General features: G+C 42.0%; 3 protein-coding genes and 1 long non-coding RNA gene across 4 annotated transcripts in view; 1 reads left to right on the top strand and 3 right to left on the bottom strand.

Annotated features, from left to right (window-relative positions):
• The window catches only part of LOC124013812 (long-chain-fatty-acid--CoA ligase 6-like), a 102,830-nt gene extending 87,491 nt beyond the window's left edge, over window positions 1-15,339 (bottom strand). Inside the window, exon 1 of the mRNA XM_046328374.1 lies at window positions 15,191-15,339. Within this exon, the coding sequence (XP_046184330.1) occupies window positions 15,191-15,221 (31 nt within the window). The 5' untranslated portion in view covers window positions 15,222-15,339. The remainder of the gene's footprint in view (window positions 1-15,190) is intronic.
• A 14,414-nt stretch (window positions 15,340-29,753) lies between these two features.
• Window positions 29,754-35,538, bottom strand: LOC123994948 (solute carrier family 22 member 4-like). Its single transcript, XM_046298084.1, has 10 exons — window positions 34,966-35,538; window positions 34,436-34,539; window positions 34,199-34,353; window positions 33,942-34,113; window positions 33,638-33,764; window positions 32,996-33,096; window positions 30,752-30,966; window positions 30,476-30,658; window positions 30,113-30,248; window positions 29,754-30,020 (listed from the first exon to the last, which is right to left on the bottom strand). Exons 1-10 carry the CDS (start codon window positions 35,356-35,358, stop codon window positions 29,945-29,947), a joined length of 1,662 nt encoding a protein of 553 aa, XP_046154040.1. The 5' UTR covers window positions 35,359-35,538; the 3' UTR covers window positions 29,754-29,944.
• Window positions 35,539-51,034: 15,496 nt separating this feature from the next.
• slc22a5 (solute carrier family 22 member 5) lies at window positions 51,035-60,239 on the bottom strand. The gene is made up of 11 exons (XM_046298098.1): window positions 60,146-60,239; window positions 58,131-58,790; window positions 57,640-57,743; window positions 57,197-57,351; window positions 56,356-56,527; window positions 56,093-56,219; window positions 55,383-55,480; window positions 54,875-55,089; window positions 53,701-53,883; window positions 51,787-51,922; window positions 51,035-51,681 (listed from the first exon to the last, which is right to left on the bottom strand). Exons 2-11 carry the CDS (start codon window positions 58,521-58,523, stop codon window positions 51,597-51,599), a joined length of 1,668 nt encoding a protein of 555 aa, XP_046154054.1. The 5' UTR covers window positions 58,524-58,790; window positions 60,146-60,239; the 3' UTR covers window positions 51,035-51,596.
• On the top strand, window positions 53,780-58,180 carry LOC123994959. Its single transcript, XR_006831757.1, has 3 exons — window positions 53,780-53,914; window positions 56,146-56,245; window positions 57,600-58,180. It is a non-coding gene; the product is annotated as an uncharacterized LOC123994959 (long non-coding RNA).
• Window positions 60,240-60,948: the final 709 nt, after the last annotated feature.

A 60,948-nucleotide genomic window follows, 5' to 3' on the forward strand; every position in this document is an offset into this window, starting at 1 on the left:
CTATCGTCTCCTTATATGGCTGTGAATGTGCTGTGAACGAGCTTATGCTCTCTGCCGTTCGTCCAAGATGTCTGCAGCATTGTGACGTATTTGTAGGCATATCATTGGAAGATTGGCCATAAGAGACTACATTTGCCAGGGGTCCGCCCGGTGTCCTTTGTCTAAATTGGTGCGTAATTCTCAGCTGCATGCATTTTCACATGGGATACAGAGGTGAAAGCAGACTTCCACGAACGATATATCTTTGAAGAGATATGTAGAAAAACACCTTGAGGATTGATTCTAAACAACTTTTGCCATGTTTCAGTCGATATTATGGAGTTTTTTTGGAAAAAGTTTGGCGTTTATATAACTGAATTTTCGTTTTTTTTTGGTAGCCAAACATGACGCAGAAAACGGACCGATTTCTCCTGCACAAATAATCTTTCAGGAAAACTGAACATTTGCTATCTAACTGAGAGTCTCCTCATTGAAAACATCCAAAGTTATTCAAAGGTAAATTATTTTTTGAATGTTTTTGCTGGTTTTTGTGAAAATGTTGCCTGGTGATGCTAACGCTAAATGCTAACGCTAAATGCTAAATGCCAAAATCTTGGCCAGGTCACAGTTGTAAACTTGTTCTCAACTAGCCTACCTGGTTAAATAAAAGGTGAAATAAATATAAAGCGGGTGACAGAAATGGTAAGTGGAGTGATAATTAAGCTCGCAAATTGAATGATGGAATATCTCAATAAAACTGAGGGTGAGGTTGACATTTCAACAATCGCAAAATGATGGGTTATAATTTGCCCTCACTCAATCAAAGCCAAGGGTTACTAAGTGTCACGCCCTGGTCTTAGTATTTTGTGTTTCTTTATTATTTTGGTCAGGCCAGGGTGTGACATGGGTTTATTATGTGGTGTGTTTTATTTTTTTTGTAGGTATTGGGATTGTGAATTAGTAGGGTTATCTAGAAAAGTCTATGGTTGCCTGAAGTGGTTCTCAATCAGAGGCAGGTGTTTATCGTTGTCTCTGATTGGGAACCATATTTAGGCAGCCATATTCTTTGAGTGTTTCGTGGGTGTCTCTGTGTTAGTTTGCACTAGATGGGCTGTTTAGGTTTTTACATTTGTTGTTTTGTATTGTTCGTGGTTATTCGTTTTAATAAACATGTATCAAAATTTCCACGCTGCATTTTGGTCCGATCCTTGCTACACCTCTTCAGAGGAGGAGATAGAAGAAAACCGTAACAGAATCACCCACCACAAAAGGACCAAGCGGCGTGGTGACAGGCAGTGGCAGCAGGAGCAACATGGTCTGGATTATACGACTTGGGAGGAAATAGACAGGTGGGTGGTCGACCCAGGGAGAGTGCCGGAGCCCGCCTGGGATTCGCTGGAGCAGTGCGAGGAAGGTTATAGGAGAATGGAGTTGGAGAAACGAACACGGCGGCGTGGAAGGAAGCTCGAGAGTCAGCCCCAAAAATGTATTGGGGGGAGGCACAGGGAGAGTGTGGCAGAGTCAGGAGTCAGACCTGAGCCAACTCCCCCTGTTTATCGTGAGGAGCCAAGGAGGAGACCGGAACCAGAGCTGGTGTTGGAGATGAGCGAAGCAGAGACTGAAGGAGTTAATGGGGAAATTGGAGGAGAGAGTTATGAGGGAGTTGCTGTATTGGTGCTTTAGGCACGGAATTCGCCCGATGGAGCGTCAGGGATTTGATGGCACCTGGGTCAGCGCTCCATACTCGTCCTGAGGTGTGTGTTAGTCAGCTGGTGAAGATTGTGCCAGCCTCACACACCAGGCCTCCCTAGCCTTGCAAGTCCTGTGCCAGCCCTGCTCTCAAGATCTCCAGTACGCCTTCACGGTCCAGTCCATCCTGTGCCACTTCCACACACCAGCCCTCCGGTGGCAGCTCCCCACACCAGGCTTCCTGTGCGTGTTCTCGGCCCAGTACCACCAGTGCTAGCACCATGCACCAGGCCTTCAGTGCGCTTCGCTTGTCCAGCGCTGCCAGAGCCTTCCTCCTCTACAGCGCTGCTGGAGTCTCCTGCCTGTTCAGCGCTGCCAGAGCTGCCAGTCTGCATGGAGCAGCCAGAGCTGCCAGTCTGCATGGAGCAGCCAGAGCTGCCAGTCTGCATGGAGCAGCCAGAGCTGCCAGTCTGCATGGAGCAGCCAAAGCCTCCAGTCTGCATGGTGCAGCCAGAGCCGCCAGTCTGCATGGAGCCACCAGTCTGCATGGAGCAGCCAGAGCCGCCAGTCTGCATGGAGCAGCCAGAGCCGCCAGTCTGCATGGAGCAGCCAGAGCCGCCAGTCTGCATGGAGCAGCCAGAGCCGCCAGTCTGCATGGAGCAGCATGGAGCAGCCTCACGCACCAGCTTCCTCTCAGTACTGAGCTTACTCTCAGTACTGAGCTTCCTCTCAGTACTGAGCTACCCCTCAGTCCCGAGCTATCCCTCAGTCCCGAGCTGCCCTTCAGTCCCGAGCTGCCCCTCAGTCCCGAGCTGCCTATCAGTCCAGTGGGGTCCTTGGTGAGGGTTACTAGGCCAAGGTCGGCGGCGAGGGTCGCCAATCAAATGACGCGATACAAGGGGACTAAGACTTTGTTGGAGTGGGGTCCACGTCCCTCGCCGCCACCGTGGACAGACGCCCACCCGGACCCTCCCCTATGGGTTTTGGTGTGCGGCCGGGAGTCCGCACCTTGGGGGGGGGGGGGGTTCTGTCACGCCCTGGTCATAGTATTTTGTGTTTTCTTTATTATTTTGGTCAGGCCAGGGTGTGACATGGGTTTATTATGTGGTGTGTATTGTCTTGGGTTTTTTGTAGGTATTGGGATTGTGAATTAGTAGGGTTATCTAGAAAAGTCTATGGTTGCCTGAAGTGGTTCTCAATCAGAGGCAGGTGTTTATCGTAGTCTCTGATTGGGAACCATATTTAGGCAGCCATATTCTTTGAGTGTTTCGTGGGTGATTGTTCCTGTCTCTGTGTTAGTTTGCACCAGATAGGCCGTTTAGGTTTTCACATTACGTTTGTTGTTTTGAATTGTTCGTGTTTATTCGTTTTATTAAACTGCATTTTGGTCCGATCCTTGCTACACCTCCTCTTCAGAGGAGGAGATGGAAGAAAACCGTAACACCAAGGAACCAATCACTCCGCTCTTTGATGATAATCAGAGCTCATTGTCCTCCGTTGGTTAACTAAGGAAGCCAGATGCGACAGATACACCTTGGCTTTATCACCTGCCTTATTACACCTGCCCACATGTCTTTGCACCAGAATGTGTGAAAAAGCCAATAGGATTGATTATGATCACAGACCTATTTAATGACGGGATGCCAATAGGCAGAGAAAGTAGAAGCCACTACAGTCGGATTTAGTACAGTGATTCTGAATACCAATGCTCAACAATGGAATGCATATAGGAGTCATTGTCTAGACACAGCTGATATGCACACATTTTGAACATATGTACATTTGCTGATATTAAACTCAGTTTGGTGTATGCAAAGTCCACTATTACAGATGAGTTATTGCAATAAGGCGTATAATCACATTGGATGGACATGCATTAATGGGAGATCAATAACCACTGTGATATGGTGCTGATAATACTGTTATGTTAGAAACGTAACATAAAGCTCAAGACCTCCATTGATGAGATCATGTTGCATCTCGTTGAAACACAATGCCATCACCTCCACTTTAAACCCCTATGTTCAAGAACGTCCTTCACCACTAAACCATTCATCAAACTCACAACCTCAAACTAATAAGCAGCAGACACATTTGACACATCACAGCAAAGTTATATAAATGAATGTTGAGAATCATAACAAAGGCCAAAACAAAACAACAACAGACCAACTTGATTGTCAGGTTTTTGATGCCTTTGTTTGGCTTTTTCAGAAACTCTTCTGCAGGTTCACCTACACACTGGCACGCAACCACCCACACAACCACCGGGAAAGAGCATGGCATACAGATTAAAGGACTGGTGTTGGTAGTGTGCAGGAGGTAAAGCTAGATTGCCATGCCTGGGCAAGTAAGGCTATTTATGCTAACTGGGTAATACTTTAGTTGTATAGTCCATCTGTAGATGTTCTACAGACTATCTACTAACCCTTACCCTAGATATAACCCTTATCATAGCCCTAACCTTAACCCTAATCTTAGCAAGCAGTTGCTAATCAACAGATATATTGTTGATATTACGACCATCTGTAAAGCATCAACAGATGGAAAAATCTGAACTATCCGGTAACTGTTTACTGTATCTTCAGACTTGACTTCGATCCCTTTGTTCAGCTTTTCAAAGAACCCTTCTGCAGGCACACCTACACAATGGCATGCAACCACGCATGCAATCACACCCGGAAAGAGGGTAGTAGGAATGGTGTGTATACTTGGAATTAGGGCACAGCTAGATAACCTTTTCCATGGCAAGTTATTTGATGACAGTGCAACTCATTCAATCACAGCTACTCCTCACAATAATAACTCAGGGAACTGATGCACATTTACGGTGAGTAATGCATCTCCTCTTCATAAGCACCCATTAGGGTTCCAGTGCTAGAAAGAGGGGTCAGGTATGTACTGTTTTGGCAGTGGCAACTGCAGTGCATTCAGATACTAATAATGCCATACAGTGCACTTTTGACCAGAGACCTAATGACCCTGGTCAAAAGCAGTGCACTAAATATGGAATAGAGTGCCATTTGGGTCACAGCCAAAGAGCTGAGAGCAGGTTGAAAAGGAGAAAGAGATCCCTTGGTGATTCAGGCTCTAAGTCTCCCTGCCTCTGGCCATTTGGGATGCAACCTCTGCATCTGTCTCCTGATTTACTGGATAGACCAGTGACTATTTTTCTGAAACACACAGAGACCAGGAATGTCTGGCATTGCCAGTGTGACGTCTATAACTTCGTGGAAGGGCGTGGGGTGATTAAGTTGATTCATTTTTTTTTTTAAACTGTCAATCAAGGTACATTGCATCTGTTGGAATTTAAAGCAGGGCTGTTATGGTAAATGGAAAAGGTGCAGAATACAAAGACTAATGCATTAACACAACACATTGGTGCAGTTGGTAGGCTGTGTGACCAAATTGCCAATATAGAATATATCATGGATGATGCCACTGTAGCTTGATTTTCTATCAAGAGTATAGCTATTGATCTGTTAATGCAGATGTTCATACTCTGAGTGTAACCTCAGTGTAAAAAGTATTTTTTTTAAATAAATACTTGTAAAATGCAACAGTGTTCCTTGCAGACGTAAAAAGAACAGTCTTCATAAATGGTACAGTAGTATATCATGGACTGCACAAGAAGTGCAAATATAATGTGTAATAGCCCCCTAGGCCTCATTATGTTAACTAAGAGAGTGGTTGGACACAAAATAAGGGGGGGAAAGAAGCATTGTGACACTGAACAAAGGCCTCCCACCACAGTCATGTGTATATAAATCATCCTCTCTACGTATAAAGGTCATGTTGCAAAAACTGCTTTCCAGTCTCGTTGAAGTGCTTCTTCTCAGCATGTGAGAAATGTGAAAAGTCAGTGTCAAGGAAATAATACTCTATGCATATAAACCTAGCTAAACAACAGAAATAAGTATTTATTTCAACCCAATATTCCTACAAAGACCTGGGCCCGGTTTCCCAAAATCATCTTAAGGCTAAATTAATTCTAACAAGTATCATTGATAACCACTCAAGTGTTGAAATGTCAGAATAACGTGCAGAAATCAGAATAAAGAAATATAGTAGCAAAAGTGAAAAACAAAACCAAACTATTTTGGGATAAGTAAAATATTATACAAGGTATCCACATTTAGAACCTTGAACATTGCTTCATCCTCCCTCTGACCTGACTGTTCACATGGGGTGGCTTCCATTCATTGCTGTTTTGAAAATAATAACAGAAATACAACTAACATACAGTAAGTAGTATGCTGCTCTAAACAATCTCAGTGGAAACGCTCAAATTGCAGCACGTTTTATGTCTGTAGCAGGCTGTGACTTCTGCTTAAAATTACAGTTCCAATTTATTGAAAATCACGTGACTTTTACTTGGGCTGCAATGTGGGCCTGTTGCCAGGGAGTGTTGCCACTGAGAAGAAGACAGGCATTTACAGGAAACCCTCCATTTGGAATCCACCGTCAATTGTTCACATGGGGAGGCTTCCATTCATTTACAAGTATCATGATGCTTTGTTTGGTAAGGTTTTTTATGTTTTATTCTATAGATGTGTTAGCAGAGAACATCACGAAAATGATGTGCACACTTGAATGAGGCAGATGTCCGTGTGTTGTTGAGATTCTGGATTGCCAGATAGCTAACAACAATGACAAGAAACGGCCATGCTGGCAATCATAAAGGTCTCATTTCAGCTTGTTTCATCTTGTTACCATGACTTGTTTGGACTGATTTCATGTCATGCTAATATGGCAACAACAACTAAATTTAGCTAGATAACCAATAACTGTAACGATGTATTTGAGACAACACTTGTTTTGTGCTCTGTGACAATTATTTATGTTTAAAATAAACATTGGAGACGAAATATAGTTTACATGTTGTCAACAATCTAAGCCAACCGGGTCTGTTTTGCCCCATAGTTGTGCACGCGTCAGTTCTTTTGCTAAACAAGCAACCCATTTATAGAAAACGGAATGCTCGTGTAACGTGTAGCCCTCTCAGACAATAATGCCAAACAGAGCATCATAGTGACATTCTAGTAACAAAGACCTCACAATAGGCTAACCATGTCATGGACAGTTGTTTTCAATAGGTATGATGACAATAAAACTATAATTATGATAATTACTACAATGGCTCAGCCCTGATACTTTCCACACAATACACAACACTGACAAACACCAGTCAATTATACTGGCCCTTAAAAAACAACTAGACTATATATCAGTGGCTGACTTGACACACATACCAAAGATGTGCTATTTAGGCCACTATCAATGCATCAGCTGCATAAAAACAATTTTGTTATGAAAGACTTGATTGATCCTTGATGTGAATCTGAATGGGGATTTAAGCAGGATATAGTTTTTCTGTGGGCTAATTGTTTGAGGTAAATACCTGTAGACTGTTACACATCAGGATTACACCAGTACTCGACCTCACATTGGCATTTTGGCTCACAAGTCTGGGTGTACTGCATTTTCTGACCGAGTTGGTCACAATTACTTTGATCACTATCACTGTCTTACAATTAAGACAAACATCCTGCTTGGCATCGATCCACACATGCAAAACGCTATAAAAAGCATCTCAGTGTTCTGGCTCCATAATGCAAATAGAGTGAGAGATCATCATCTTGACTTTGATGCCTGTAATAGGTATTTATTTATAATTCAATGAATACATAAAGGGCTCCCAGTGCATTGTAGACAAGCATGCCATTTCTAACTAACTTTAGGCGTAGTGATTACAACTAGCCCTCCAAACACCATGTCTCTCTTTACAGTAATGCAAGTACCACACACAAATTGTTTAACAAGAGCAATACTGTCATGGTAATAACCATATCATATGACACATGGTCAAGATGAGTTTATCTGTGTTTTCATTGTTATAAACTGAATTAGTCGAGTAACCGGCGTCCTCGCAAGAGCAGGTTGAAGGGCAAGCAATATATTTAGAGTATACTATTGGCGACATCTTGTGGTCTTTTATTAAATAGTTATTTTGCCTGTGAAGTGGTGCATTTCTTGCCACAAGGAAAGATGTAATATGATGCATTGATTTAATACATTCTACAATGGGCCAGCCTACACAGAATATTTGGGAATTTAAAAAAACACCACCCTACACATTTAGGGCAACCGTAAACATGTCGTCCCCCACGGATGATGCACCAGATACTCAAATTGCCAATCTAAAAATGTACATTCATGTATTCAAAAATGGAAGGCAGACTTGACATTCAGGTACATTTGCCAGTGCCACACCTGGCTATTAAGAAGTGAACATTACTGTCACGGCCCGGTAGTGCGTAATTTGAGCCGGATCCCCACCTCTCTGTTTTGGACAGTTTTTTTCTGAAACTTATTTGGATGGACCCGGTACCTCTCGTGCAATGTAAAATTTTGAACAAAAGCGATAAAAGTTCATGCGAGTTGACTCTAAGTTTAAGTATCCTCAATTATCCTGCCACCACAAAAAACTATGTGAAAAGGTAGATTTGCAGCCCGAGCCTAATATTGTAATTGATTCGGGTTGGGCCGGGCGGGTTTATGTTTTGCGCAACATTGTAACGAAATACGCATGCAACTCTCATCTATCCAGTGTTGCTCTTCACAATTGATTTCCGTATCTCAGATTCTCAGTTTATCAATGTCAACGTAGCCTGTCATTTCGATAATTTGTGCGGTATTAAAACATATTCTACCAAAGTCTCCAGTCATGTAAAATGTTAGAATTGCATGACATGCGTTTTTAAAAGGCCACATTTTTCCTGGGCCCTAGGCTACTAAAATGTTCCCCAGGTGTGCAACTTCTGTAAGTGCCTCTACTTTACCGCCCTATGCCACTACGCAAATGCGATGATATGCATGCAATGCATTATTATAAAGGTGGTAATTTTCTTATGTATTCAGGTACCTCCTAACTCACCAGGTCACCCCATTCTCCCTCTCACGTTTTGTTCCTGCACCTCCCGATTTACAAATTAAGCACTGGTCCCGGGCCAAGATCACATGATAGCAGTTATGCACGCAGAATTTCAATAGTGGGTAATTTCATCTTTCATTTGAAGTATAGGAAAGTACCTGTTAGCTAGGCTAGGGGTTTGAGTTAGCTAGCTAGCTAGTCTCAGTCTGAATGCAGACAGTTATTTTAACATAATCAAATAAATTATTTTCTCAATTGTTCATCGAAGTTTAGGCTATCCATTTTGACTCCCCATTTAAAGATGCACTATGCAGAAATCGCTACACCATTTCCTGGTTGCTAAAATTATAATAGTTCACCTAATTTCATTTTTTGACAAAACAAGCAAGTCTAGTGTAGAGAATCAATGTACCATCTAAACCACTATAAAACAAAAATATCATTGAAGTAACAGTACTGCTACTTGAGCAGGCAATTTCAGTACTCTTCTCACCCCTGCTTTAAACCATGCACAAAGTGGCTGGACTCCATGCAGTTTAAATACCTGCACACAACAATATACTGTATAGGAGTATAGCATGTTCTGAGCAATAGGAAAGGCCATTGTGTGTGTGTGTGTGTGTGTGCGTGCGCGGTCATTCGCATAACCCAACAGTGCTAGGTCAAAATAACGTGATTTGTGTTTTGTCCAATATTTTATTTTTAATCCAAGCCCCTTTCCCGCAGGAGGCTTTTTGCCTTTTGGTAGGCCATCATTGTAAATAAGAATGTGTTCTTAATTGACTTGCCTAGTTAAATGATAGTCAAATAAAAATTAAGTGGTCTACTTGAATTTCCACCTCGCTCAGAAATTCAGCTACTGGAATAGGCCTACATTTGGGACTCAATTTGGTACTTGAAAAGTAATTATTGTAGCTAATTTATAAGTTCTCCTGCTCCCTTCTAATTATCCGTAATTTCATTTTAGATCCGTTTTTGTGAGAGTTGTGGCCACTTTTGTTTGTTTCCCGCCGCTTCAAATCAAGGTTGTTGATTTGCGGTAAAACCACGTGCGGTTATTGGAGATAACAACATGCATTGTCGGCTTCAACTTGACTTTCCATACAAATCCGTCCATTAAAAAAGGAACCTTGTTTTTGGCCACTTTCTCATTATAAAAACAGTGATGGTCAGATGAATACTACCGCTATTCATGGATGTATTACGTTTGCCTAAATTGGCCAGATAGACAACCAAAAAATTGCCACGCATGCATTCAATGTCCACATTATTCTCACATATTTTAGAATGTAACAATAATTTGAATTTCAAGGCCTTAAAAATGTTTTATTCTTAATGGTAATGGCCTACTTTTCATTTATACATTTTGCATGCTTTTTGGGGGGATGGGTGTTCTATTTTAGACTCTATATTTACAGTTATATACATTATACAATTGTATAACATCTAGGTCCTTAAATTACAATTAAGTGCTTGAAAAAGTCAATGGATTTGACTTGCCAATGTCTGTATGAACCATGCTTAAACAATGTATTATATATTTGACCCTCCTAGGCCTATGTTGGTGTATAGGTGGATCTTTCTATAAATAATGGGGCCAATGTCACATATATTGGCCCCATTATTTATAGAAAGATCTGTAAGCCTATAAACACTGGAGAAATCACAATTCTATTTGTGCCAGTGTGAGTTGTTCTTTGGACATTAAACAAACAACAAGATCATATAGTCGGTGATCTAGCTAATGATTAGCCTATTGGGGTAAACAATGCAGAGGAGCTGCCCCATGCTTCATCCATGTAGCAACAATGCTGCATCAGACAATCATAATGCTGCAATCATAGCAATGGTAATGCTGATTGCTAAAATAGCACACCTGCCTGATGTTGCAGCCTGGGCTCAGACTAGATGTAACATAGTAAATGTAAATCCGGGTCACAAAAATGTGTATGATTTGTTACATTTGGTGTGGTTACATAAGGCCAACTGTTACTTAAGACAGAAACTAAAGTAGGTTGGATGGGTGGGCGTATAAAGCAAACCTCTGGAAACCGAAAGGTTGAGAGTTGGAATCTAATTAGCAACTTTTCAACTACTTATTACTTTTTAGCTAGCTACATAGCATGTTAGCTAACCTTAAGCATTTTAGCTAGCCCTTCCCCTAACACTGATCTTAACCCTTTAACCTAACTCCTAAACTTAACCCTGACCTTAACAATTAGGATAAAACATACAGTACTGGACCACCATACAATCATGAGTTATAAGCTTTGCCAACTAGCTACAACCATGTTAAATTAACTCAGACACAGGGACGAGGCCTAGCTGTTCTAGCTAGCCAAACTGGATTAGGAACCTAGTTTGAGCTAGCTAACTAACTGACGTGAAACAATGCACCACACAGTAAAGTTAACGTTAGGCTTACAGGAGACAAGCTTTTTACAGGCACTGACATAGTTAGTTAGCTATTCAAAATTCAACAAAAACCGAAAATGTTTACTATCACACACGGCACTGGCTAGCTAGCTAATGCTTGAGCTAGCATGCATGTGGTTGTTTGCTAGCTAGCTTGATAGCTAAGATTATCCGAAAGTGTCAATGAAATATGTAATTATAAAAGCTAAGTCTATTTAACTTGAATGGATCATTTGCAATGTTAGCTACCTAGCTTTTTACTCACCATTTTTGGTCAGCCATAATATCTTGCCCATTTGTCGAAATTCCACTCAACAATCCTGCAACAATCCTAATTCACAAGTTTACCAGATCACTTTGATCTTCTTAATTCGGTGGGAGAATGAACCCAGCCACTGGCCATATCTCAATAACCCAGCAATAACAACCCAACCTTGCTCTTTTTAAAGAAAACAACCCAACTAAGTGACCCAATGCCTACAACCCAGCAAATGGGTCATCCAAACAACCCAGCATTTTTAGGGTGTATGAAAACATGAACTCATTACCTTGATGCTTTCTCTGTTAAATCTAACAACACCCTGGGCCTCCCGAGTGGCACAGCGGTCTAAGGCACTGCATCACAGTGCTTGAGGTGTCACTACAGACCTTGGTTCAATCCCAAGCTGTCTCACACCCGGCTGTGACCGGAAGTCCCATAGAGCGGCGCACAATTGGCTCAGCGTCATCTGGGTTAGTGATCACAACAGCTGTTTGCCACTTGGCTATCATTTGGAAAATACCTTCCTGGACCAGATGATGATGTGTGAAAAAATAACTGCGTAATTAAACAGCTCTACACCAAATGTGCATAACTATTGAAGAACCATGTTAATGACAGTTTGGCTTTAAGTTTTAAGTATCAAGGTAAGTTGACTCTCGGTTAGAAGCATTCCATTTTTCAAGACTAAAAAATGGGGAGGACTTTTGAATGCCTGTGCTGATGTGCAGTTTTATAACTAATCTCATGGTACTCTACACATTTTATGATGAGGCTGAGATAAAATGTAGCTATTTAAAAGCACATTTCCTGCAACTCTACACATTTTGCCATGGGGCAGAGAGGAACATGTGTAGTTTTATAGCTCATCTCATTCTATTCTACAAATTTTGCCATGAGACTGAGTGAAAATTGAGCATTTTAAAGCTAATTTAAGCAAAAATGTACAGTACCAGTCAAAAGTTTGGACACACCTACTCATTCAAGGGTTTTTCTTCTTATTATTATTTTTTACTATTTTCAACATTGTAAAATAATAGTGAAGACATCAAGACTATGAAATAACATATATGGAATTATGTAGTAACCGAAAAAGTGTTAAACAAATCAAAATATATTTTAGATTCTTCAAAGTAGCCACCCTTTTTCTTGATGGCAGTTTGCACACTCTTGGCATTCTCTCAACCAGCTTCATGAGGTAGTCACCTGGAATGCATTTCAATTAACAGGTGTGCCTTGCTTAAAGTTAATTTGTGCAATTTCTTTCCTTAATGCGTTTGAGCCAGTCAGTTGTGTTGTGACAAGGTAGGGTTGGTATAAAGAAGATAGCCCTATTTGGTAAAATACTAATGTGTACGCTGGGAGTCGGGAAGCAAGTTCAGGGAGTGACTTTTAATAATAAATAACACAAGGAACAAAACAAGAAACACGAGTAGCGTACAGACATGAAACAACGGAACAGAAACAATAACGCCTAGGGAAAGAACCAAAGGGAGTGACATACAGTGGGGAGAACAAGTATGTATGTATGTATGAACCCAATAGACAATCTTTAGAGGGAGCTGAAAGTCCGTATTGCCCAGCGACAGCCCCGAAACCTGACGGATCTGGAGAAGGTCTGTATGGAGGAGTGGGCCAAAATCCCTGCTGCAGTGTGTACAAACCTGGTCAAGAACTACAGGAAATGTATAATCTTTAATTGCAAACAAAGGTTTCTGTACCAAATATTAAGTTCTGCTTTTCTGATGTATAAAATACTTATGTCATGCAATAAAATGCAAATTAATTACTTAAAAATCATACAATGTGATTTTCTGGATTTTTGTTTTAGATTCCGTCTCTCACAGTTGAAGTGTACCTATGATTAAAAAAAATACAGACCTCTACATGCTTTAAGTAGGAAACACTGCCGATTTTGCAGGTTATCAAATACTTGTTCTCCCCACTGTATATAGGGAAGGTAATCAGGCAGGTGATTGAGTCTGATGAGGCGCTGATGCGTGTAACGATGGTGACAGGTGTGCGTAATAATGAAGAGCCTGACGACCTCGAGCTCCGGAGAGGGAGTATACATGACAAAGACCGAGTCCATATTATGGCAAGAACAGCTCAAATAAGCAAAGAGAAATGACAATACATCATTACTTTAAGACATTAAGGTCAGTCAATCTAGAAAATTTCAAGAACTTTGAAAGTTTCTTCAAGCGCAGTTGCAAAAACCATCAAGCGCTATGATGAAACTGGCTCTCATGAGGACCACCACAGGAAAGAAAGACCCAGAGTTACCTCTGCTGCAGAGGATAAGTTCATTAGTGTTACCAGCACAAATACATTTCAACCCAAATAAATGCTTCACAGAGTTCTGTGACAGGCAAACATCTCAACATCACCTGTTCAGAGACTGCGTGAATCAGGCGTTCATGTTGAATGATAAAGACACTGGATTATGAGCTGTCTTGTTTGCTAAATGAACAAAGGAAATAGGCAGTGGCATATAGCCATAGAAGCACAGTGACATTTTTTTTTTTTTTAAATTAAACTAGGCAAGTCAGTTAAAGAACAAAATCTTATTTATTTTGAAATATATCTGATGGTGTTTGCATGTTTAGGTAAAAATACAAATAATGTCCCGTTTGGAACACTGACAAGTAAAGGGCATAAAAACATAAAACAAAAATGTTTTGTTGTTGCTGAGTGGTGGGCCTGGCTGCCCACCTGTGGCTACGCCCCTGGCTTCCTACATCCACTGAGACTGTGAGTATCCAGGACCTAGCCTACTGAGGCAGGGCTCACTCTAGGCAGAGGGAAGGCTTTGACATTTGTTCCTCTGCTTGGAATCCAAATGCTGGTTGATAACAAGTGTGAAATGTCAGACGTTGGGAAAATCTACTTATTTATTACGTTTTGGAGTTTGAAAATGTGAAAGCTTGATTAACTGGCCCGGTTATCTCGGCAGATGATGCCGGGCCAGCAGGCAGCCCTGAATATCAAGCCCTACAGTCTCTTTTGCTAACCCACTCCCTGTACTCCATGTCAAAAAAAGCCACCTGCTGGAGAAGACAGATTTTGGGCCCAGTTATCCCTCTTGTTTTGCCTCTTCCTTTCTGGTGTGACTCACAAATTTCAGTTAATAACTATAGCTCCCACCTTGGGCCAATCAGTGTAATTTTGTAAATGCCTATGTCAAGACGTATCATTCACCCAAGTTTAGTCAAAATCAGGCCAGTGCTGTCTTAGATATCTCATGTGAATAACGAACAAACGGATGGACAGAGACCTATCCACAGTCCCCTCACAGATTTCATCATGGCAGAAAATTAAACCCTACCAGTGACAATTTGCCTAGGGTTCAAAATACACAAACTCTGACACCAAAGAGACTTTAAAGTACAGAAAAACAAATGTTCGGTAATAATATTCACATTTATCTGCAACACGTTCAACACGTAAGTACACACACACATGGCACACACACATGGCACACAGGCCTTGAAACGCGACAGTCAAAAGAGCTCTATTTGAAAATGGCATGCATGTTAAATAGGGTCCTATACATTCTAAATATTGATCAATAATAAAGTCCGAATGAAACAATGTTGCTTATGTTTTAGCCTACAGCAAGTCAAGGTATGAGTTTCCTAGCAGCCTATGAGAGATGACCATTTTCACTTACTTTTGCTTTCTCACATAGCATATGGCTAACAGATTATAACAAAGCATGAACATGTATTACTGCTTTATTATCAATACACAGTTTTGAGTGTATTATAGTATTATATTCTTACCCGAAACACAAAAAATACACGTTTTTACCAATGTTTCTACTAATCTTCTATGAAAACATTGCTAAGGTAGCCACTAAGACCTAAATCATTCTTATCCTATCCTTTGATATTTAAATCACACAAACTTACCATAAAATGCAGTGAGACGATCATATTCCATAGTAAAATATCCTATATATAAATTAAGTTTGAGGGACCCAAGGATAACAGTCTCGCACAATGTTTTAATGGCAGTCAATTTTACTTTCACTTTTTGTTGTGATCAAATGGGGGGAGGGCTCTAGTATGGAAGCTGTGCGCATCTATAAAAAGGAAGTAGAAACATTGTTGTTATTTGATCAGCTTATATTACTGATGATATTGCAAATATACACTGAGTGTACAAAACATTAATGACAGACTGACCAGGTGAATCCAGGTGAAAGCTATGATCCATTATTGATGTCACTTGTTAAATCCACTTCAATCTGTGTAAATGAAACACTGAATACAAACAGTGTAGCTATTCCCTCCGCAAGTCAATCAAACAAGCTAAGCGTCAGTATAGAGACAAAGTAGAATCACAATTCAACGGCTCAGACACAAGAGGTATGTGGCAGGGTCTACAGTCAATCACGGATTACAAAAAGAAAACCAGCCCAGTCACTGACCAGGATGTCTTGCTCCCAGGCAGACTAAATAACTTTTATGCCCGCTTTGAGGACAATACAGTGCCACTGACACGGCCCGCAACCAAAACATGCGGACTCTCCTTCACTGCAGCCGAGGTGAGTAAAACATTTAAACATGTTAACCCTCGCAAGGCTGCAGGCCCAGACGGCATCCCCAGCCGCGCCCTCAGAGCATGTGCAGTGCAGACCAGCTGGCTGGGTGTTTACGAACATATTCAATCAATCCCTATCCCAGTCTGCTGTTCCCACATGCTTCAAGAGGGCCACCATTGTTCCTGTTCCCAAGAAAGCTAAGGTAACTGAGCTAAACGACTACCGCCCCGTAGCACACACTTCCGTCATCATGAAGTGCTTTGAGAGACTAGTCAAGGACCATATCACCTCCACCCTACCTGACACCCTAGACCCACTCCAATTTGCTTACCGCCCAAATAGGTCCACAGACGATGCAATCTCAACCACACTGCACACTGCCCTAACCCATCTGGACAAGAGGAATACCTATGTGAGACTGCTGTTCATCGACTACAGCTCAGCATTTAACACCATAGTACCCTCCAAACTCGTCATCAAGCTCGAGACCCTGGGTCTCGACCCCGCCCTGTGCAACTGAGTACTGGACTTCCTGACGGGCCACCCCCAGGTGGTGAGGGTAGGTAATAACATCTCCACCCCGCTGATCCTCAACACTGGGGCCCCACAAGGGTGCGTTCTGAGCCCTCTCCTGTACTCCCTGTTCACCCACGACTGCGTGGCCACGCACGCCTCCAACTCAATCATCAAGATGTGGACGACACAACAGTGGTAGGCATGATTACCATCAACGACGAGACGGCCTACAGGGAGGAGGTGAGGGCCCTCGGAGTGTGGTGTCAGGATAATAACCTCACACTCAACGTCAACAAAACTAAGGAGATGATTGTGGACTTCAGGAAACAGCAGAGGGAACACCCCCCTATCCACATCAATGGAACAGTAGTGGAGAGGGTAGTAAGTTTTAAGTTCCTCGGCGTACACATCACAGACAAACTGAATTGGTCCACCCACACAGACAACATTGTGAAGAAGGCGCAGCAGCGCCTCTTCAACCTCAGGAGGCTGAAGAAATTTGGCTTGTCACCAAAAGCACTCACACACTTCTACAGATGCACAATCGAGAGCATCCTGTTGGGCTGTATCACCGCCTGGTACGGCAACTGCTCCGCCCACAACCGTAAGGCTCTCCAGAGGGTAGTGAGGTCTGCACAACGCATCACAAACATAACTAGGAATAAAACTAATACAACGGAGAGTACGACTTACTACAATAGAGAACAAATAAGTATGACTGAGACCAAATTGCAGCTCTGTAGAATGTCCAAGAAATTATATTTCTTGTCCATCTTTTCACGGGCATCCTCAACCTATTGTAGGTTAGCAATGTAAGTTAGCAATGTACATTCCCTGCCTACCTCAGGATTTTACCCCTTCCAACCCAAATTTTGCTGTGTTTGTTATTGTCACTATATAGTTTTGTGTTTGACTGTTTATTGCCAAAAAAACAATCTTTGTAGCTATAGTGCGTGTGTGAGATTTACTGACCTATCTAGACCTATTCAATAAAGATAACCACTTACCTCCATTGCTCTAAGGGAGTGAATATTACCTCTGGTGCTGTGATTCTGTTACTCCTGGCAGTGTCTCTCAGTATGACTTCAGCCCCCTCCTCTCTTCTCTGAGAGAGCAGCCATCTGGGAAACTGTATGTAACCAGTCAAACATACAGTACATTAGGTAGTACAGTTAGACCAGGTCCAGGGTCCTCAACTGGACTGTGTTGAGTGTCAATTCATCAACTTACCACCAGATGGGGATGTGCATCGGCCCAGACTCTGCCATGGGCACCAAGAGCCACCTCCTGTCACGGGTGGCATGAACATTTGGCCCAAACCAGATCCCATGAACACCCCCAGGGAGCCGAACCCCATGCAGAATCTTGGATTCTGCAGACACCAACCAGTACACAGGTCAAAGGTGTATTGTGCTTATTGGATAAATCCAATATTTGCATGGAAGTTGGACAGTTAGGAATTAATGGTAGTTTATTATTAAAGTTTGTCACAAACCTAACACATAATCTACCACAGAGTTGGAGAATCCACCAAAGCCCACAAAGACAGAGCTGGCGCTGAATGCCTTCCAGTTTGGGAGAATACCTGGGTGAAGATGTAACATCATCATGGAAAAGAACATTGTGCTTCTTCCAAACCTGCAAATTAAGAAATTATGTGAGAAAACTAAATAAAAAATAAACTACACTATGAAACAAAGACAAATTATATAAATAATGATAGTTAAAGCTTTTTTTGGGAAAAAAACAACTTGTGTCCTTCATTCATTGAATCAGATGGCTCATTCATCACAAAGCCCACTTATATTGCAAACTACTTTAATTATTTTTTCATTGGCAAGATAAGCAATATTAGGGATGACATGGCAGCAACAAACTCTGACACTACACATCAAAGTATATCGGACCAAATTATGAAAGACAATTGTACTTTTGAATTCCGTAAAGTCAGTGTGGATGAGGTGAAATAATTATTGCTGTCCATCTTCAATTTAAGCCTCATAGAGAGCTTGTGCCCTCAGGCCTGGAGGGAAGCTCAAGTCATTCTGCTACTTTGAGTATAGCCAGAGTGTCGATGTATGCAGATGACTCAACACTATACATGTCAGCTACTGAAATGACTACAACACAACGAAGAGCTGCAGTTAGTTTCAGAGTCGGTGGCAAGGAATAAGTTAGCCCTAAATATTTCTAAAAACTAAAAGTTAACTGGAAGTTTTACAAGCATACTTGAGAGGTCTGGAAAACTAAGCACGCATGGGAGCATACATTTTCTTTCCCTTCGCAGTGGAGGCTATCCAATAACACCTTGCTACACAGTGAAAATTCCCAAACCTCTGAATTAATGGCGAACTGAAATCCCTGCTTAAGAGAAAATGTTCCAGAGGAAGAAGTTTGTAAAATGTAAATATTATGTTTATCTATTCACCACATTATGTTAAAACATTTTAAAATTAAAATGTTGACTCACTCCTATTTATCAGCCAGCTAGCCAAGCTAAGTTAGCTGGTTGGACACGATGGCTAGCTAGCAGGCGATCACGTCCTGGTTATCAGCTGTTTAGAGATGAACAACTAAAAAAGCTAATTGTCAAGTCAGCAGTGCCAATTGTAAAGACCCAGACAGTATTTTAATTGTGAATTGGTGAACTTGCTAGCCAGCTAAAGTCAAATGTATCAAATTATTTTTTCCCCAATTTGTTTTCATGGCATTGGCTTGGCAGGACAAACCAGTTGTGTCCGACTGGTTTGGAGGCAAGACATTTGAACAACATCTGCTTAAAAACATAGTAAATGCAGCTAGCTGTGTTCTGTTTAATCTAAGCTTGATAGTCAGCTAAGTTATTTGTGCATTTAATATTGCAGATTGATCGTGGCTTTTATCAATGTAATTGTCTGCATCATTTCCAATCCCCCATATATATATTTTTCAAAAAATACACTACCAGTCAAAAGTTTTAGAACAGCTTCTCATTCAAGGGTTTTTCTTTATTTGTACTGTTTTCTACTTTGTAGAATAGTAGTGAAGACATAAAAAACTATGAAATAACACATATGGAATCATGTAGTAACCAAGAAACTGTTACACAAATCAAAATATATTTTATATTTGAGATTCTTCAAACTAGCCAACCTTTGCCTTTATGACAGCTTTGCACACTATTGGCATTCTCTCAACCAGCTCCATGAGGTAGTCACCTGGAATGCATTTCAGTTGTTAACTGGTGTGCCTTGTTCATTTGTGGAATTTATTTCCTTCTTAATGTGTTTGAGACAATCAGTTGTGAAGTGACAAGGTGTCTGTGTGTGTGTTTGGGGGGGGGGGGGTGTATGATGAAACTGGCTCTCATGAGGACTGGCACAGAGGATAAGTACATTAGAGTTACCAGCCTCAGAAATTGCAGCCCAAATAAATGCTTCACAGAGTTCAAGTGACAGACACATCTCAACATCAACTGTTCAGGGGAGACTGTGTGAATCAGGCCTTCATGGTCAAATTGCTGCAAAGAAACCACTACTAAAGGGCACCAATAAGAAGAAGATCCTTACTTGGGCCAAGAAACATGAGGAATGGACACTCCCCAACCCAGCTGGAATGGTGTTTATTATGTTTATTACCCCCTGTTTCATGCTACACAATCCCTTCCTTATGAATTAACATTATTAATCAGATATAATAAAACAGAGTAGAGTTTAATTAGTTATAGTTTTATTTAAAATGTAGATATTGTTTAGTCATTATTCCTAACATTCCTAACAATGTGTTGGACCACAGAGTGAAGGAAAAGCTGCCAACAAGTGCTCAGCATATGTGGGATCTCCTTCAAGACTGTTGGAAAAACATTTCAGATGAAGTTGGTTTAGAGAATTGCAAAGCTGCCATCAAGGAAAAGGGTGGTTAATTTGAAGAATCTCAAATATAAAATGTATTTTTATATGTTTAACACTTTTTTGGTTAATCCATGATTCCATATGTGTTATTTCGTAGTTTTGATGTCTTCACTATTATTTTACAATGTAGAAAATTGTTTTAAAAATTAAATAAGAACCTTTGAATGAGTAGGTGTGTTCAAACGTTTGACTGGTACTGTATGTTGTTTTTTTTTGTTACATTTATTTCTCACTTGTTTGATAAGATCAGTACAGATTTTCTCAGGAGACCCCACATGGGGCTCGACCCCAAGTTTGGGGTTGTCACTGGTTACCACAGCCACAAATATTTGCTCTTTGTTCTTATTTTAAGGTTAGACATTAGGTTTGCAGTGTGGTTAAGGTTTAGCGTTAGGTTTAAAATCAGATTTTAAGAAGATACATTTTAGAAACAGGCAGGTTTTTAGGCATAATTATGACTTTGTGACTGTGGTAACTAGTGACGACGCTAGTTTGGGAACCACTGTACTAACTTCTCTCTGCTTGCTTCCTCTCTCTGTTTCCTCTGCTTCCTCCTGCATTGTAGCCTGCCTCAGCCTCAACACTGTCTGTCTCAGTAGCCTTCTCTCTGTAAAGCATAGTTATTATGAGAACTCAGTAGCCTACCCAGGCGAAGATAACGATCAAACCGCTGTTCATGATTCTACTTCTTCGCAAAGAGGCAAGCACGATTACAACTCAGTCAGGTCAAGAATATACGTTTTCTGAGCTTTGATCAACACTGGGAGCAATATTTAGATGTTGACTGGTAATTTATTTGATTGTGTACTATATTTTGTATATATAGTTACGGCCATTCCACTGTCATAGTACTGATGAAGCCTAAGCTGAAATGGCTAGCTTCATTAGATCTAGCTTTTTCCCCTTCATACAGTGCCTTCAGAAAGTTTCCACACCCCTTGACTTTTTCCACTTTATGTTGTGTTACAAAGTGGGATTCAAATGAATTTAGATCAATTCAAACATTAGTAAAACAAAACAACATTTGCCCATTATTCTTTACAAAATTCTTCTAGCTTTGTCAAATTGGTTGTTAATCTCTATTAGACAACCATTTTCAGGTATTGCAATAGATTTTCAAACAGATTTAAGTCAAAACTGTTACCAGGCCACTCAGGAACAGTCACTGTCTTCTTGCTAAGCAACTCCAGTGTTGATTCTGCCTTGTGTTTTAAGTTACTGCCCTGCTGAAAGGTGAATTCATCTCTCCAGTATCTGGTAGAAAGCAGACTGAACAAGATTTTCCTCTATGGGTTTGCCTGTGCTTAGCTCCAGTCCTTTTCTTGTTAATTAGCATATTGCTCACACCCGTGGCCTGCTGCCTGAAACGTTTCAGTTTGTTTAAATGTTCCGTGTGTGAAGAGGACTGCTGGTATGTCTGCAAGTTTTAAAATAATCTATTTATTACAATATCACCATTTCTGTCTTATCAATGTGAGAGCGCATCGGCTGGCAATCTCACAAACCCATTAGGAAGGATCCTGGCAGCCAATGCAAAGAAAATCGTCCACTGAAAGGGTCCCCAATGTGATTTCATTTTATAATAATCACTAACTCGACTACTCCCGCTTACACTGTATTTCAGTTGCTTGGCCATTGCACACAACTGGAGCAACAGCCAATGATGAGGCTAGAGAGGTTGGGGCGAAATCCTGCACGGAGCCTTCACCGTGCGCTGCACCTTTAAGAGCGCATCAGCAGTCAGAAAGTCTTGTTGATTTTATCAGAGTGGTTAGTTTGTAAAGTCTTTAACTCGATCGCCGGTGTTACCACTCTATGTCGTGGTTGTTAACTTTTGCGACTGCACCGGTTATTGATCGCATTGATTAGTAGCAACATTGTTGCAAAGCTTTGACATACGAACCATAAGACTGACTGACAGTGCAACTGCAAGCCTGAAGTCAACAACCCACTCTCTCTCTCTTCCCTCTATTGGGCTTTTTGCTGCAGCAGACTTAGTTTTTTCCCCAATGTGCTTCCCTTTGATGTTCAGTGTCGCTGGACTATCATTGCCCTGCCAGACGTATTTGGGTTGACATTTTAGTTAAAGGGAGGTTGCCTGCGAGTTTATTGTGTATTGTTATTTGAACTGTATTGATGCGGTGTGGTACTATTGATATGTGGCCGAGAAGATTTTAGACATTTTAGGCCTTGGTTTCGTCTATGAACAACCCCTCTCCCCCTCCCCATTCATATTTAAATACATATTATTGCAAATCCTCTAGGCAGTCTCTTCTGCTGATGTGTGTGGTAGTGGTACTCTATCTATCCTACTCTTTTCCTTTCAGCGGGGTTAATACCTGCCTGGCACCCAAACAAAATCTTTATCTTTTCCCCTCTAACAATACCACCCACTCAAAGCTGAAACATGTCCTTTGTTAGAACCCCATACTGTGTCAATGTGGACACACCTAATGGTAATCATGACCGGGATTCTTTCATTGTGGAAGGACTCGATTGTGTTATGGAGTCGGAGAGCACTGTCCCTTATCCTCAGGCTTCTGGCTCACCTATAACTTTTCCACCATTACCCTCCCCTCAACCTCTTCCTGTTACCCTGCCCAGACAGACTGTGAGAAGTGTATCTTTGCTCACTGGACAAATGGAACTACAATGGACACACACCAACCATAGTTTGACAATGCAGGAGAATGCCATTCGCAAAACTCAAAGTGTGGAGGCTTATCAGAAAGATGTGCAGCCGAGTTAGGCTCACCTCTCTCGTCAACTCGAGGAAAACAAACAACAAACTGTTCAGAGACCGAAATCTTTGCAAGATTCTCTGAAGCAGGACGTTCAAGGGAAAATGCAGAGTTTCAAAACACTCATAGGTTATGACTAGATGATGGTTAGTTTCTATCTTGAGGAGGAACAAAAACAGAGAGCAGAGGAGACAGCATCTGTTGTGAAGGGAGTGTGTTCTTATCTGAAAGAGCTTATGGAGGACATGAAGAACTCTCTCGAAGGGGAATTACAATTTCTGATTGACCAAACACAAAAAGAGTCCTCTAATGAAATGGAAAAAGCACAGAAGGCCACAGACCTTCAACTGGAGGAGCTGCATCAGGAGGTAATGCAGTGCTTTTCCCTTCTGGACAAATTCTCTGCACCTCCCTCATGGTTTACTTCTGCCACTGGCCCTGTCGTTAAGCGAATAGGAATAGGTAGCACTACAAAAACCCCAGGGAAGATAGTGTTAAACAACAGAACTCCCGTTTCCCCAAGACCCCTTGCCACTGTAATGTCACCTCTAGCTCCCTCCCTATAAAACTACTTTTCCACAATTTTGGCAGCCCAGAAGATGATGTTGATCCACTGTTTTTCCTATCCAAGTGTAATGATTTCCTTTCTATCCGTCCCCTTACTGACTTGGAGGTTTTTGTCACCCGCCACAGTGTTTCTCCATGGCACAGCAAGAGACTCGTGGAAGATAGCCAATGAACATGTCAACCTGGGAGGAGTTTCAAAAAATATTCCTCTCGTCCTTTGTGGTGGTTAATTTCTTTACTATCAAATGAGGAGAGACAAACTTATAACACAAAATGTATGGAATGGGTCACAAGGTTTAGATTTTTATGAAATATACTTATAATTCACAGCAGACACTCTGCTGTAAAAACAGTTTTCTTCATGTAGAGACCAAGGTCTGACCCTGGGGTCATCCCTTCCTGGTACGTTATACAACAGAAACATTAACTCATGCTCTGGAATGCGGTCTCTCTAGGTTTATTCACCCAAAAGACATCGTAAATCTCTTGTCAGTGTTATCTCCCAGAGGCCCGCTTTCAGTTCACAGAGACACAAAGTTATAAGAACCCTCTATTATGTTGCATAAAACAACCATTTGATGCAATTAAAGTATTATAACATAATCTTGTAATTTCCACCCTACCTTCCTCTCAGAGGACTATGAGGATGAACTGGTGGTACGTGTTCTTAACAGAGTCCAGGGTGAAACAGAGCCAATACGAGACTTTGCCTTCTCCTATCGAGTTCTATGTAGGAGATGGAAGGCTGATATTACTGAGCAGGAGATGGTCAAACTCATTCTTAAGAACATGGTTCTCCCGCCTTGCCAGTCAAATTTGGGAACATGTCCAGAATGTGGATGATCTGGTGTGTCTTGGGACTCAGTTTGAGAAGTACTGGAAGCACCACCTCCAAACGCAAACCCTTGATCCCTCATCCCGGTATCCCAATAACTCTCCTGGGGCTAAACTGTCTCAGCCATTTGCTGCCCAAGATCCAAGACAAAAATCCAGTAATGTGCGGGAAGTGTAAAGTCCAACATCCTCCAGGTTCTTGCCCCCTCTATGACCAGCATCAGGATTCAGGAAAAAGTCAGAAAGGACAGAAGACTAACAGTCTAGACAGGCGTGGTGGCTTGCATACAATTGGGTCGGCCTTAATGCCCACCATGAAGACTTCAGACAGCACAACTAGCTGTCTTATTCCTATTCCGCAACAACTATTGGTTCCTCTGACTGTTAGGAACTGGGAAGGAAGGCCATAATCGACACGAGCAACTTACACCCTGATGTAAGAGCCCCTGTGGTGAAACATGAAATTACCTCACGAGGAGCTTCGAACCTGGGAGGAAGGACCATTGTACTTGGCCAATGGACAACCTACCACTCCCTTGGGCTGGATTGACATGACAATAAAGCTGCATGATGAGATTATTAACCTTCCTGTGGCTATACTTGGGGCGGCAGGGTAGCCTAGTGGTTAGAGCGTTGGACGAGTAACCGGAAGGTTGCAAGTTCAAATCCCCGAGCTGACAAGGTACAAATCTGTCGTTCTGCCCCTGAACAGGCAGTTAACCCACTGTTCCTAGGCCGTCATTGAAAATAAGAATTTGTTCTTAACTGACTTGCCTAGTAAAATAAAAATACTTGCAGATCCAAGTCTTGCATTTGCTGTAGTCCTTGGACTGGACTTCATGTTCTTCAGTGGACTGACCATCTCAATGTCCGAACCATCCTATTGGCTGAGTTCTGACCATTCCCGGCATCATCCATTTCAACCTGGAAATGCACTGATTTCAGAGCCTGCTACCTTATTCAGAGTTCTGGCTAGGTCAAGATGAAGACAATGACAAAGACAGAGAAAATACAAAGAAAAGACAAAGACAAAAACAAGTTCCACCAGTGAAGCCAGAGAACACAGCTATCACACTGATTACAGCTGTACCCCCCCCCCCTTATATTCGAGAGCAAAAGCAAACCTGATTCTGATTTCTACATCAAACAAGCAGTGGAACAGGCATGTCTGTCGGAGAACGAGAGGTGGCAGCCAGAGAAGAACAGTGAGGTCTGTACTCTTACACCCGGCCGTACAACCGTCTTCGAAATCTATACCCGGCATGAAGTCCCCATTTAAGCAACGTCCCTACAGACTTTCCCCCGCCAATCTGGCAATTCTCAAAGACCTGCTCCAAAGCATGTTGGAGAAAGGAGTTGTGTAACCTTTTTATTACAGATGTGCTTCTCCGCTTGTCTTGATTCCAAAGAAAAATGGTGGATATTGATTCTGTGTAGACTACAGGAAGCCGAATGCCATAACAGAAAGCCATGCCTACCCTCTACTGAACATCAATGACATACTGGAATCTTTGGCAGGAGCATCCATCTTCAGTAATCTGGATCTGAACAGCGGATGTTGGCAGGTGGCAATGGATCCCGCCAGTGGATCCCGCCAGACTGCCTTTGTCACCCCTGCTGGTTTGTACTCCTTCAAAGTCATGCCTTTTGGTTTGAATAATGCTCCAGCAACCTTCCATAGGTTGATGGAGATTGTCCTAGGAGATCTGAAGCATTTGAAGCACTCAACAGTCTCATCACTCCTTGGATATCCTAAACTGAATGCTAATTTCATTGTGTACATGGATGCAAGTCAAACAGGACTTGGATCAGTCTTGGCTCAACAAATATGCAAGTCACACCCTTAATTCAGCTGAGAGGAATTATTCTACAACTTAAAGGGAGTGCCTCTCTGTGGTCTGAGCTTTGGAGAAATGGAGCTACTACTTGGAGTCGAAGGTCTTCCACGTTGTCACAGACCACAGTGGGTTCTGGCATCAGGCAAGACCAACAGCCATCTTATTGGCTGGTCTATCAGACTGCAGATGTTGGAAAACTGAATGTTCTACCAGATTCCCTTTCTCGGATTACAGAGTCTGCCAATGTTTGTCCTCCCTTATGCAGCACTTACACTACAGCTAAGTGTATGGATGAATCCTTCCTTCTGGATGATAAGAATGTGTGGAGAGCACAGCAGAAGGATGCCGCCATCATGGCAATCCACAAGAGTGAGTCTGAAGAAGACTCGAAGAGTCGCTTCAACGAGAAGTTCAGCATAATTCAGGAAAAGTGTATCAAAAAACTCCAAGAGGAGATGGATCACACAGCACTTATTACCGCATCTTCATCCCCTCTACATTTTTTACTTCATTTTTTTATTTCACCATTCTGTAACCAGGTTGAGGCCAGTTGAGAACAAGTTCTCATTTACAACTGCGACCTGGCATGCAGCCATTTGAGTGACCAGATGATCCAAGCGTATCATGCCAAACCCATGAGTGGCCACCTTGGAGTTCTTAAGACATACCAAAGATTACAAGAGGTGGCTTACTGGCCAGGCATGTGGGTTGATACCAAGATGTTTGTACAACCGTGTGAAGTCTGCCAGAAGTACAAACCAGACATTGACAGACCTGCCGGCAAACTGCAGCAGACCATGGTGAACCATCTCAATGAAATGCTGGGAATTGATCTCAAGGGACCTTTTCCTCCCAGCCGGGGGACCCGGGATTCATTTTTATTGGTGGTAGTGGACTACTACACACACTGGGTGGAGTTGTTTCCACTCCGCAAAGACACTGCATCAGCCATTGCTCTAATTCTGTGAAGGGAGGTCTTTACCAGATTTGAGATTCAGGACCAAATTCTCTCTGAACGAGGTGCGCAGTTCATAGCAGGAATATACAAAGACCTCTGTACTTACTGGGGTATAGTTGCCAAGCTGACCACGGCCTACCATCCTCAGACCAACCTGACCGAGAGGGTAAACCGAACCCTGAAGGGAATGATTGCTTCATTCATGGGGGATCAGCACACAAGGTGGGATTAGCATCTTCCTGAGTTTTGACTTGCGCTGAATTCTGCGGTCCAGGAGACTTCTGGGGTCACTCCCGCCAAACTCCATCTGACTGCCCAGGGTTTGATGCAGTCCAACACCACCTCACCTTGCTAGCCAGAGTGGAGGCCAGCAGAATCAAAGACAAACAACGGCAGCTCAGAAACTATGACAAACATAGACAAGCGTGTTTTTCCCACCCCAGTCTCGTGTCTGGGTCCATTCTCATCATCTATCCAAGTCGTCCAAGCAGTTCACTGCCAAGCTAGCTTCGCGATGGAAAGGTCCATATCGTATGGTGTAGCAGTTGAGGCCAGTGAACGGTGCATGTTGTTGACTTAAAGCCCTGCTACACAACGGCAGAAGAGCTGGATCGCAGGCAAAAGCAACATCTGCAGGACCTCTTCATGGAGGACTCTGATGATGAGGACTTCCCTGGTGTTGTGTAGCAGGAACATGAACCTGCCAAAGTCTTCATCCTCTCTGTTTCTACAGGCTTTGTTTTATCATGGGGGGAGGAGTGTGATGAAATCCACCATGGAGCCTTCACCATGCACTGCCACTTTAAGAGTGTATCAGCAGTCAGAAAAGAGGAAATATAGATATCTCTTCCGGCTCTCTGTAAAACACTCTTGGTTGGCACGGCAGTTTGACAGTGTGGGCAACGCTGCAGAAGTCTTGTTTATTTTCAGAGTGCTTAGTTTGTATAGTCTTTAACCCGATCGCTGGTGTTAACGCTCTAGGTCGTGGTTGTTAACTTTTGGGACTGCACCGGTTATTGATCGCATGGATTAGTAGCAACATTGTTGCGGAGCTTTGACATGCAACAAACAAACCATAAGCTGGACAGACAGTGCAACTCCAAGCCTGAAGTCAACAACCCACTCTCTCTCTCTTCCCTCGATTGGGCTTTTTGCTGCAGCAGACTTAGTTTTTTCCCCAATGTGCTTCCCTTTGATGTTCAGTGTCGCTGGACTATCATTGCCCTGCCAGGCGTATTTGGGTTGACATTTTAGTTAAAGGGAGGTTGCTTTGCGAGTTTATTGTGTATTGTTATTTGAACTGTATTGATGCGATGTGGTACTATTGACATGTGGCTGAGAAGATTTTGGGCATTTTAATTAAAGCCTTGGTTTTGTCTATGAACACCCACACCCTCTCCCCCCATTCAAACCCTCTGCACTCCTCCACTGGGAGGTAATACAGATTATTGCAAATCCTCTAATGTTGATAACTGAGTTCTTTCTTGTAAATTGTTTCTAGGAAGTTGCCGTTAAATTGCTCTGCCATTATGAGGTATTATTGGTTGGGTTACCCCTGTGCTGTGATGTGTGTTTCATATGGTGTGTCTTATCTTTTCTCTCCACTGGTTATCTGGCAAACAAGCTACACTCAAGGCAGTCTCTTCTGCTGATGTGTGTGTCTGTGGTAGTGCTACTCTATCTATCCAACTCTTTTCCTTTCGGCAGGGTTAATACCTGCCTGGCGCCCGAACAAAATCTTTATCTTTACCCCTCTCTAACAATAGTGCTACAAGGTTATGGGACTCTTCATGCATAACTCAAGAGTAATGTAGTTATCTTGTCTTAGCCAGGCATCCACATTAATTCAAGAGAAACTAGTCTTTATCTTTTAACCTCTTCACGATTAATGTCCAAATGCTGTGATAAGTTTTGTAACTTAACCATTCGTTTTGCCTGCTGGTTGTATGATGTTTAGGTGTACAGTACATTCATGTAAAAATCCTTAACATTCTTTTGACGCACCTGTGCATCAATCGAAGTTACATAATAATCCCCATCAAAATCTGTCAGTGTATGCTAGACATACTGTATGTATTTTGCATTGGGTTGTTTCTCAATCCACAAGATCAGGCTATGTTGTCCTTCCGCATCTGCAGAGGAAGGTGGCCGAGCTACAGCAGTGTTTGTCAGACCTTGATACATCCTGAAAATCGGTCTTCTCACGAAAACGTCTCACAAACACAATGGTTCTCCATCTTTCTCTGTGACCCCCACAAGCTCCACATGACTCATCTGAATTTGGTAATGCTGATGTGCCAACTTCTGTCTGCAGCGTATGATCCATTTGGGCTACAAGCTTATACTGTAGGAATGTGGCAAGGGGCATCTCATGAACATGATGGTGTTCTCCGTTTTGCTTTACGACCCCCATAAGAGTCACGGGACTAGTCTTAAGGTAACCCATACAAATGAATGGAAGTATTTGTAAAAAAATATATATATTTCCTGAACTTTCTTATATCTCCTAGATTTAGGACAGACACTTCAAAACCTTATTCCTTATTTTTTATTTTTTGACTGTCTTTTTTGCCATTTATGAATGTGTTATTCAATGTGTTTCTATGGGTTAGAGTAGTTAAGGCCAAATTTCAATATTTTATCAACTAACTTTTTTATATACAGTATATTATTTTATACCTAAATGGGTCCTAAAATTCAAAATCAAATAGTTCAAATGGTCCATGGTATGACCATGTACAAACAATTCCATATGTTAGCTTAGAAGTACAAGATTTACAATTTAGATTCCTTCCTATACTCTGATTTGCTATCTACGTTTTCTGTGTCTTGGTCTGTGTTGCATCGACACCTGTAGAAAAGATGAAAACACATGTTTGAAACAATTCTTCATCAAGATGGATGGAGGAATATACGTAGAGACGGACAGACAGTCAAACTCACCCTTTGATATGCTGCATCTGTAAGATGGTCTCTGGCAAAACCTTGCCGTAACTCTCAGGTAAAATGAAGCAGAACAGACCCCCAAGTATTGCAAGGCTACCAATCAATATGTATGGTAGGTACTTGTAGTAATTTCCTGCAAATAAATAAAACAGACATTTTCAATATCAAGGGAGAGGTCTGAACATCAGAAAACCAAATTAACAGTGAGGGACATTGTCGAATACATCCACACAATCTTGTTCATCTCTACTGAACAAAGAAATGGGAAGTGATCCAGGTCTTACAAGATTGGATACATATACTTTAACAGTCCAATATTGACATTGATGATTGATGAATTAACTGATTGATTGGTCTTACCGAGGTAGATGATGAAGGGTGAGATGATGGTTCCGATGCGTGCTGCCATGGAGCACGTCCCCATGGCCATGTTTCTCACCACAGTCGGGAAGAGCTCCGACGTGACTGCGTACACTACACAGAATGCTGCCGTGATGCCAAACTTCCCCACCATCTCCAGGAAGATAGCCACTCCTGGGAGGTCTGAAACATAGAGAGACAATCAGGTGTAAATTAGGTGATGTTTATAAAGATCTGTAAATGAGGTCTCCCTCTATGATGGTCAATGAATTTTACCTGTTGGGACCATGTTAATGAAGAGAATAACAGCTCCCCCTAGGAAGAGAGTGGAGGACTGGCAAAACTGTCTGGGACAGTATCTGAGCAGCAACAGGGCAATGAAATAGGCTGGCACTTCTGCAGCTCCAGACAGGAAGCAGTTGATATACGGATTTCCACTGAGATTGGAGGTGTTCAAAATCAGGGCGAAGTAGCCACATGTGATAATAATCCTGCAGAGGGAAATCAAATATACAAAGTTGAATGAATTACAGTTGAAGTCGGAAGTTTACAGTCATTAAAACTCGTTTTTCAACCACTCCACAAATTTCTTATTAACAAACTATAGTTTTGGCAAGTTGGTTAGGACATTTACTTTGTGCATGACACAAGTCATTTTTACAACAATTATTTACAGACAGATTATTTCACTTATAATTCACTGTATCACAATTCCAGTGGGTCAGAAGTTTACATACGTTAAGTTGACTGTGCCTTTAAACAGCTTGGAAAATTCACGAAAATGATGTCATGGCTTTTGAAGCTTCTGATAGGCTAATTGACATAGTCCATTGGAGGTGTACCTGTGGATGTATTTCAAGGCCTACCTTCAAACGCAGTGCCTCTTTGCTTGACATGGGAAAATCAAAATAAATCAGCAAAGACCTCAAGTCTGGTTCATCCTTGGGAGAAATTTCCAAACGCCTGAAGGTACCACGTTCATCTGTACAAACAATAGTATGCAAGTATAAACACCATGGGACCCCGCAGCCGTCATTACCGCTCAGGAAAGAGATGCGTCTCCTAGAGATGAACATACTTTGGTGTGAAAAGTGCAAATCAATCCCAGAACAAGGACCTTGTGAAGATGCTGGGGGAAACAAGTACAAAAGTATCTATATACACAGTAAAATGAGTCCTATATCGATGTAACCTGAAAGGCCGCTCAGCAAGGAAGAAGTCATTGCTCCAAAACCGGCATAAAAAAGCCAGACTATGGTTTGCCACTGCACATGGGGACAAAGATCATACTTTTTGAAGAAATGTCCTCTGGTCTAATGAAACAGAAATAGAACTGTTTGGCCATAATGATCATCGTTATGTTTGGAAAAAGGTGGAGGCTTGCAAGCCGAAGAACACCATCCCAACCATGAAGCACGGGGGTGGCAGCCTCATGTTTTGGGGGTGCTTTGTTGCAGGAGGGACTGGTGCACTTCATAAAATAGATGGCATCATGAGGAAGAAAATTATGTAGATATATTGAAGCAACATCTCAAGACATCAGTCAGGAAGTTAAAGCTTGGTCGCAAATGCGTCTTCCAAATGAACAATGACCCCAAGCATACTTCCAAAGTTGTGGCAAAATGGTTTAAGGACAACAAAGTCAAAGTATTGGAGTGACCATCAGAAAGTCCTGACCTCAATCCCATAGAAAATGTGTGGGCATAACTGAAAAATCGTGTGCGAGCAAAGAGGCCTACAAACCTGACTCGGTTACACCAGCTCTGTCAGGAGGAATGGGCCAAAATTCACCCAATTCATTGTGGGAAGCTTGTGGAAGGCTACTCGAAACGTTTGACCCAAGTTAAACAATTTAAAAGGCAATGCAACCAAATACTAATTGATTGTATGTAAACTTCTAGCCCACTGGGAATGTGATGAAAGAAATAAAAGCTGAAATAAATCATTCTCTCTACTATTATTCTGACATTTCACATTCTTAAAGTAAAGTGCTGACCTAAAACAGGGAATTTTTACTAGGGTTAAATGTCAGGAATAGTGAAAAACTGAGTTTAAATGTATTTGGCTAAGGTGTATGTGAACTTCCAACTTAAACTGTAGATGAACAGCCACAAATAAAGTAAAATTCAAAGTAATATTCAGTCATTAAATGACAATTCCACTCAAAACATTTTTGGTATTTGTTTCATTAGTCCATTGTTGACAAAGTCCCAAAATATTTTTCTTGTCAGCAATCAAGTTTTCAAGATATGTAACTTTCAAAATAAAGAAGTAATCCCGTACTTTGCATTTTGCATAATATGATGCTACATTTTGTGTCATATGATGCAAATTGCATCATGTGAGAATTTCTGTATTTTGAAAGTTACATATCATGAAAACTTGATTGCTGACAAGCAAAACATTTTGTGACTTTGTCAACAATGGACTAATGAAACAAATACCTAAAAAAAGTTTTTGGGTGGGGGAGGTTTCCTTTAAGATTGTGTAGGATTTGTGTTAACAGATGCTAAGATTTACCACAGAAGGGAACACAGAATTATAATTGAAAGCATATTGCTGCTCCTCATGACATCCAGAATGTTGTGTTTCTTCTCCTTCATGGCCAGAGCATCTTCTACCTGGAGATAAGTCATCATTAGGATCATCATTAGGATACACCATTCAGAAGAGCAAAATGCATAATGGATGAAATTGCTAAGAGTAGATTGCCCCTGTATTTTATTCCCGTGTCTCTCCTTCATCGCCGTAAGCACAGAGTCCACCATCTCACTTTCATTATTCTGCAGTTCTACACGGCATTGGTTAAACAATAACACTTCAGAAAGCTAAACTAGAGTCAGGCCAGGGTGAGTGGTCAAGTTGTCTGATGAATGACCTGGATTACACCATAAAACAGGAAGGGATGCATTAGTCTCTCAAATGATTTAACAATGGTTATTAATCAACTTCATTCAGTTTATGTATTGCAGCACCAGCAAAAATGACTTTGACTTCAACTGGATAGGTGCCTAAAAAGATATTAACATTTTTACATGGGAATCAAAGACACAGGCACTTTTTTGTAATTCTTCTATATATGGTTTTTGTTACTCCATATCCCTGGGAAGGTTTATTTTATTAAATGATGCAAGCTAACTGTAGCTAAGTAAGCTTGCTCACCTCTGCGGGAGTGAAGATGACCTCTGGTGCTGTGACTCTGTTCCTCCTGGCAGCGTCTCTCAGTATGGCCTCAGCCTCCTCCACTCTTCCCTGAGAGAGCAGCCATCTGGGAGACTCTGGGATGAACCTATACCAATACATATGCACAGTTATATAAACGTTACTGAGACCCTATGTAAAATGGGCTAATGTTTGTATTTCACAGAGATAAGAACTACCATCGCTAAAAGAAGAGTACACAGAGCATTAACATAGTAGAAGGTTTTGCGGCAAACACATTCCTGTGGGGATTCATTATGCTTACCACCATAGTGGGAAGTATATTATTCCAGAGCCTGTCATGGGAACCAGCAACCACCTCCAATCACGGATGAAGTATGCCACAGCCGGCATGAACATGTAGCCAATGGCAGAGCTCAGGAACACTCCAAGAGCGGAGAATACCACACGAGCTCCAGGGCTCAGTATTTCTGTCCCTGAAGACAAGATATGCAAGTTCAGTAAATTTACCAAATGTGCAAGAAATACTGTAGGTACAAGTTATGCTTATTTTGAACCTACCAAGAACATACGCTATGACGTAGTTTGAGACTGATCCAGCACCAGCAAAGAAGAAGAAAATAGTGAATGCCTGCCAGTTTGGGGAGAATATTTGTGCGAAAGTGGCCACACTCTGGATTATCATCATAGTAAAGAGTGTTGGCTTTCTTCCAAACCTGTTGATTAAAAATGATGTAAGGTCACATTGTCTGAGATGATTCTCTATCAGGACTGACGTACACAGTATACATTACAGACCTGTCAGACAGCTGGCCAGAGATGAACGTTCCCACCAGCGCACCAAAGTAGTGAATTGAAGTGGTCAAGGGAACTTTGTATGCATTATCACACACCACATCCCACTGCAAAATACACATATTTCCTAAGTTACAGAAATGCCCCTTCTCTCCTTTTACAAAAAGTGAAACTGCAGTTACAGTGCAGTTACAGTGCTATTTTAAACGGCAGTAATTGCACTATAACTGCAAAATAGACTCAGGTGAATTGCTAAATTACAACACTAGACAGCAAAGTAAAACAGAGGTTTGTTTCTGGATGCAGTAATTGCAGTACAACTACAACATAACTGCAATGTACTGTACTGTAACTGCAATTTGTTGTTGTAAGGGTTTGGGTAACCCAACCGTGCAATCCATAGTGTTTGTGTAAAAGCATTTAAAGTTCATCATTCACATATTTGTTTTTCATACTCTTTTTATCACAAAAAATTGTTTTGGTCTTTGGGAATAGCTAATAATGTTTGCATTGATTTGCAATACATTTCTCACCTCGGTGACGAATGTTGACTGGTAGACGTCTTTGCTGTATTTCCAACCGTCCAAGCAACTTTCCAGCTCAATTTCACTCACGTTGACATCCACATTTGGAATGATATTTAGGATAGAGTAGTTTCTAACTGTCTCCACTTTGAGCCTTGAGCAAGAGCTATGCTGCGATGCACCATTTATTGTCTCCATTGGGATGGTCACATTTCTCCACATCTCACTGATATTATACTCCTCAGGAACATAGCATTCATGTGGCGGTGTATCACCTACAAACACTATATAAATACCAGTAAACCCATTGGGCAGGATACTGATGGCCAATGCCAAGAAGATTGTCCGCTGAAAGGGTCCCCATGTTCCCAAGAAAGCTGTGATTCCATCGTAATCTCTCATGTTGCTGCTGTGTTCAGTTGACCTTTGAGTCCAGTCACTTATTCATTTGCAGACAACTGCCTGCATGTTATAGCTGCTCCAGACATTGTTGTAGTGTTGTCGGATATCATCTATCACCATCTGACACCGTCAACAAACAGCACAGCTCTCTCCTTTCATGCACCAACCCCTCTTGAAAGCAGGTAGATAACATATCATTGCACCTTGAATTGCCCCACTCGGTATTGGTAATGTATTGGACGGTCATAAAAGTGAGGGTTAATTTATTATAGGATGTTGCTGTCCACTGGTGGTGGAATTCAACCTTTATGTAAGGACAACAGTTGAAGAGGGATGAAATGTCTGGGAAGGTGGCCAGAGGGGCCCACCTCAACGACACTCTAACTGCAGCCTTATCTCACACACCTTCCCAGACCTAGTTAATGATTGGCTGAGACACATGTCAGAGTTTGCTCTGTAAACGCAACAGACAAGTGAGTGTGCGTTAGGATCAGATTGAGCCAAAGAGTCACTTATGCATTATAAGCAGCCTGTTTGACAGCAGCCTCTTAACTTCTTTGGGATAGGGGGCGGTATTCTGACGTCCGGATGAAAAGTATGCCCAAAGTAAACTGCCTGCTACTCAGGCCCAGAAGTTAAAATATGCATATAATTGGTAGATTTGGATAGAAAACACTTTAATTTCTAAAATGGTTAAAATAATGTCTGTGAGTATAACAGAACTGAAATGGCAGGCGAAACCCTGAGGACAAACCATAAAAATAAAAATAATTCAGCATACCACTGATTTCAATGCCTGGCACTTTTATAATAGGGTGAAATCGTCCCCGATTGCAGTTCCTAGGGCTTCCACTAGATGTCAACAGTCTTTTGAAAGAGTTTCAGGCTGTTTGTTTGGAAAAAAATGAGGGAGAAGTTGTAGTTTTTCTAAGTGGCTCCCATTTTGGCTGTAAGCGCATGGCCGAGAGAGCGCGTTCTTTTTGTTTATCTCCGGTAAAGACAATAACAACTCTCCGTCTTAAATGTTATTGTTTATTTGCGTATTAGGGTACCCAAGGATTGATTATAAACGTTAATTGACTTGTTTGGATAAATTTATTGGTAACGTTTGGAATTCATTTTGTATGCATTTTGACGGAGTGAATGCCAGTGGATTATTGACTGAAGCGCACCAGCTAAACTGAGTTTTTATGGGTATAAGGAAGAAATGTATCTAACAAAAGGACCATTTGAAATGTAACTGAGACCTTTTGGAGTGACAACAGAATAAGATCTTCAAAGGTAAGGCTTATATTATATCGCTATTTCTAACTTTCGAGTCGCAAAGCCGTGGTTGAAAATGATTTGTTATGCATTTTGTGCTGGACACTGTCCTCAGGTAATCACATGGTTTGCTTTTGCCGTAAAGCCTTTTTGAAATCTGAGACCTTGGCTGGATTAACAACAAGTTAATCTTTATTTTGATGCATTGCACTTGTGATTTCATGAAGGTTTAATATTTATAGTAATTTAATTTGAATTTGGCACTGCCGTTTCACCGGATGTTGGCCAGGTGGGACACTACTGTCCTGAATTGCATAATTTCATGTTTTTATTTAAGTTTTTACCGATTTAAAAGAAAAACTATAAGTCTGACAGTGGCAGATTTTTTTCAAGTATGGGTAGCTCCAGCTCAATATGGCGACTGAGTATGGGCGAGTGGGTGTGTTGAAAGGAGTGGGTGTTTGGAATGCGAATCAGCAAATTGGGCAGATTTGAAGACACTCAAGACCATTTTGAGTGGCTGATTGGGTCGTGCGATGAGTCGATAAGCCGGCGACCAGTGCACTGGTGTGGTATTGAGGCAGTGTTGTAGTAGTATGGTCTCAAAACCACATATTGAGTGTCTCAGTGTTGGATACATTTGTACTCGTTCTTGTCTCAGTCTTGGACAGTGAGGACTTCGCCAGGCCAAATATATACACTCCTTTCTTGAAACATGAATAACTTAACAGCCTTTATATCTATTATAGACATTAACGTATACAGTGGGGCAAAAAAAAGTATTTAGTCAGCCACCAATTGTGCAAGTTCTCCCACTTAAAAATATGAGAGAGGCCTGTAATTTTCATCATAGGTACACTTCAACTATGACAGACAAAATGAGAAAAAAATCCAGAAAATCACATTGTAGGATTTTTAATGAATTTATTTGCGAATTATGGTGGAAAGTAAGTATTTGGTCAATAACAAAAGTTTATCTCAATACTTTGTTATATACACTTTGTTGGCAATGACAGAGGTCAAACGTTTTCTATAAGTCTTCACAAAGTTTTCACACACTGTTGCTGGTATTTTGCCCATTCCTCCATGCAGATCTCCTCTAGAGCAGTGATGTTTTGGGGCTGTTGCTGGGCAACACGGACTTTCAACTCCCTCCAAAGATTTTCTATGGGGTTGAGATCTGGAGACTGGCAAGGCCACTCCAGGACCTTGAAATGCTTCTTACGAAGCCACTCCTTCATTGCGTTTGGGATCATTGTCATGCTGAAAGACCCAGCCACGTTTCATCTTCAATGCCCTTGCTGATGGAAGGAGGTTTTCACTCAAAATCTCACGATACATGGCCCCATTCATTCTTTCCTTTACACGGATCAGCCGTCCTGGTCCCTTTGCCGAAAAACAGCCCCAAAGCATGATGTTTCCACCCCCATGCTTCACAGTCGGTATGGTGTTCTTTGGATGCAACTCGGCATTCTTTGTCCTCCAAACACGACAAGTTAAGTGTTTACCAAAAAGTTATATTTTGGTTTCATCTGACCATATGACATTCTCCCAATCGTCTTCTGGATCATCCAAATGCTCTCTAGCAAACTTCAGACGGGCCTGGACATGTACTGGCTTAAGCAGGGGGACACATCTGGCACTGCAGGATTTGAGTCCCTGGCGGCGTAGTGTGTTACTGATGGTAGGCTTTGTTACTTTGGTCCCAGCTCTCTGCAGGTCATTCACTAGGTCCCCCGTGTGGTTCTGGGATTTTTGCTCACCGTTCTTGTGATCATTTTGACCCTACGGGGTGAGATCTTGCGTGGAGCCCCAGATCGAGGGAGATTATCAGTGGTCTTGTATGTCTTCCATTTCCTAATAATTGCTCCCACAGTTGATTTCTTCAAACCAAGCTGCGTACCTATTGCAGATTCAATCTTCACAGCCTGGTGCAGGTCTACAATTTTGTTTCTGGTGTCCTTTGACAGCTCTTTGGTCTTGGCCATAGTGGAGTTTGGTGTGCGACTGTTTGAGGTTGTGGACAGGTGTCTTTTATACTGATAAGTTCAAACAGGTGCCATTAATACAGGTAACGAGTGGAGGACAGAGGAGCCTCTTAAAGAAGTTACAGGTCTGTGAGAGCCAGAAATCTTGCTTGTTTGTAGGTGACCAAATACTTATTTTCCACCATAATTTGCAAATAAATTCATTTAAAAAACCTACAAAGTGATTTTCTGGATTTTTTTTTCTCTCATTTTGTCTGTCAAAGTTGAAGTGTACCTATTTTGAAAATTACAGGCCCCTCCCATATTTTCAAGTGGGAGAACTTGCACAATTGGTGGCTGACTAAATACTTTTTTGCCCCACCGTATGCTTTCAGTGTGTGAAAGGTTTGTGATTATGAAAAGACAGCAACCGTAATACCACCACACTCATGTTAGAGTGCCCTTTTTTGTAAAACACAAAGGGCCAGTGGTGTACTGGAGGGTAGATGCAGGTATAAACAGTATACCCTTTTTTTTCAGTGGCCATTGCTTATATTCACTTCTTAATCACTACTGATTCGTATCAAAGTAGTAATATTTTTGTAATAATATTTTTAAAATAAACTGGTGATCCTAACAGACCTAAGACGGGGAAATTTTACTAGGATTAAATGTCAGGAGTTGTGAAAAACTGAGTTTAAATGTATTTGGCTAAGGTGCATGTAAACTTCCGACTTCAACTGTAATTTAGTTTATAAGGACACATACAAACATGGTCTCTTTTTTGCTTTCTTGAGTAAGGCATCTCCAACATGCAGGTGTTCCATTCTAGCTCAGTGCTTTCTGTGGTGGTTGGGCAGCCAGCAAAAAAATACAGAGCGTAGGGGTTGGTAATGTTCTCTAGTTGGGCACTGCATCTCAGTTGAAGAGGCAACACTACAGTCCCTGGTTCAAATCCAGGCTGAATCACTTCCAGCTGTGATTGGGAGTCTCATAGTGCGGCGCACAATTGGCCCATCATCGTCCGGGTTTTGCTGAGCTAGGCCGTCATTGTAAATAGGAATTTGTTCTTAACTTAGTTGGCTCAGTGTTTTGTCACTCCTGGGGACACTACGTCACCTCAAAATCTACAGGGAAAGCTATAAAATTCAAGCTCTATGGGTTTAGAGTTACATTAGAAGTAACTCTAAACCCAAAGAGTTACATTAAAAGTGCCCATCCAAGAACGCTCATGGTCATTGTCCACAGATAAAACCACATTAAAACACACTATATCTACAGTAGCTTTGATTGGACTAATCATGTCAACTACATTATACAACAAGTTGGAAATCGCAAATTCAACAATGAGTGGTTTGGAAGGAATCAGTGGCTAACTGCAACTATTGCAAAGCAATCACTAGCCTGCTATTCAGTAGAGTGGATGTGTTGTCCAAGTCTGGGTTTAAGGGTCTCTTTTCCAAGCTTAAAAGGATAAACATTCAACATTGGTCATGCTGTCAATCCAGCATGGCATTCAAAACAGGTGGAAACTCGGAACAGGGAAATCGCTGACTTCAGTGAGTTCAAGACAAGATAGCGCCAACAGAGATGGTCGCCTCGCTTCGAGTTCTTAGGAAACTATGCTGTATTTAGTTTTTTTGTATTATTCCTTACATAGTTTTTTTGCATTATTCCTTACATTGTTACCCCAGGAAATCTTAAGTCTTATTACATACAGCCGGGAAGAACTATTGGATATAAGAAGGTCAACTTATCAACAGTAGGACCAGGAATACGATACCCGAAGCGGATTCCCTGTTCGGACCACCACCCAGGACAATGGATCTAATTACAGTAGTCGACCCTAAACAACGGCGCCGCAGAAGGGGCCGATGAAGTGGCCAACTGGTCAGGCTCCGTAGACGTGCACATCACCCACCGCTCCCGAGTATACTACTAGCCAATGTCCAGTCTCTTGACCACAAGGTATACAAAATTCAAGCAAGGGTTGCCTTCCAGAGAGACATCAGAGATTGTAACATTCTCTGTTTCGTGGAAACATGGCTCTCTCTGGATATGATGTCAGAATCGGTTCAGCCACCGGGCTTCTCAACGCATTGTGCTGACAGAGATAAACACCTCTCTGGGACGAGGAAAGGTGGGTGTGTATGCTTCATGTGTAACGGCGGTCTTGGGAAGAAGGTGAGGACTAATGCGCAGCGTGGTACGTGTTCATCTTTTTAATAAAGTAATCTCAACACTGAATAACAAAACAACAAAGAAACAACCGGAACAGTTCTGTCGGGCGTAGACACACAAAGATTGAAAACAACCACCCTCAAAACACAATGGAAAACAGGCTACCAAAACATGGTTCTCAATCAGGGACAACATTTGACAGCTCCCTCTGATTGAGAACCATACCAGGCAAAACACAGAAATAGAAAATCATAGACAAACTAACATAGACAACCCACCCAACTCACGCCCTGACAATACTAAAACAAAAGACAAAACAAAGGAACTAAGGTCAGAACGTGACATCATGATTAACAACTCATGGTGTAATCATAACAACATACAGGAACTCAAGTCCTTCTGCTCACCCGACCTAGAAATTATTTCAATTAAATGCTGGCCATTTTACCTACCTAGAGAATTCTCATCAGTTATAGTCACAGCTGTGTACATTTCCCCTCAAGCAGACACCAAGACGGCCATCAAGAACTTCACTGGACTAAATGCAAACTGGAAACCCTCCCTTCGGTAAATCCGACCACGACGCCATCTTGCTCCTACCGTCTTATAGGCAGAAACTCAAACAGGATGTACCAGTGACGAGAACCATTTAACGCTGGTCCAAACAATCGGAAGCCACAATTCAAGATTGTTTTGATCACACGGACTGTCAGCCTTAGAGAACAACATCGACCTATATGCTGACTTGGTAAGTGTGTTTATAAAGAAGTGCATTAGAGATGTTGTACCCACTGTGACTATAAAAACCTACCCTAACCAGAAACCATGGATGGATGGCAGCATATGTGCAAAACTGAAAGTGCGATCCACCGCATTTAACCATGGAAAGAGGTCCAGGAATATGACTGAATATAAACATTGTAGTTATTCCCTCCGCAAGGCAATCAAACAAGCAAAATGCCAGTATAGGGTGGAGTCGCAATTCAACGGCTCAGACACGAGACGTATGTGGTAGGGACTACAAAAAAAACAGCCATATCATATCACCTCCACCTTACCGGCCACCCTAGACCCACTTCAGTTTGCATACCACCCCAACAGGTCCACAGACGACGCAATCACCATCAGGTGAGGGCACTTGGACTGTGGTGTGTGGTGTCAGGAAAACAACCTCTCACTCAACGTCAACAAAACAAAGGATATGGTCATGGACTTCAGGGAAAAGCTCCCCCCTATCCACATCAAAGGGACAGTAGTGGAGAAGGTGTCAAGTTTAAAGTTCCTCGGCATACACATCACAGACAAACTGAATTGGTCCACCCATACAAACAGTGTGGTGAAGAAGGCGCAACAGCTCCTCTTCAACCTCAGGAGGCTAAAGAAATGTGGCTTGTCACCCAAAACCCTGACAAACTTTTACAGATGCAGAATCGAGAGCATCCTGTCGGGTATCACAGCCTGGTACGGAAACTGCACCGCCCTCAACCACAAGGCTCTCCAGGGGGTGGTGCAGTCTGCACAACGCATTACCGGGAGCAAATTCCCTTCCCTCCATGACACCTACAGCAGTCGATGTCACAGGAAGGCCAAAAAGATCATCAAGGACATCAACCACCCGAGCCACTGCCTGTTCACCCCGCTACCATCCAGAAGGCGAAGTCAGTACAGGTGCATCAAAGCTGGGACCGAGAGACTGAAAAACAGTTTCTATCTGAAAGTAGAAAACAGAAAACAGTTTCTATCTGACTGCTAAACAGCAATCACTAACTCAGAGAGGCTGCTGCCTACATTGAGACCCAATCACTGGCCACTTTAATAAATGGATCACTAGTCACTTTATACAATGCCACTCTAAATAATGCCACTTTAATAATGTTTACATATCTTACCTTACTCATATCACATCTATATACCATATTGCTCTTATCCAGAGCGACTTACAAATTGGTACATTCACCTTATGACATCCAGTGGAACAGCCACTTTACAATAGTGCATCTAAATCTTTTAAGGGGGGGGGGTGAGAAGGATTACTTTATCCTATCCTAGGTATTCCTTAAAGAGGTGGGGTTTCAGGTGTCTCCGGAAGGTGGTGATTGACTCCGCTGTCCTGGCGTCGTGAGGGAGTTTGTTCCACCATTGGGGGGCCAGAGCAGCGAACAGTTTTGACTGGGCTGAGCGGGAACTGTACTTCCTCAGTGGTAGGGAGGCGAGCAGGCCAGAGGTGGATGAACGCAGTGCCCTTGTTTGGGTGTAGGGCCTGATCAGAGCCTGGAGGTACTGAGGTGCCGTTCCCCTCACAGCTCCGTAGGCAAGCACCATGGTCTTGTAGCGGATGCGAGCTTCAACTGGAAGCCAGTGGAGAGAGCGGAGGAGCGGGGTGACGTGAGAGAACTTGGGAAGGTTGAACACCAGACGGGCTGCGGCGTTCTGGATGAGTTGTAGGGGTTTAATGGCACATGCAGGGAGCCCAGCCAACAGCGAGTTGCAGTAATCCAGACGGGAGATGACAAGTGCCTGGATTAGGACCTGTGCCGCTTCCTGTGTGAGGCAGGGTCGTACTCTGCGGATGTTGTAGAGCATGAACCTACAGGAACGGGCCACCGCCTTGATGTTAGTTGAGAACGACAGGGTGTTGTCCAGGATCACGCCAAGGTTCTTAGCGCTCTGGGAGGAGGACACAATGGAGTTGTCAACCGTGATGGCGAGATCATGGAACGGGCAGTCCTTCCCCGGGAGGAAGAGCAGCTCCGTCTTGCTGAGGTTCAGCTTGAGGTGGTGATCCGTCATCCACACTGATATGTCTGCCAGACATGCAGAGATGCGATTCGCCACCTGGTCATCAGAAGGGGGAAAGGAGAAGATTAATTGTGTGTCGTCTGCATAGCAATGATAGGAGAGACCATGTGAGGTTATGACAGAGCCAAGTGACTTGGTGTATAGCGAGAATAGGAGAGGGCCTAGAACAGAGCCCTGGGGGACACCAGTGGTGAGAGCGCGTGGTGAGGAGACAGATTCTCGCCACGCCACCTGGTAGGAGCGACCTGTCAGGTAGGACACAATTCAAGCGTGGGCCGCGCCGGAGATGCCCAACTCGGAGAGGGTGGAGAGGAGGATCTGATGGTTCACAGTATCGAAGGCAGCCGATAGGTCTAGAAGGATGAGAGCAGAGGAGAGAGAGTTAGCTTTAGCAGTGCGGAGCGCCTCCGTGATACAGAGAAGAGCAGTCTCAGTTGAATGACTAGTCTTGAAACCTGACTGATTTGGATCAAGAAGGTCATTCTGAGAGAGATGGCGGGAGAGCTGGCCAAGGACGGCACGTTCAAGAGTTTTGGAGAGAAAAGAAAGAAGGGATACTGGTCTGTAGTTGTTGACATCGGAGGGATCGAGTGTAGGTTTTTTCAGAAGGGGTGCAACTCTCGCTCTCTTGAAGACGGAAGGGACGTAGCCAACGGTCAGGGATGAGTTGATGAGCGAGGTGAGGTAAGGGAGAAGGTCTCCGGAAATGGTCTGGAGAAGAGAGGAGGGGATAGGGTCAAGCGGGCAGGTTGTTGGGTGGCCGGCCGTCACAAGACGCGAGATTTCATCTGGAGAGAGAGGGGAGAAAGAGGTCAGAGCACAGGGTAGGGCAGTGTGAGCAGAACCAGCGGTGTCGTTTGACTTAGCAAACGAGGATCGGATGTCGTCGACCTTCTTTTCAAAATGGTTGACGAAGTCATCTGCAGAGAGGGAGGAGGGGGGGGCGAGGGGGAGGAGGATTCAGGAGGGAGGAGAAGGTGGCAAAGAGCTTCCTAGGGTTAGAGGCAGATACTTGGAATTTAGAGTGGTAGAAAGTGGCTTAACAGCAGAGACAGAGGAGGAAAATGTAGAGAGGAGGGAGTGAAAGGATGCCAGGTCCGCAGGGAGGCGAGTTTTCCTCCATTTCCGCTCGGCTGCCCGGAGCCCTGTTCTGTGAGCTCGCAATGAGTCGTCGAGCCACGGAGCGGGAGGGGAGGACCGAGCCGGCCTGGAGGATAGGGGACATAGAGAGTCAAAGGATGCAGAAAGGGAGGAGAGGAGGGTTGAGGAGGCAGAATCAGGAGATAGGTTGGAGAAGGTTTGAGCAGAGGGAAGAGATGATAGGATGGAAGAGGAGAGAGTAGCGGGGGAGAGAGAGCGGAGGTTGGGACGGCGCGATACCATCCGAGTAGGGGCAGTGTGGGAAGTGTTGGATGAGAGCGAGAGGGAAAAGGAATACAAGGTAGTGGTCGGAGACTTGGAGGGGAGTTGCAATGAGGTTAGTGGAAGAACAGCATCTAGTAAAGATGAGGTCGAGCGTATTGCCTGCCTTGTGAGTAGGGGGGGAAGGTGAGAGGGTGAGGTCAAAAGAGGAGAGGAGTGGAAAGAAGGAGGCAGAGAGGAATGAGTCAAAGGTAGACGTGGGGAGGTTAAAGTCGCCCAGAACTGTGAGAGGTGAGCCGTCCTCAGGAAAGGAGCTTATCAAGGCATCAAGCTCATTGATGAACTCTCCGAGGGAACCTGGAGGGCGATAAATGATAAGAATGTTAAGCTTGAAAGGGCTGGTAACTGTGACAGCATGGAATTCAAAGGAGGCGATAGACAGATGGGTAAGGGGAGAAAGAGAGAATGACCACTTGGGAGAGATGAGGATCCCGGTGCCACCACCCCGCTGACCAGAAGCTCTCGGGGTGTGCGAGAACACGTGGGCGGACGAAGAGAGAGCAGTCGGAGTAGCAGTGTTATCTGTGGTGATCCATGTTTCCGTCAGTACCAAGAAGTCGAGGGACTGGAGGGAGGCATAGGCTGAGATGAACTCCGCTTTGTTGGCCGCAGATCGGCAGTTCCAGAGGCTACCGGAGACCTGGAACTCCACGTGGGTCGTGCGCGCTGTACGAAGTAATCATTTTTACAATCAATAAATAAATAAAAAATCTTCTTATGATTTAATTTAACTACATAATTACGTAGTGATCTATAATTCTGTTAATCATTTTCTAGTTTAGATTTTGCCATATGTCTTTGAGAAAATGCCTCACCCAGTTCATCATCAATCCATGGAGATGGACGAGCCCCAACTGTAGTCTTTCTTACTGGGGCATGATAGTCCATTACCTCCATGAGCAAATCAATAAAACATTCTGTAGCGTGAATTAAATCATCCTCTAGATAAATCAGCTCCCAGGGTACAGCAGCCAAATCATTTTGAAATTGCTCATGGTCAAATTCAGTAAAATTTATCTTGACCACAATCCTTGGGGGTTTCTTTGGAACCTTGGTGTTCATGGTTATGGTCACAATATTATGGTCTGTCCAGCCCACTGGCATTGATCTGGCCTTTAAGCAAGCATTGCAATGGTATATTACAGAAGATCAGATCAATGCACGTGCCTGAATGGTGAGACAATTTAGTTTATGATCTTGTAGTGTCATTAACCATTTGTTTCAAACCACAGCTCTCGCCATATCTCAATAATTTTGTTATGTTTGAATTTTTCTGATCCTTCCAATTTATATTAAAATCACCCAAGATAAATACATCTCTGTTACTATTTGTGGCCTTTTCAAACCCAGTGCATAAGTTACACCTAGTTGATCTCTACACACATCCAACCAATATGGGTGCCTGGTGAGGCAGATGTACACTACCATTCAAATGTTTGGGGTCACTAAGAAATGTCCTTGTTTTTGAAAGAAAAGCAAATCTTTTGTCCATTAAAATAACATCAAATTGATCAGAAATACAGTGTAGACATTGTTAATATTGTAAATGACCTTTGTATCTGGAAATGGCTGATTTCTAATGGAATATCTACATACTGTAGGCGTACAGAGGCCCATTATCAGCAACCATCACTCCTGTGTTCCAATGGCACGTTGTGTTACCTAATCCAAGTTTATAATTTTAAAAGGCTAATTGATCATTAGAAAACCCTTTTGCAATTATGTTAGCACAGCTGAAAACTGTTGTTCTGATTAAAGAAGCAATAAAACTGGCTTTATTTAGACTAGTTGAGTATCTGGAGCATCAGCATTTGTGGGTTCGATTACAGGCTCAAAATGGCCAGAAACAAAGCACTTTCTTCTGAAGCACTTTCTTCTGATATAGTTGGATTAAAATAGCCAGGGAGTTACTCTAGATTCCTGATACAGTTGGATTAAAATAGCCAGGGAGTTACTCTAGAGTCCTGATACAGTTGGATTAAAATAGCCAGGGAGTTACTCTAGAGTCCTGATACAGTTGGATTAAAATAGCCAGGGAGTTACTCTAGAGTCCTGATACAGTTGCCCGTTGATTTAAAGTTTATACACCACCAAAGAGACTCATTGGTTCAGGTAACGCTTTTCTTTCATAATGTTATATCTCTTTTCATTTTTTTCTCCATGGGGAAGTGATCATTCATTCCAAAAGCAGTGTCTCTGAGTTCTCTGCCCCTGCTCTTCGCCATTTCCTTTTGCTTTAAATTTTCATAACATGCAATAATAGCCTGTGTCCTATTCCGAGAGGCCTTACCCATTCTATGGACTCTGGAGTAAGTGACATTATGCAAGACATCTGTGGGCAGTTCCATTGAGTTGACATAAAGTCTTGGACAGTGTCCTCATAGTCCCCGCTGTTGTCATTCTCCAGTATCCCTGAGAAGGTGTCCCGCCTTTATCGACACTATACAGTACCAGTCAAAAAGTTTGGAGACAGACACTAATTTTTCTTTATTTTTTTTTTACTATTTTCTACATTGTAGAATAATAACTATGAAATAACACATATGGAATCATGTAGTAACCAAAAAAGTGTTAAACAAATCAAAATATATTTTATATTTTTGATTCTTCAAAGTAGTCACCCTTTACCTTGATGACAGCTTTGCACACTCTTGGCATATCTCAACCAGCTTCAACTGGATCCAACAGTCTTGAAGGAGTTCCCACATAGGCTGAGCACTTGTTGGCAGCTTTTCCTTCACTCTGCAGTCCAACTCATCCCAAACCATCTCAATTTGGTTGAGGTCAGATGATTGTGGAGGCCAAGTCATCTGATGCAGCACTTCATCACTCTCGTTCTTGGTCAAATAGCCCTTACACAGCCTGGGGGTGTGTCGGGTCATTGTCCTGTTAAAAAAACAAATGATAGTCCTACTAAGCTTAAACCAGATAGGATGGTGTATCGCTGCAGAATACTGTGGTAGCCATGCCAGTTAAGTAAGTGTGCCTTTGATTTCTAAATATATCTCAGACAGTGTTACCAGCATAGCACCCTCACACCATCACACCTCCTCATCATGCTTCACAGTGGGAAGCACACATGCAGAGATCATCCTTTCACCTACTCTGCGTCTCACAAAGACACGGTGGTTGAAACCAAAAATCTAAAATTTGGACTCATCAGACCAAAGGACAGATTTCCACCCATCTAATGTCCATTGCTTGTGTTTCTTGGCCCACACACGTCTCTTCCTCTTATTGGTGAAATATATATATAATAATAATTCACTCTGTCTCCTCTGAACAGTTGATTTTGAGATGTGTCTGTTACTTGAACTCTGTGAAGCATTTATTTGGGCTGCCATTTCTGAGGCTGGTAACTCTAATGAACTTATCCTCTGCAGCAGAGGGAACTCTGGGCCTCATGAGAGCCAGTTTCATCCTAAAGGTTGATGGTTTTTGCGATTGCACTTGAATAAACTTTCAAAGCGCTTGTAATGTTCCTTATTAACTGACCTTCATGTAAAGTAATGATGGACTTTGCTTATTTGAGCTGTACCTGCCATAATATGGACTTGTTCTTTTACCAAATAGGGCTGTCTTCTGTATACCACACCTACCTCAACTGATTGGCTCAAATGCATTAAAAAGGAAAGACATTCCACAAATTAACTTTTAACAAGCTCCCGAGTGGTGCAGTGGTCTAAGGCACTGCATTTCAGTGCACGAGGCATCACTGCAGTCCCTGGTTCAACTCCAGGCTGCATCACATCTGGCTGTGATTGGGAATTCCATAGGGCGGCACACAATTGGCCCAGAGTTGTCTGGGTTTGGCGTTGTCATTGTAAATAAGAATGTATTCTTAACTGACTTGCCTAGTTAAATAAAGGTTACACAACAAGGCACACCTGTTAATTTATTCCAGGTGACTACCTCATGAAGCTGGTTGATAGAATGCCAAGAGTATGCAAAGGGTGGCTACTTTATATTTTGAATTGTTTAACACTTATTTAGGTTACTACATGATTCCATATGTGTTATTTCATAGGTTTTATGTCTTCACTATTGTTCTATAATGTAAAAAATAGTACAAATAAAAAACCCTGGAATGGGTAGTTGTGTCCAAACTTTTAATTGGTACTGTACATTTAACATTAAGCATACATTTCCAATGGTATTGTACTTAACCAGGTAAAACTTATTGAATGAGTCCATAAGTGTGCTGGGATTGATCTATTTTGATGATATATTAGAAATCACCAACATGGGTTTGCCCTGCCTAGTAGTAGTTTACAGTCTTATTCAATGAATGAGTCTGGTCACACTTTTGATGGTGCATAAACTTCACATAACAATAACTGACAATAATAAATGTTTATTAAAATATTCACTTTTCAGGGATGTTTTGCGGTACTCACCACTAGAATGAGAAAGATACCTCATTATTAGTTCACCAGCAATGCTAATAGAAATAATTATTGGCCTTGTGCCACAGCAAAACAATACTCAAAAAACACATTATTTCAAACAAAAATTCCTAACCCTCTACACTACAAACACTTTACCATATTCTGTACAGCGGTTTAACTCAGAGAAAAAAAACAAGCAAGTCTAACCAATTATTTTCTGAACAGCCTTTTCCAGTGCAAAAAGTTACCAAAAGTAAAGGTAAGAATATACAGTGGGGCAAAAAATGATTTAGTCAGCCACCAATTGTGCAAGTTCTCCCACTTAAACAGATGAGAGAGGCCTGTAATTTTCATCATAGGTACACTTCAACTATGACAGACAACATTGTAGGATTTTTAATGAATTTATTTGCAAATTATGGTGGAAAATAAGTATTTGGTCACCTACAAACAAGCAAGATTTCTGGCTCTCACAGACCTGTAACTTCTTCTTTAAGAGGCTCCTCTGTCCTCCACTCTCTACCTGTATTAATGGCACCTGTTTGAACTTGTTATCAGTATAAAAGACACCTGTCCACAACCTCAAACAGTCACACACAAAACTCCACTATGGCCAAGACCAAAGAGCTGTCAAAGGACACCAGAAACAAAATTGTAGACCTGCACCAGGCTGGGAAGACTGAATCTGCAATAGGTAAGCAGCTTGGTTTGAAGAAATCAACTGTGGGAGCAATTATTAGGAAATGGAAGACATAAAAGACCACTGATAATCTCCCTCGATCTGGGGCTCCACGCAAGATCTCACCCCGTGGGGTCAAAATGATCACAAGAACGGTGAGCAAAAATCCCAGAACCACACGGGGGGACCTAGTGAATGACCTGCAGAGAGCTGGGACCAAAGTAACAAAGCCTACCACCAGTAACACACTACGCCGCCAGGGACTCAAATCCTGCACTGCTAGACATGTCCCCCTGCTTAAGCCAGTACATGTCCAGGCCCGTCTGAAGTTTACTAGAGAGCATTTGGATGATCCAGAAGAAGATTGGGATAATGTCATATGGTCAGCTCGTCGTGTTTGGAGGACAAATAATGCTGAGTTGCATCCAAAGAACACCATACCTACTGCGAAGCATGGGGGTGGAAACATCATGCTTTGGGGCTGTTTTTCGGCAAAGGGACCAGGACGACTGTAAAACAAAGAATGAATGGGGCCATGTATCGTGAGATTTTGAGTGAAAACCTCCTTCCATCAGCAAGGGCATTGAAGATGAAACGTGGCTGGGTCTTTCAGCATGACAATGATCCCAAACACACCGCCCGGGCAACGAAAGAGTGGCTTCGTAAGAAGCATTTCAAGGTCCTGGAGTGGCCTAGCCAGTCTCCAGATCTCAACCCCATAGAAAATATTTGGAGGGAGTTGAAAGTCCGTGTTGCCCAGCAACAGCCCCAAAACATCACTGCTCTAGAGGAGATCTGCATGGAGGAATGGGCCAAAATACCAGCAACAGTGTGTGAAAACCTTGTGAAGACATATATATATAACAAAGTATTGAGATAAACTTTTGTTATTGACCAAATACTTATTTTCCACTATAATTTGCTAATAAATCCTACAGTGTGATTTTCAGGATTTTTTTTCTCATTTTGTCTGTTATAGTTGAAGTTGAAGTGTACCTATGATGAAAATTACAGGCCTCTCTCATCTTTTTAAGTGGGAGAACTTGCACAATTGGTCGCTGACTAAATACTTTTTTGCCCCACTGTAAATAGGCAGGATGGCCCTAATCAAAACTAATTTAGAATACTTCAGCTCTCTCTTGCATCATGTGCAACACATTGTTACATTGTTTACTTTACATCCAAGTCAATATTCTCAGCTTTACCAAGGACATCATAAAAAAATACGTTTTGAGATAAATCTTGTTGCAACCGTTGTGGGTAATACAGTATTGTTGCTGTATTTTTGCAGTTATACATTGCTATTTTCTGACAGAAAATAGAACCCCTGTTCCATCAGGAATCCTCACACTTACACAGTACAAGCATTTCCATAACCATGTCACCTCAGAATAGGTAGCTTGTACTGTGGTACAGTCCTGTGTTGCAGCATCTGGTGCCCCACACATTACGTCTACATTATCATAGAGCGTATCCTGCTTTGCACAGTTTTGTTGAGTCATATTAAGGAGAGCTGATTGGGCAATTCAGGGTTTCTTATCAGAGTTTGACCTCATTTAATATTGCTGGGGTATCTCCTCCTTTCTTCAGGATATTGGCATTCCGTGGCTCTTTTTTGCACAAACTGCGAAGATATTAAAGTTGGATTTAAAATTCATATTTGTTATTATCATAAAATACATTTAATTGAAATGAACATTCCAATGCTGTATTTCAGAGTAGGGCATACCCTTTGCATTGCTGCATATGCTCTACAGTCTCTGGTAGCTCTTTGCGGAATGTCTCAGGCAGGAAGAGGTTCACAGCGGACGAGGTGACAGTCAGACTTCCCATTATAATGTAGGGGAGGTACTTGTTAATGCTTCCTGTGAAGACCAAAGAACATTCTCCATGAAGACAGAGAGACCTTATTAACTGATGAAAATATTTTTTATGAAAAACATTCATTGTAAAACATGATTTTGGGTACAATGAATGCATGGATGACGTGCAATGAAATTGTAATGGGGTTTGTACTCTGTAAGTATCCAATTGTGTATACAGGGCATTTGGAGAGTATTCAGACCCTTTGGCTTTTTCCAAATTTTGTTACATCACAGCCTTATTCTAAAATGTATTAAATATTTTTTTCCTCATCAATCTTCACACAATACCCCATAACGACAAAGCAAAAACTGTTTTTTTAGACTTTCGCTAAAAAAATGTTTTAAACATTTATTCAGACCCTTTACTCGGTACTTTGTTGTTGCACATTTGGCAGCAACTTCAGCCTCGGGTCTTCTTGGGTATGACGCAACAAGCTTGGCACACCTGTATTTGGGGAGTTTCTCCCATTCTTCTCTGCAGATCCTCTCAAGCTCTGTCAGGTTGGATGGGGAGCATTGCTGCACAGCTATTTTCAGATCTCTTCAGAGATGTTCGGTCCGGTTCAAGTCTGGGCTCTGGCTGGGCCACTCAAGGACATTCAAAGACTTGTCCCGAAGCCACACCTGCATTGTCTTGGCTGTGTGCTTAGGGTTGTTGTCCTGTTGGAAGGTACATTTTGGCCCCAGTCTGAGGTCCTGAGCGCTCTGGAGAAGGTTTTCATCAAGGATCTCTCTGTACTTTGCTCTGTTCATCTTTCCCTTCATCCTGACTAGTCTCCCAGTCTCTGCCGCTGAAAAACATCCCCCGCAGGATGATGCTGCCTCCCATGCTCCACCATAGGGATGATGCCAGGTTTCCTCCAGACATGACACGTATTCAGGACAAAGAGTTCAATCTTGGTTTCGTCAGACCAGATAATCTTGTTTATCAAGGTCTGAGAGCACCTTTAGTTGCCTGATGACAAACTCCAAGTGGGCTGTCATGTGCCTTTTACTGAGAAGTGGCTTCCATCTGGCCACTCTACCATAAAGACCTGATTGGTAGAGTGCTACAGAGATGATTGTACTTCTGAAAAGTTCTCCCATCTCCACAGAGGAACTCTGGAGTTCTGTCAGAGTGATCATCGTGTTCTTGGTCACCTCCCTGACCAAGGCCCTTCTTACCCGATTGCTCAGTTTGCCCGGGCAGCCAACTCCAGTAAAGAGTCTTGGTGGTTCCAAACTTCTTCCATTTAAGAATGATGGAGACCACAATGTTCTTGGGGAACTTCAGTGCTGCAGAAATGTTTTGGTACTCTTTCCCAGATCTGTGCTCCGACACAATTCTGTCTCGGAGCTCTACGGATAATTCCTTCGACCTCATGGCTTGGATTTTGCTCTGACTTGCGCTGCCAACCCGTGGGACCTTATATAGACAAGTGTGTGCCTTTCCAAATCATGTCCAATCAATTGAATTTACCACAGGTGGACTCCAATCAAGTTGTAGAAACATCTTAAGGACAATCAATGGAAACAGGATGCACCTGAGCTCAATTTTGAGTTTCATAGCAAAGGGTCTGAATACTTATGTAAATAAGGTATTTCTGTTTTTTACTTTTAATACATTTGCAAAAAAAATATTTTTGCTTTGTCATTATGGGGTATTGTGTGTAGATTGATGAGGAAAACATTAATTTAATCAATTTTAGAATAAGGCTGTAACGTAACAAAATGTGGAAAAAGTCAAGGGGTCTGAATACCTCCCAAATGCACTGTATAAACACTAGGTGTGATTATACCTAGGTAGATGACGTATGGGGCTGCAATAGTCCCGATCCGAGCAGCTGAAGAACAGACCCCGACGCCAGCACTCCTGACAACAGTAGGGTAGATCTCTGCGGTGTAGATGTAGACCACGGTGAACGACATTGTGAAGGCAAACTTCCCAACCATCTCCACAGCTATAGCAACACCTTGCAGATCTACAGGACAGAGAAAGACATTGAGATACATGTGAGCATACAAGCTTTTTTCAGAGTGTGATTGACCTACGTATTCACCCAGTGCTCAGCAGATCTTCCCCATTCTCTGTATGAGGTTGGCGTGCCCTGGGAAGAGGGGAGGGGTGAATGTGCATGCAGTTCAAATTCCAGTAGTAGCAGTTCTGGTAGCAAATCATAAGTTGCTCAAGCGTGCCCATTTCGCCAAGATCCGCTCTCCTTCTCCCTGGGCATGCCCTTCTTAACTTGTATGCTTCTGTTTGTGAACTTGTTGATAGGATTGTTAATAATATATGCCATTTAGCAGACGCTTTTATCCAAAGCGACTTACAGTCATGTGTGCATACATTCTACGTATGGGTGGTCCCGGGGATCCAACCCACTACCCTGGCGTTACAAGCGCCATGCTCTACCAACTGAGCTACAGAACCACTCTAATTGTGGTTCTGCATTGCATTGTAACTTGTTGTGAGGGATCACTGCAGGACTTAGGAGTGCTGTAGGAGCGCTGAAGATGTTAACTGTTGTGCATGGAGCTCTCCGTTTTCAACCTTGAATATTGATTGAATCATTTAGGCTATGTGAGGCTATTAAATACATCAATAAAACAAGCTGTACATTGCAGTCTCTGTTTGCTCATTTCCATGCTTCACACAGGATGTATTGAACCTGTGTGCTTATTAGTAATATTGTTTTTCATCACAGGACCTCACATCTGTAAAAAAGGTGGCAAAGTTCTGCATCACAGTTCTGCATCACAGTTCTGCATCACAGTTCTGTGGTCACACTTTCGTTTGTTGATTTATAATTATTACAATTAAAACACTATATCTGTAGAAAAAAATATCTAACTTGATTACCAAGTAGTCACGTAGGTAATCAATTACATTATTTTTGATTATCTCTTATCGTCTAGCAATTTGATCTTATATAACATTATACAATTTTAAACAATCAAAATTCAAAGTCTTACTCTCAGGGATGAGTTGGATCATGAAAAGCATTCCTCCTCCTATTAAGAGGAAAGCTGACAGTAGGGGTCTTCTCTGACAGTTCCTGAGGAGCACTGTAGATACTACATATGCTGGGACTTCAGTAAGAGCTGATAAGAAACTATTTAGATAAGGATCTCCACTCAGATTGGATGTGTTTAGCGAGAGTCCATAATATCCCATGTTTACTGCCATCCTGAAAAGATACAACACAGATGGCTTGAATGAAACTCAAAACGATCAAGTAAACACCAGTTTATTCATTACAAATTAGTGTGTGTGTGTGTGTGTGTGTGTGTGTGTGTGTGTGTGTGTGTGTGTGTGTGTGTGTGTGTGTGTGTGTGTGTGTGTGTGTGTGTGTGTGTGTGTGTGTGTGTGTGTGTGTGTGTGTGTGTGTGTCAAAGTGCTTCAAACCAAAACACTATGCTATAACCTAATATGATATAAATCCAATCTATTATTATGATTATTTCTGATAATAACACTCACCATAAAAACAAACACATCAATGTAACACATCTGATGTTGCTGGTTCTCAGAACGTCAATCATACTATATTTGTTTTTCGGTGCAGATGCCACGTCTAACTGTTGAAATGATGAAATAAGCATCCATTAAGTACAGTAATGAGCCTAGTTTATACCTGGTTCTAATATGTGCCCTGATCTTGTCCACATTCTGATTGTGCCCATATTTTCAGACATGCGTCTACACATGGTATTAAAATGTGTCTCTTATCCATCCACTATGTCTGCAATGTGACCAGATTTCCTGGTCCCTTACTGTATGCAAGTTATTTGACAAGTATTCTTAATATAATAAAATAATATTTATTTTGACACATTGATGCCATAAGTCAATGGTGGCACCTGTCAATGATTTTAGAGGGAGGCTATATCGATGATTTAAATGGTTTCAGTGTCCAGATCTGTCTACACTTGTAAGATATCCAGACACAATGTGCCCCTGACTACCTCTGGAGGTGGTAAGGAAGATCTAATCACAATCAGATCACAATATGTCCTTTGATTGTCTACACCTGTCTAAAAGTGTTGACACAATCAGATCGGGACAAAGGATGCATGTTAGCAACAGATATAAACGGGCTACAGAGATGCTCTTTGGGCCATGTTGTTTCTTTCTTATAAGCTGAATTACTGAACTATATTTATTTCACAAACACAAATGGTGAAACTGACCTCAATGTCTTTAAAGATGACCTCTGGTGCTGTGACTCTGTTTCTCTTGGCAGCGTCTCTCAGTATGGCCTCAGCCTCCTCTACTCTTCCCTGAGAGTATAGCCAACGTGGAGACTCTGGGATGAACCTAACATAGACAGTGTTTATAGTGAGGTGAGTAACAGTGCTTGTATTGTTATGGCGTTATAGTTTTGGTTAAGTTGTATAAATACTTCTTTAGACATACAGAAGATTAAAACATACTATTTTTACTGAGAACATACCACCACAATGGGATATAGACTACGGACACACTGGACAGGATCATGAGAAGTGTTCTCCATTCCCTCATTGCGTAAGCGATCCAGGGCAGTGTCATGTAGCCGATACAGTAGTGCAGAAAGGCCCCCAGAGTAGTGAAAACTTCACGCATGGACTTACTCAGCACCTCTGTTCCTGTTGAAGAGAATTTCATGTTTTTCAAATGTCTGCTGAGATCAAGTTTAGTTTATGATTGAGCAAAACAATTGAACCAAATGTTATCCCATCTTTAAAAGTAAATAGTCATAGATGATGTCCTAGTGTTAACAATACTTGATTTGTCAAGGGGTACAACAAGGACGTCCACTCTCTCCTCTATTGTTCAATTTCTAAACCTTAATCAGATATTTAGCCTTGTTAGAGAAGTCCTTCTATTCCACAAAAATAAATAGGCTAATAAACAAATGAACAGGGCATTTAAAGTCACGTATGGTTTTACTCCAAATACGGTATATGTCATCTGAGATTTCTACATGCTGTCATTTGTTATATGAATATTACTTGACACAAAATCCAACGAATAATCAAACATCAAGCTAATTTCACTGAGGTTTACAATGTCTACTGATTCATTCACTACCAGCCATTCTGTAGGCATGCTTTTCGAAAGAAACACCTTTAGTGACGGAAGCAATGCCTAGCATAACTTTCAAATGATACCTGGGTGTAATGGCATGTACTTTATGGCCAGCTAATTAAAGTTGACTGTGGTCTGTATTTATGATCATGGTCATAGTTATTCAATGAATTTCATAGAATATAACAGTTTGTGTTTGTATAAAATTAGTTAATGTCAATGCTTACCCAGTACAAATGCACTGATATAGAGGGATATCTGAGAGGCCCCAACAAACGTGAACATAATGCAGAAAACCTCCCATGAGGGAGAGAAGGCCTGAATGAGCACAGAGACCAACTGGGCAACAAGAGAGCCGAAAATAACTTTCTTCCTCCCAAACCTAAATGGAAAATAAAATAATGTTAAATGAAACAAACATTTCATAGAGAAAAACCATTTTAAAAATGTATCAGACATAATCAATCCGGTTACCAGTTACGAATGATCAGGTTACCAGTTTTGATTGAATAGGGTTGTCGATGTAAGCCAAGTCTATGCTTTGACAGCAGAGGGCGTTACAATCATAGGACAGCAGTTTAGTCGGCAGAGTTAACAGATAATGTATGACTTTCCATATGCAATCTACAGGTAGAGGACGGAACACAGTGATTGCAGGGAGAAACAGTACCTGTCAGAAAGCTGCCCAGACAACAGGGATCCAATCAGGAAACCCACAAAAAGAGTCGACGAGGCAAAAGGAGTTTTCCACTCATTGTCACATACAAGGTCCCACTGCAGGAAAACAAACCCATTATTCCTGAAGTGACAGCACCTGTGGCAGCAGAAGGCTCTAGTAACAAACCCATGCTGAAAAACAACATTTCATTTGCCCCAAAAGTGTAAGAGAAGGACAGGAGCTGGGGATGTTGCACATTTTCACTGATGCCAATGGAAGTTTCAGGAAATTACCAAAGCCGTTAACACCTCCCCAGTGACTTTGATCACTCAACAATTCCCAATACTGTAATTCCAAATCAAATATCAGTGGCATGTTTGATTAGATACTCATGATTCTGGTAATTATCTAAGCAAGAAACATACTAGGTGTAGTACTACCAATTCACTACTTCATGGCCAAATGTTTGTGACACATGACTGCCCTGGGCAACATATACTCACCTCAGTGACTATGGTGGACTGGTATATATCTTTGCTGTAGCTCCATCCATCCACACAGTACTCCTGCTCCACCTCAGTGAGGTTGACGTCCAGGCCGGGGATGTAGCCCAGAGCAGACAGGTTTCTGACCATATCCAGCCTGTATCTGCTGCACTTGCTCTCCTCCTCCTGTCCATTCACCACCTCTATGGGAATGATGGCCTTCCTCCATGCCTCGCTCAGGTTGCCCGAGTCTGGGACAAAACAGTGATGTGGGGGAGTTGCTCCAACAAATACAATGAACAGACCAAAGAATCCAGTGGAGATGAAAAGTGTGTTCAGAAGAAAGAAAGTCCTATAGAAAAAGGGTCCTTTCTGACCCAGGAAGGCAGTAACGTCATCATAATCTCCCATTCTTATGGCAGTAAGAGGAAAAGTGGAGCACCTGAAACGGTTTGATACGTGTGTCTCAGATATGTGGAGGGTAGTGAGGAGTTAAGTTCTCTTCTAGCAAGTGCTCAACAGGACAGAATTACAACTTCCAAGCTGCAGTATACAGACATGGGTAAGTCCAGGGCCCCTTAACAACAAGCCACAGAGCACAGCTGTTCCATTCGCCCCGTCCCAGAGAGTTGATCCCAGTGTTAATCCCCAGCAGGGAACGGTTGTATCCACCTTTCTCTGTTCAAAAAGTGGTAGAGAACATAACCTGTTAAACATCAGTGAAAGACTTCTAACTCATATTTCTGATTGAGCTGAAATATATATTTGATCATCAAAGACATACTGACCATATTAAAGTGGCAGTTCAGTTAAATATTAGATGTTTAATGAGGTCGAGATAACAGTCTGAAATTGTGAAAATTATTATAATGCCCTTTTTGTGTAAGAGCTGTTTGGGAAAAAATGCCTGGAATTTCAGAGTTTTTGGCCCAGATCATGACAATCTGATCTGATCATTTTGATTATTATTAATCTTTTATTTGCACGTGTATCCTCCTACTTTGATGGGGTAAGTGGGGTAGGCCCTAGTGCAGGGGTGTCAAACTCATTCCATGGAGGCTCTAGAATCTGTAGGTTTTTGTTTTTTTCCTTTGAATTAAGACCTAGACATCCAGGTGAGGGGAGGTCTTTACTAATTAGTGACCTTCATCTATCAAGTACAAGTGAGGAGTGAAAACCTGCAGACACTCGGCCCTCCATGGAATGAGTTTGACACATGTTCAAGAGTCTAGAGCCATCAACCTCAACTCTGGACCTCGAAGCCATTGACACTGTGTTTTTTTAATTGTTCCCCTCCAACCAGGGACTGATTTAGACCTGAGACACCAGGTATTTGCAAATTATTATCAGGTAGAACAGAAAACCAGCAGGCTCTGGACCTCATAGGGTAAGAGTTGAGTACCCCTGGTCTAGGTGATCCTATCTGCCACTCAAGGCTGTGTATGTAAATATATGTGTATTGATCAGCCTACATGATCAGCCTGAGCATTTCAATGGCAAAGGAGGCTCAGGGAAATAAATGATACAAAATATATTTGGAGTTATTTTCATTAAATTAACAAACACGGTGATTTATTACACATAACAGTGATGATGTCAAAATAAAATGTTAAAGACTGCATGGGGGTTTTAACTGCCATATTAATATGTATATAAAGTTAGTCCTGGTACTAAATGCCTTGTATCATTTTCTCTAAACATCATTCCTTTCTCTCACAAATACCCCCAGGAATTGCATGCGATTGTACTGTGAACGGCTTAGATAGCATTAAAAATTGACAAACTTTTCTAAAGCTGACAAGTTGAAATGTAATTCACTGTATGTCAACACATGTAATTTATGGCACAATAATGTACTTCAGTAAAATACATAATGCATGGTTGGTAGCATACTGAACATTTTTGTCTATTCAAATAGCTAATACTTCCAGAAAACAAGGTGGTTTTGAAGTTGCCATTGGAAAAGCTACATCTAGGGTTAGGGTTAGTTAGGGCACCAAGCTTTGATATCAAGGAATTTCAACTGTACTTACATTCTTGTTTCTTGTCTTTTTTTGAGATCGTACTCAACCATATGTGCTCAGTCGGGTTTCAGACCTGATTTAACCTCCCTAGCTGGAGTTTGGGGATTTTTATTCTCTCTTACAATCAGTGATTAAATTAATGAATTAATACCTGACAAGATTATTTCCCTGGGTAATCAATCGTTGAAGTACATCAACATCATTAGAGTTGTCCCCTGACTCAACAGATTTGAGTTGATTGTGGAAAGCCTTTTTTGGGGGGGGGGCAGAGTGCTGGGAAGGAGCCTAATTGTCATCTGTTTAAACAACTCCTCAAATGATTCTCTACATTGAGGTGACTCCCGCTGATGGAATGTAAAGACCCATGTTCTTAGCACCAGATATAATTGTTCCTTGAATTATGTTTATTTCGACATCCAATAGACACAACATATAGTAAATACATGGTAGCTATCTTTGACATGTGGAAGTGATAGTTTTGACTGTTGACTGGTTTAATCAACACCAATGAGAGGGCAGATAATGAATGGACTTCCTTGAGTAGTAATATGACTAGTTTAACTGCTTGGTTGATCATTGATTTTGATGGACTTTGTTTATCTACAAATGCCACATCAGCATTTGCATACCCCCGTATCTATTGGTCTTCAAAACAAAAAGAGACTGTTTCTTTGTATAATGCCAAATGTTAGTTATTTAATGTTTTTTGGGTCATTTAGAGGTACGTCCCTTTAAGTTATTCGACTTGTATTGGAATCCTGTCATTTGCTTTTCTACATTTTGAAAAATACAAACAAAAAGACATCTCAAAA

The sequence above is a fragment of the Oncorhynchus gorbuscha genome, linkage group LG02 (assembly GCF_021184085.1).
Source record: "Oncorhynchus gorbuscha isolate QuinsamMale2020 ecotype Even-year linkage group LG02, OgorEven_v1.0, whole genome shotgun sequence".
Lineage (NCBI taxonomy): Eukaryota > Metazoa > Chordata > Actinopteri > Salmoniformes > Salmonidae > Oncorhynchus > Oncorhynchus gorbuscha.

Excerpts from the sequence above, each read along its gene's own strand:
- LOC123994948 (XM_046298084.1), bottom strand. The coding sequence starts at position 35,358 with ATGAGAGATTACGATGGAATCACAGCTTTCTTGGGAACATGGGGACCC. Across the intron at positions 33,097-33,637 it reads TCATCTTCACTCCCGCAGAG|GTAGAAGATGCTCTGGCCAT; the intron begins GTGAGCAAGCTT and ends ACTTATCTCCAG. Across the intron at positions 30,967-32,995 it reads ATTCTGTGTTCCCTTCTGTG|GATTATTATCACATGTGGCT; the intron begins GTAAATCTTAGC and ends TTCCCTCTGCAG.
- slc22a5 (XM_046298098.1), bottom strand. The coding sequence starts at position 58,523 with ATGGGAGATTATGATGACGTTACTGCCTTCCTGGGTCAGAAAGGACCC. Across the intron at positions 57,744-58,130 it reads AGTCCACCATAGTCACTGAG|TGGGACCTTGTATGTGACAA; the intron begins GTGAGTATATGT and ends GTTTTCCTGCAG. Across the intron at positions 51,682-51,786 it reads CATATGCAGCAATGCAAAGG|TTTGTGCAAAAAAGAGCCAC; the intron begins GTATGCCCTACT and ends ATATCTTCGCAG.